Source organism: Bidens hawaiensis, unplaced genomic scaffold (assembly GCF_021521415.1).
Source record: "Bidens hawaiensis isolate Kalapana, Puna unplaced genomic scaffold, B.hawaiensis_p1.1 tig00005588_1, whole genome shotgun sequence".
NCBI lineage: Eukaryota > Viridiplantae > Streptophyta > Magnoliopsida > Asterales > Asteraceae > Bidens > Bidens hawaiensis.
In genome coordinates, this window is record NW_027491362.1 from 1,381,245 (window position 1) to 1,453,333 (window position 72,089).

Consider the following 72,089-nt stretch of genomic DNA (forward strand, 5'->3'; position numbering starts at 1 on the left):
TCCAGAAGTTTTGAAAAAACTAAAAAGAAATGAAGTTATAGCTTTTATGCACGGATGGCGCCAATGAAGAAACACTAACCGGACCCCGGGCAGATTACGGGTAACCTGGGGGTTAGATAGATGTTTCCCACTAGGGGTTAGACCCGGCAAAGATGGTTCTTCTGATAACCTGCAAAACAGACACCGTGAGCTCGTCACTGAGAAGGGGGGGTTCCTCCTTGTGACCACCCTCCGGCGTGAGAATCAGACTAGATTGCTCTTTAAATATAAATGTATATTAAGAGATTGCTAGAGCAGATATCAGGTATAATATGATGATAATGTGATAAGATGAGATGATCATACCATTTGGGGTATTTATAGCCGAAGGTAGGTTTCCAAGGAGGTGTGGCCGGCTGAATAGTATTCCTGTTCTACCAACTGTGGCCTACGCACGTGCCCTGCTGGTAGTTGGTGGGTAGGCAGCGGCTGATAGTGACCAGGCCTGCTGTGTACTATTCCTTTTCCACTAACTGCCGGCTATGCACGTGGTATGACAGGAGTTGGTGAGTAGGCAGCGGCTAATAGTGACATACAGTACAAGAGCATGCTGCTCGCCATACTGTTGTCAATAAGCTGTCGTATCTTTAGTCAGATCTTTTGCCCATACCTCGTCAGGTACAGTACAAAAGATCTTCCCGTATCGTACGGACTGGCTTTTGGGCGGGAGTATTCCCCCTCCCGCCTTGTGCGGGATTGTTTCCGGCTTTGCTCATTCCTTCAGGTGACAACTGAGTGAGAGCTAAGTGCCTTGTGCGTGTAGCCTTGCTGCGCGGGTGGCCTTCCCTGATGGCTTGTATCCGCAGCTGCGGGAATAGGCAGAGTACTTCACCATTGGGAGGCATTTCCTGCGGGAACAGCTTGCGTACTGCGCGTAAGGACGTCACGTCTCTGAGCATGGTGGGTCCTGCGGATCCAGTTGGTTTCTGGGCAGACGTCTCTCTTCAAGGTGAGTCTTGCGGGTCCAACTGGGCTCTGCTGGGACCTACCTCTTAGTCAAGAGGTTATTACACTGACAATTTCTATTCATATTGAATGTTGATGATATACTTTTATTCGATGAATCCATCCACTATTGATGATATATATAGTTTTGTCTCATAGTTGTTAATAATAACACATCATGGTCCACCATAAGAATAATTCCAACATATATACGATTAGATAGGAATCATAGAAAACCCCCCACCATTTTCCATGCTGTTCTTCCTCCATGATTCTCTTGGTTTCTATCCTCCCTCCTTTTCACTAATGAGAAAAGAATCTAAGAAAACTCACTCCAACTTTTTTATTTAAATTGCATCATTGTACCACTTCTTCAATTAAATGGCATAAATGTTACCTTATTCTTCCACCTTATTTATTCAGCACAAATATATTCCCATGATGCCACTACAAATTGTTTTGAGCGTGAAACGACCATGCTTAAATGGGTAAGTAGGTTGTCAGTAATCCATATGGTTGTTAAAAAAAATATAAAAATATTATAAATGAAGCATTTTAACTTTCCAAAAAGTGAAAAGTTATTGGTAAATTTTGTTAAAATCAAAACTATATTTTGGCTATTGAATTTGTTAAAAATTCCAATTTCACCTCATGTTTATTAAATCCAAGTTTTAACATTATTAAAGTTTGTTTTGAAAATTTGAATTTTTTTTATTAAATCCTACATTAACCATAGAAATGCACAAATCGGGTATTTTAAGAAACCGAAACAGGTTCTTGGTATGGTCAACAAAAGTCAAAATCGGGTCAGGTAGGAACCGGTTTCAGGTATAGTCAGATATTTGACCGGGTTTTTCAGGTTTCGGGTAAGGTCTAAATCTGGGTCGGGTCGGGTTTTGACCGGGTAAATGTTGAACCGGTTCTGAGGAGAAACGCAATACCAAGTCGTACCCGCGTGTCAGGACGGGTAGGAACCAGTTTCGAGTCGAGTACACCGGTCACCATCGGTCAGGAACCGGGTATTGTGTGCACCTCTAATTTCATTGACCATACGAAGTGGGAACTAGGAACTATTGTCTTTGGGCCTCGAGCCTCTTTCTTTGACCCAATTGAAGCCCAAAACATTAAGAAACCCTAGCCCCCTCTAATTAGGGTTTTTATTCCCACATCTCATCATTTCAACGCCTCTGTTTTCATCTTCTCAGCCTCAACCCAGGTACCTTAGACATATTATTACTTGCATAATTTGATTAATACTGTACTGATTTCATTATTATTATTGTTATTTTGGTGGTGCAGGTAAGAGAGTAATGGAGAAAACTAAAGGAAGAAAACAAGAGGTTGTCTCCAGGGAGTACACCATCAACCTCCACAAACGCCTCCATGGATGGTAACACATTTATCCTTTATTATTCTTTTATTAATAATTTCTCACTAATTTTCATTTTTATGTGTTTCATTGTTATACAAAGAATTTAGTGAAATATTATTAGTATTGTTGTATAATGCAGAAACACTTTCTTCACTTGACTTATTTTTTTATATTAGTAATTTCAAATTTTTATATGTATTTATTTTAACACTGAACATTTTGCAAGGTAATTGCTTTAAAATAAAAGCACACATCACCTTTCAATCTTTGTTGAACCACTATGGATCAACAAAGATTGGATGGAGGTAAGTACTTTTCTTTGCTAGTGGTTACTTTATAATTTGTACATACTTGTTTAAATAAATGTTTTTAAAGAGTTGGAAAAGTTGTTAATGTGAAAAAAAGTCAAGCATAGAAGTGTGTTTGATATCATAAAGATTATTGCACATTTTAGTTAATCTTGATTAGCCCAAATTTTGTATAGTTAAACTGTAAGTATTATGTCTTTCATTTGCAAGTTGTTGTAAGATGAAGAATAATTTTGTGTGTGGCAAAGTTTTATCATTTACTTGTGTTTGTTTTTATTTTTTTGCATAATTTATGAGTTTTGATTATATTTTTTTTAATTTGCAAGACATTGAATAATCAAATATTAAATTTAACATTTTTTTGTTGTACAATAATACGTCCTAGGTTTTGAAAGTTTTCATTGAAATGTTTTGCAGCACATTCAAGAAGAAGGCACCAAAGGCCATTAAGGAGATTAAGAAGTTTGCACAGAATGCAATGGGGACAACAGACGTAAGAGTTGATGTGAAGCTGAACAAGTTCGTATGGAGCCGAGGAATCAGAAGCGTTCCAAGGAGGGTTAGAGTTAGGATTGCAAGAAAGAGGAATGATGATGAGGATGCTAAGGAAGAACTATACTCGCTCGTCACTGTTGCGGAGATCCCAACCGAAGGACTCAAGGGGCTTGGTACCAAGATTATTGATGATGAAGATTGATTCATCAAGTCAAATCTTTTTAAAACTTCAGGCAGAGTTTAGTTTCTTATCTTTATCTTTTGTTTGGATTCTATAACATTTACTGTTTTTTTTATGGATGGTTATGCTTATTGGTCTTTTCTTGAAAAGAGTTGAATGCATTGTGTTTTTGGAATTGTTTGTTTGTGCATATCACAAATGAAAGAATATTAATGACTCTAAATACAATGGAACCAATTAAATGTTAAACTGTTAAATGAAGCAAAGAGGTAAGTTGTTTTTGAAAAATGTTGCTACTGAGCACTTGTTGCATCAAGATTCTTGTTAGTTAGCAAAAGTTGTGTAATGGGTTTTTAAAAAAGATTGCTGATGCCTGATGCTGTAACTGAGTTCCGGTCTGATGGATGGTCATTGATTGACCTTCTCTCCCTCTCCCGCTGCCATTTTTTTATTTGCTTGCTTTTTTACATTTTATTCTTGTTTTTTTTCCACACCCCCTCCAAATTGGTGTGCAGTTTCTGCTTGAGATGCTTTTGCGTTGGTAACGACTACCGTGGGGTGACTGTCCTGTCGGTATCAATAGTTACCGGGTCGTCTGAGCCCCACTCATTCTACCTTTAAATGTATCATTTTTATGTAGATGTGTTTTAACTTTTTAGGACAGGTTTTAATTGTCACAAAAATCAAATTGTGTTTGTTACATGCTTTCATATCTGTAGTGGTAAATTCAACACTGCTCAGAAAAAAATGTGATTCTTTTGTTAGATGGTAATTCTTGTTTATAATAAAACTAAAAAGTGTGCAAGTAGGCATTGTAATACTGTATGGATATCATCTAATCTGCATGTTCTAAATTCACTTGAAAGAAAGATATCAAATTTCTACCAAAATAAGGTATGCCTCCCATACAATATGTAGGTGAGTGATTTGACATTGTAATACTGTATGGGTACTTGCAGCCAACCTCCATGCTCTAAAGTTAAAATGCACATGCACCTGAGTATGGGGTGCCTCCCACACAGTATGTGCCTATGTGGGTGAGTGGTTGATAAAGAGAGTCAACTTTAAAAAGAACCAAAGCATGATACACTACAAGACCAAGAGTAATGTTTTTCATTATTTCATTTTATGATATGATAACCCAACAAAACATTTATAACTAACACAGCTTAATCATCCAATGGAAATTTTGAATCTTGAAATTAGCATGACTTAGCATATTCAAACCATCTAAAAGTTATTAATGCATTTACATTTTGGTATTGTTAGAATAAAATACAATCGTATGTAATTCAGTATTAAAATAAAATAGTTAAGAGAAGAAGACTCATGACACCTTACAATGTACTAGAGGGTAGACAATTTAGTGAATTTACCCTCTAGATAGAATAAAAACGGCTATAAGAAAATGGATCAACAAAGACACGTGGCAAATAGGCAAAAGGAAAGTGGGGTGCACACCCACCAATAGAAGGAAGGTCACTATCAAGACATTAGGTTATGCGTACTGAATGAGCTATAAATTGAACGAATTGCGACACGTGATACCCAGTCAGCAATGGGTTGGAATTTGTTTTTTAGGTGTAATGGTGTTGTAGCCCCTCCAGTGTCACGTCACCATTTTTTATTATTTTCTTTTAATAATTTTACTTAAACAAATAAAACCCATTAAATTAAATAATTAAATAAAAATACATTAAAATTAAAAAAGAAACATTAAAAAAATACATAACAAAAAACACTAAAAAACTAATATCCATAATATTCGTGCATTTTTTGAAGTCGTCGTCATTGCAATAATGCGGTCTCTTCGTGTTCACCGGCCGCTATGAGGGATTCGTAGTCTTCTTTCATTTGTTTTAGTAGAAGCGTCTTGGCTACCATTCCCTGATATTCGGTGGTTGCTTTCATGTCGTTTCCCATACCCTCGACACGTGTTTCGAAGCGACGACGAACCCTCCCCTGTATTTCTATTATTTTTTCTTGTTCTGCCGCGGGGTCGAGCCAACTCAGGTACTTCGTCGTCTAAATTCACCGCGCCGTATTCGTCAACGAGGTTAAAGTTACGGGCATTGGAGGGTGTGTTTGGTGTGCTGGGATTTGTCGACGACGATGTCCTTGACTTTTTTGAAGGCCGAGATGATGCGCTGGCTCGTCGAGCGACCGAAACGGTTGGTGCCCCGTTCCATTTCGCGCATACCCTTAGGTTTTCCCAACATCGTAGTTGCTTGAACGATTTCCCGAGCCGCCCTTCGGGATGCCCTTGAGATCGAAACTCGGTTAACGCTTGGGTTTGGATGCCGGCGTCGCTTTGCCCGCTACGTCAACCGGACCCGCGCAAGCGGTTGTATATCCGGACAAACTTTCAATCCGAATTAAGGTTCTTCCAGTGGGCTTGAACCGCTTCTTTACCCCGGTAGTCTTCGGGTTTACCCGTTATCACGAGCCAAGCTTTAAAAACTTTCTTTCAAAATAACCCGATGGCTTGAAAGTTCGCTACAAATTAAAATTATTTGTCACAATTAGTATAGATTTTTAACAAACAATGAATAAATTTATATAAATAGTTAATATTAAAAAACCTACTGGCGTTGGGATCCTCCGAAAAGACGATCCAAGCCCTCGCGAGAGCTACTTCCTCGTCCTCGGTCCATTGTTTGTATGGATCACGTTGCGCCATTGGCTCACCCGGTTGTTTTTTTTTTGTGTTTACGCCCCGGCTTTTGGCTAGAAATGGAGGCCCGTGCCGTATGGGTCTCCAGCACCGTCTCCGGGTCCGGTTGGGTAGACCCGAACGCCGACATGAGGTTTTGGGGCATGAGGTAGTTGCCGTACATGTTTAGGATCGGGTCGGCTAAACCAAACGGGAAATTTTGGTTCGGTTGGTTTTGGGTGTTCGGGTTCCATTGCATGTTTACGTTCGGTTGGTTTTGGGAACCTCGGAGTTGACCGAAAGGAGGGAATGTTTGTTTCGCTTGGTTCGGGTTGTTTCTAGGATCCATTTTGGTTGTATTTTTGAAGAATTTGGTTATGTGTAGTGTATGAAATGGATATGGGTTTGGAGAAGAAGGGTGCATGTATATATATATATATATAATATATATATTGTTTAAATTAAATTTGTTTTTTTTTACCGTTTACAAATGTAACATTATTATTTTATTATTTTCTTTTCACCAACAACGGCGGCAATATGTTCTCGCCCCTCCTATCGCCGCACATTTCGCCCGGGGGGTGTTATTGCCCAAATCTTCTCCCAACTCGTCGCCCACTATGCTTAGTCTTAGAGGGATCCCCATCATAAAATTCATATTCGACAAAATTCTTTAAATAACCCTTTTGAGGAGAGAGAAAGTGAGAAATAGCCCAAAATCTATAAATATTTCCAAAATAGCCCACTAAATTTGGATTGAGGCGACGAGATCTGATAAAATCTTTAAATCAATAGAAATCTGACAAGTGTAATTTTTTTTGAAAATCCGACGAGTTATTTGAAAATGTTGGGGGACCAGTCCATATTTTCCACTAAATGTTCTTATAATAAAACAGTCTTGTCCGACGGTTTAATAATGTTTCCTACCAGATCCCTTCAAATTCCAAAAACTTGGGAAATTGTGCCTTTAAATTCAGTCTTTCAAGACGCGTTTTTGATGAATTTGTACCAAAAAGACCATTATTTTGTAAATATTGAGGGACCGTCCATTTTCTTCACTAATTTTTTATCCTTATTTTTAAATCAAATCGAAGTTAATCGAAGTTTTCACTAATGATCAATAGTTTTCACTCTCATACCAGATTTCACATTGATGAGTTCTTGAGAACTCTTTAAAAGACATGATAGATCTATCACGCTGGATGATTATTAGCCTTCACTTGAAGCCATTAGTAGATAATGGTACCGACTTCTTTATAATATCACACACTCTTAATTACTGAAACATGATATTTTTTTATATTTATGTCAATGTACACGGTACAACCATGTTATCTTATTTTTAGGTTTCGTCACGGATCGTCTAATTATCTTAAACTATACAAGTAGCTTTCAGTTTCATTGAAAGCATTTGCATGTAGTGTAGGTTGTGGGTAGACGCATTACTATAAGTACATGAATTACGAATTCAGGGACCACACTTTTGCTACTTTCATATAATTGATGGATGGATTGATAATTGTCCAAAATGGATAATTGTATTGTTAGCTTACCAAACAATTTTTTGTATTATTCGAATTTTGTAAGTAACTAATTTTTCTACCTAGCACGTTGCACCGGGGCAGCTGGCAGAACCCCAGCATTGAAACCCGGGCGTTGGTAAAACTCGAGCGTTATGATGATGAGTCGACACGAATTCGGTCAGTACCAGCTGCGTTCGTTACGATATAGACACCATTGGTAAAATTTGAGGGTTAAAATCCTAAAAAATAATTCGTCAAATTAACAGATAAACCATTAAATATAAGTAAACAAAATATATAAGATTATATTTATTTGGTTGGCAAACCCGAGCGGTGGCAAAACTCATGTGTTGTCGGTCCCGAGCATTGAGGCGGTAACTTGACACGAATTTGGTCGGCTTTAATTATGTACGTTACGATACTGGAACTAAAAACGGAAAAAATATAAAAAAAATTGAGGTGGACCAACGACCATTTTTTTTAAGGGGGGGGGTCGGTTGGTAAACTTGTCCATTGGTAAAGTGGAGCGTTGTCGGTCATGGGCTTTAAATAAGGCCGTAAGTCTGTATGAACTAACTTGGTTTCTATAGGTTTGTTATGGTATTAGAACTAAAAAAAATAAAAATAAAGTTTGGTCGATTTTCATTACATTTAATATGGTATTAGAACTAAACAAACAAACAAACAAAATACACCGACCAATAGGGTGCCGCCAAGTGGCTCGATAGGTCACTTGCAGCACCAAACTTCTAAATTATATATAGTAATAATAATTAATTAATCAAATATATAATTCTTATAATATTAAGTTTATAAAGTAAAACAAAATCAAATAAAACTTATGTATTCAAATTATTTGAGATGAAATATTATATAACCTAAATAAGTAACCATCTGGGCTAGCTCAGATGGCTAGGGAAAGGAGAGGAAGACTTGGGGATCCCAGGTCACAGGTTCGATCCTCGATTCTGAACCGGTTTTACCGGCTCTCCGTTGTGGTGCCATTTGGCCGGCGTGGGAGACGGGTTTATCCGGTAGGTGGTAGGCGTTCGCAAATAACTCACGAGTGTTCAAGCGTGGGCCCAGTTAAAACAACATAGTCTTGGTCTCGGGAGGGTTGAAAGTCGTTGTTCTAAAAAAAATATAACCTAAATAAGTAAAAACTGTGATCTCTTTCTCAAGTATGATGTTTTACTTTCAGACGTTGAATATGTATCACAAGGTACAATAGAGTTGAGTTGAGTCATCATTAACTTAGATTCAACCTCATGACAATCTAAGCCGAGTTGATCAACTCATTATACCAATCCGAACCTAATGTTAAGCTTGTATTGATTTCATATTCAAATCTAGCCAACTCTTGGCTAGATGAGTTAGTTTTTTTCCCCTAGATTATGTAGAATGGCAAACCAAACTGATTAGGTTGAATGGGTCGGTCGGGCCAAACCAACGGGTTAGTACTGAAAATTAGGTTTTAAAATGATAAAGACGGCTTTATAATACATATACCTAACTACATTCCAAAAATAGAAAACATACACAAATATAAAATTTTATGGCAAACGACCCAGTTTATATAGCAAATTCCAAGTTTCAAAAATAATCAATTCGAACCGTTAAGCTGTCAAAATCAAACTATGAACTAGATCGTTTAAATATCATTCTGACCAATTTACTTTTATAATATATTAGCAGAGCATTCACAATCCATTCATTATTCTCATTCCTATAATTACACTTAAATTCACTACCATTTCTTTCTTTCTTTTTTCTCAATAGTTTTCATACATTTATCATTATTTTTTTCTCTTATAGGGGTGAATGGTGTCTTCCTATATAATAACTAGCAAAATGCTCGCGCGATGCTGTGACGGTGATATTTTGCAGTGTCATTTTTAACAAATATGAGGTAGTAGTTGTACATTTGAGCAAATGGTTATTAAATCAAATTATAAAAACTATATAACATATTAGAAAATTGATGATGAAAAGCCAAACTATAAGAACAAAGGGCATTTGGCATAGTTTTTGTTGAGCGCTAACCAAGAATGTGTTACACGCGTTACGTGGTGATGGACACACGTTTATTAGCCCTAATGCATGTAAACAATGGCATTTGGGTAACCGTTGGCGAAAATCAAGAAGTAAACTTGAAATATACACATGGCTTATTTGAAATGTACATGCAGAGGTAAAGTACCAAACCTACCCACAACATAATATAATTCCGTGAGGTATGTGGCCACACGCCATGCACAGACTACGACGCAACATATAATACCTCCATGCACAAACTATGGTGCAAAAATAAAGAATATTAACGTCTAGCCGATAACGAATGGACAACCCATATCAATGGTACTACATAGTACAACATGTCAACATCAAATAACCATCATGCCCACCAACTATCCTTGGCACACATCCAAGGAGCCTGATTGGTGGACAACGTGACAGGGTAGGTGGCCACATCCTTTCTCTCTCTCCTCCAACAACTATAAATACCAAATCACATCCAAACGGTAAAGGATCGGGACTTTCACTCACTATTACTCTCTAAAAAGTATTATACATATATCAATACCGATTTTCAAGCCGGAGGGTGGTTAGGAGAGGATCCCTCATTTCCCTCGTAACGAGCTCACGATGTTCTGTTTTGTAGGTGTATTACTCATTTGTGCCAAGTATATATTCAACCCCATCGTGGGAAATACTTAATCATCACCCTTAGACTAAGTAATTAGACTAAAGGGGGATTTCGTGTTTCTTCAGTACAGTAATTTCAAATTAAACATATTTAAACCAACCTATTTTAGACCAAATCCCATTCCGGCTCGACACCGTTTTAACCCGATGTTTTGATATTACCCTTTTGACTCGAACCTGACCCACCCGACCCGAACCAAATTAACCCCTTTTTGTATCAACTTGTTCCGACCTTAATCCAGTTTTACCCTTGACCCGTGGTCCGCCAACTCGATATGTTATTGGCTGTAACTGGTAATCATGTAACATGTTAAATTTTAACACTTAAAAAGTATAGCAATCTCATACTAAATTAAATAGAATAAAACACTTGTTTTTATGGCGTAACTTTTTTTATAAAAATTTTAACATGTGAAAAAGTTATGACCGTTAAAAGTCATGAGGGTAGTTGATTTTCAATTATGAGGTCTATGTTAAACTATTCCTTAGATTTACAAAATGTTAGTGAAGTTGAATGACCAAGGTTTAAGGTTGTACTTATTTAGTAAGAGTTATTAGAGATTAAAGACAAAATTGCCCCTAATAACTAATAATTTTATGCATTGTGTATTATATTTAAAGTAAATAGTTTTGTACCTTTTAAAAGATTTAAAGATTCTTGTTATTTGCTTTATATATAGTATGCTTTATATATAGTATGAGAATTTTTCTGATAGAAGATAAGGGTGTTTTTCCTTGACGATATAAAATTCGACCGCCAAGGTTTCTAGATATAGATAAAAAATGATATATATTTTTTTCATTTACATTCACAACCACCCTTTATAATATGTGGAACTCACTTCCAAATTTCACCAAATGAAATGTGATTGACTAGATGCTCGATAGTCATATTAAAGTTGCGGTTAAAAAAGCAAAAAAAGAAATTGGACCAAGATAAATATATTAGTTGATAAATATACAGAATTACCGTTTTATCAAAGCGGATTGGATTGGTCGTGTTAGGTAAAATAAAAGGTGAAAAATAAAATAGATTATATCGGGAGTATACATTATGATAAAGATTTGAGCAAAATAATTTCCATAATAAAAACTCAAAATCCATATAATAAATAAATTCACAAAGTAATTACCCCATATACATACATACATACATATATACGGACCTTCCACTCTCTTCCATATTCATACCATCCATCCGTCCGATCATATTATTATTATTATTATTATTATTATTATTATTTTCCCCCTTTCTCTCCAAAAGATAACTCTAATCGATTCTTCCTTCCGATTCCAATACACCTGTCTTCGAATCAATCCTTATAATAGCTCACTCAGATCATTCTCTGTTGGCTATTCCATCAGTCTCAACTTATACTACTCATCATGATTTTATTATTATTCACATCTTGAATCATAACAATTACGTCTCACTATCTACACATATTCACTCGCTCTCTCGGAATTAGGGTTTTGCTTTTATTTGAAGTTTGGTTACGATCGGTCACATGAAGATCGACGATCTAGATGACTCCACCACCACCGATTATGATTTCCGACGCCAGATCATCGCCGTTGATGCCAAACGAGCCTTAGTCGGAGCCGGTGCTCGGATCCTCTTTTACCCGACCCTTTTGTATAACGTTTTCCGTAATAAAATCCAATCAGAGTTCAGATGGTGGGATCAAATTGATCAGGTATATTATTATTATTATTATTATGTTAATTATTGCTTCTTCAAAAACTTGTTAATTACAGATTCTATTGGTAGAGTGTTTGACTATCTTAACTTGTTAATTAGAAATTTGTGTTGCTGCTTTGTTTGTATTTCAAGATTCAATAACATGTGCTAATAGTATTGACTTTTCATTGCTTGTGATATCATTAACTTTTGCTAAATTATAAAATTATGATCTATTTAAATCGATATTAATATTTTTTGATTTATTTTAAACAGTTTCTTCTGTTGGGTGCTGTTCCGTTCCCGAAAGACGTCCCTCGGTTGAAACAAATTAACGTTGGCGGTGTCATCACTCTCAACGAGCCGTATGAAACTTTGGTCCCCACTTCGTTGTATTGCGCTCATGATATAGACCATCTTGTTATTCCCACGCGGGATTATCTTTTCGCCCCTTCTTTTGTGGACATCGATCGGGCTGTAAATTTCATTCACAGTGAGTAAAAGTTTATTATTTAATGTTTACTTGTTATCTTTACAACTCTGTTTATGGTTCTTGACATTTTATATTTATTGTGTTTGGTTGCAGAGAATGCGACTCGTGGTAGGACTACGTACGTGCACTGCAAGGCCGGGAGAGGAAGGAGTACAACGATTGTGCTTTGTTATTTGGTACGCTTTAATGATATGTATTAAATTAATTAGTGTCAAATGAAGTATTGAGTTGGAATAAATAGTCTTAAACTTTTTGCAGGTTGAATACAAACATATGACCCCGGCTTCTGCATTGGAATATGTGCGGTCTAGGCGACCGAGAGTGCTATTGGCACCGTCTCAATGGAAAGTTAGTCTCCCATTTGGGTGTTAATGATATTATAAGATTTATAATATGTGTGTTTTAACTTTAAAATGTATATATGTTATGTAGGCGGTTCAAGAATACAAACAGTGGCGATCAGTGTCAACTGCCACGTCAGCTTCTTCAGGGGATGCGGTGCTGATAACGAAAGCTGATTTGGAAGGGTACAATAGCCCATCACACGGGAAAGAATTAGCATTGGTTCCAAGGGTTTCAAGAACGAGTCCAGTGATTGCAAAACTGTCGTGTCTCTTTGCGTCTTTGAAAGTTTCAAGTGCCTCGGGTCCTGTTAGTTTGAAGCTGACAGAGACGCCTGGTTGTTAGGTTTTAGTAACCGGTTTGTGAAGAATCATGGAAATAGCTCAGCAAAATGTGAGCTATCTTCGAAGAAAAGATCATGTGGATGCCGTCTCAGCATCATGTTTATGTATATATTTGTTTTCAGGTGTTTTTAGTTTTTAAACTTATGTAATATGAACAAGTGCTTTTGTGTATTGCAAGATGGACGTGTTAGACGTGTTGGATAATGAGTTCGGGTTGAAACAGGCTGGGTCAAGTACTCGGATTGAAGTATCCTACAAACAAACCGATGTTATTATATAAGTGAAAAGTTAATGATATGTATTTTTTGAGACTGAAAACGTAGATTAGTAATGAAGTTTTTCTGAGACTGAAAATTATGTTATATTGGATATAACTACTCATTTTCTGACTTGTAAAAGATTATTATGTATCAAAAGAGAAGTGTCAGAAGTAGTAAGTGAAAGATAGGTATGGTAGGTCCGACAATAGTATCGTAAACATAAAGGCATCAATATACGTCTTTTCGATAGGTTTTCGGTTAAACCGAACCTCAAATTTCAAATTTGGAAACTGAACATGTATAATTATGGAGTTCACTGGCCTAAAGGCATTAATATATCATCATTTTTCATTTTCTTTTACATCATACAATTTTGATTGTCTTACTAGCCACACGAACCAAAATCATGTTTAATGTCCAAATATGTCTAATTTGTTCACTAGCATGTTTAATAATATGAGGCAAACTAAACTTCTCAAGCTCATAACATTTAAATCGTGTTGACTGATACACAATAACATACAAAATTTTCCAGCGTGCTTCATCTCAAGTGAAAACTTGCATGAACCAAAGCAACTCGAACTAACTTTTCAATGAGCTAATTAAATTTGAGTTGCGAGCCATGAGTTAGTTACGCAAGCATAATTGTTAGAACATAACGTAAACATTTTACAATTTCCTCGTCTTTTTTCTATTATTGCATGTATAAAATTTTTATTATTCGACATATTTTAAACATATGTTTTAGGTATATCATATTATGCATTGTTTTCATGTTTTTAGGCATATCTTTCGGTTCCTCTACACCAAGTTTTTGGTGTCCAAGATTTAAGAACACAACGATGTAGTTTGGATCGAAGTCCATATACGTCTGCTTTGTTAATTGGGTGCGAGATGGGCCAAAACTTTAGGCAGGCCTGACCTACTTGTTTAATGTATTTGACCTAGAGGTGTTAAAAAAACCGGTTTGGGACCGGTTCTGTGCAAACCGAACTGGTTTGACAATAAAACCGGTTTCACCCAAACCGCTTGTTCTGGGACCGGTTTCCCTTATGATCTATCAAACCAGTTTTAAAACCGGACTGGTTTGAGAAAAAAACTGGTTAAAACAAGTTTTAAACCGGTTCTAAACTGAAGCAAACCGAGCTGGACCATGTCGACCTCTCTTGCTCTTAAACCGAGCCGGTTTGGGTCAAACCGGTTTTGACCAGGCTTTGAAACCGGTTCGGTTTGAAAAAAAGGGGTTTTGTATACCTCTAATAGGACCTATAGTACACCTAACGTATTTTAATACTATATTAGTGTAAAATCATCAAACAACTTTATAAATATAAAATTCACGTCTAGATAAAAATTAAGCTTATTTAGATTATAAACATAATTAAGCTTATTTAGATTATAAACATGCATACATGTTGATGTTCGTGCCTTCAAGCTTACTCCCTCCCTCCCTCACTCACTTGTAAGTGTGATGAAAAGTGAAAAGCATAAACCAAACCCCTATTCATCACACTATATTTAAATATTTATAGTTGCAAGTTGCAACTCATGCACGGTTTTGACATGAAGCATGTATCATACTTGACAATGCACACTCTCGTGTAATGAGAGAAATCAATACGGCCTTAGATCTTCGAAATCACACACGATTCATGTTTTGGGTAGGATATATGGCATGTGTACCTTTGTCTTGGTGGACATGGATATTATACAACACAAACCACGTCATGTCCTTTGTGTAGTTTTGAAGCACATGCTTTTAGAAGAACGACATGCCTTGAGTAGAAAGCACGACTGGTGCTTTTATTTATTTCAAGCTATTCAGGATTCGTTCCAATTAATGCCCAATATGCGTGAATCGTCTCAAAGTTGCTTACATAGGCGGTTTTCTTGATTCGCTAATCTACATTCCCTCCGATGAAGACCCTAATCTAATTAAGACAGATTTTCTCCCATTCTAGTGAATTTGACTTATTTCCTTTAGATTGTAAAATTCAATAGTTCATAAAATTTTATAATTCATGTGTTTATTTAGAAATTCAAATTCAAGTCTACTACCAGTTTTGAATTCACAAGATTTGACAATACAACCATAATTATAATTTCCTTATAAAAAAGGTTTAATGTAACTTTACATTCACTAACAAAATTTCAACATTTTCTAAACTTTTTTTTTTCTTTTAATTATTTATGTCTCCATTTTACATCAAGAAATGCATATAACACCACAGTAAACTTTCATTTTGGTTTTTATGGTTTGGTCACTTTCATCCAAACCATATAGATGAAAATGACAGTTTACTCTAAAAACAGAGATATACAACTCCTATATAATATGCATAAAGTACACGTGATAAAAATAAATGGAAATGTTAAACATTCGAAAGACCTAATGATAAGGAGTCAAAGTTAAAATTGTGCAATATATTAGATTAGAGGGGTTTTATGACCCGACTCTTGGATACTATTAAGTACAAATGCTATCGTGACCGATATCAAGAATTGAAACCCTAACCTATGCTATGGTCGAGCGGTAAGAGGTGGGATCATTCAAAAGATGCCCCAAATTTTAAATATCATAAGTTGTAATTTATCGGGATCACTTATACGCCTATGGTTGGTGATTTATATGGTTTCATAGGTCCTGCGAGATGGTATTATGAGTGTTTATTTATCTCACAAGTTACTAGATGGCTTACATGAGATTTCGCTAGTAAGAAAAAAGAATAGAAATAGAAATACACAATTTAAAGTTCACCCCATAGTGTGGATATACTAAAAGTGTGCATAATTGCATAAATTAGATTGTTGGCCAAACACGCGGATGATGAACGTCACCCTTAATAAATTATGCAATTGTAATAAAACTATGTGTCGTATCTTTTATATTAAATTACAAAGTGTGATGCAAAGTTTCATCTAAGCATATCAACATATATTTTAGTTATCAATGATCACTTGACTTACAATTTTTTTATATATAAATAATTAACAATTTTTTTATAAATAAATAATTAACTTGGAAATATTATTTTATTATATATGTATAGTTATCCATATAAAAGAGTCATAATCATGCCTTTTATAAGTAGGTTGAATAATTAGTTATTCTCAAAAGAAATGTATTTCTTAAATTTTATCTAGAACATGTGACAGATAAATACCAAACTATGCATGAAAATCCCCTTTGTCAAAAGTGCTTTTATTGATGAAGTTATGATTTCATTTGTAATATTAATATTTTTAGCAACCATGCTTTACTTTTTCCTTTTTTTTAAAAATTTTTTTTGTTCGCTTTCTAATAATGAAGTAAATTGGAATTTGCTGCAAAACACATGTATAACTCTAGAGCCTTGTTTTGGGTATGAGTTTGGCCCATCAATCCATCACTCTCATTTTTTAGGATAAGGATTTAAACCCTTCTCTCTCTCACACTTTCTATATATATTTGATGATAAGGATTTCGATCTCGTCTTATCTTCTAATGAGTTTTGTGCACAACTTCAGGTCCAGTCAATTTCAAGAACGTTCTATACGGTTCAATTTGGGACCAAGTTTAGTCCACAATTAATTTGAGAACAATCTATACAATTTAACCTGACATAAGCTTTAGTCCACAATCAATGTCAAAAACATTCTATAAGGTTTAACTTGACACCAAGGTTTAGTCTACAATCAATTTCAAGAATGTTCTAAAGGTTTAACCTAAGACCAAGGTTTAGTCCACAATCAATTCAAAACATTCTATACGGTTCAACTTGACACCAAGATTTAGCCCATAATGAATTGGGACAACAATAGAAGTTAGCTTCACATTATACCTATATATATTTATTTCAAAACTACATTTACAATAGTAAATCATCAATGGTCAGGGATGGCAATGAAATCTAATGGGAAAACCCGAAACCCGACATAAATGCGACGAGTAATACCTGACCCATTAGGGTTTAGGACGGGTTTGAGACGGGTTTGAGAATATTAGTTTTAAAAATTTCGCGGGTTTGGGATTTCTAATATACCCGATTACCCGATAGCATAAACTCATTTACTCTATTATATATCGGATGTACCCGATATAACTTATTACATTATATATATATATACTATATTCCAAATACATTATTTGTTGAAACTTGTTTATGTTAATTATTTTAGATATTTTATCTTTACGATAACCATCTTTGTAATCGATTAATTATATTTTGTCAAACCCGACTGGTATTTTATCAAAACCCGATAGGAATCCTAAAACCCGATGGGAAAAGCCGAACCCCGACGGATAATTACCCGATTAAAACCCACGAGTTTGGGATGGACTTTAATAACCGGGTATGGGTTTGGAAATTCCTAAACCCGACCCAAACCCGACTCATTGCCATCCCTATCAATGGTTAATGGTCACGCAGACCCAATTTTTATTTTAAATTTATTTTTATTTACGAACTTTAATAGAGTTATCATATGGCACGTGAATTCTAATAATTTTTTTCTTTAAACACTTTACGTTACTGATTTCTACACGGTTCGCAACCCATCCCCTTTTTTTCAATTTCATTTTGTTATTTTTACATTTTTTTCTCAAATTATTTAGGTTTATTTTATTAGTCTAATGATTCCGACCTAATTCCCGTGTTTCTTTGCATCACGTGGGTTCACTAGTTCACTACAAATATACATTTATGCAATTCATTCATCCTCAACTCACGTGGTCGTATTTTAAAGATAGATCAACAACAAAACAAATACTAATGCCTCTATCATCTTATCAAAATTGTAATTACAATAGTATTCTAACGCGGCTACTTTGCTATGAGTGATCAGTCTTGTATTTATACGTTTGGTAAAAATTGGGGATTTTTGTAATTTCGAGAAAATTCGTTATGTTTGTGTAATATATTTAAACATTGATGGTAGATTATGTAAATAAGAATACAATACTTGTAGAGCTTCTAGGTGGTCCGCGCTTGTGAGTTGTGACCTCAAGTTGCCCGTGTGCTCTGGCGACATTGGAACAAAGGCTTATAAAAAGAGGGATGACCCATCAATTTTATTTTTTATTTTATTTATATATTATTTTTATCGGTCATTTGAATCATTGTCCGACACTGACCAACCTGATCATCTTCATTTCACTTTCAGAAGGAAACCCACCATCGGTGAGAAAACCCTTTGCCCAACCTGAAACCCTCTATTTTTATTGTTACATATAAGACTTGAACCTAATAGATCATCTTATAAGTATATATAATTTCTTTTCCTAAATAAGAAAGATAAAAGTATATGGTCTTGTACATGTTTTATGTGAATCTCAAATTATATAGTCAAGAACAACAAAAATCATAAAACATAAAAACAAATATAAATTTCATAAATGCTTTTATGCAAGCTATTATAATGAGTTAAGCATATCATAATATATCATTACGTAAAACTTATTACATTAGTGTGTCAAACCTTAGAGGTTTTGCTGCTCACTGCAAACATACGTGTAAAAAAACAATATATATGAATAGGGGTGCAAATGAGCCGAGCTACTCGCGAGCTACTCGAAATCGGTTCGTTAAAAAGCTCGTTCGAGCCGAGCTTTATCGAGCCCGAGCTCAAGGCTAAAAATAAGCTCGTTTAATAAACGAGCCCGAGCCCGAGCTTTACTTATCGAGCTCAAGCCGGCTCGCGAGCCTAAACGAGCCTGCCATTTATATATTTTTTTAAATATGTATTTAATAATTATTAATTAATAAATATAATGTTATGAAAAATTAAATGAAAATAACTAAATAATATATATTCTTTTAAACATAAAACTATAATAGGAAAAAATATATTAAAAAATATTTGATAAATAGTAAACGAGCCGAGCCCGAGCCGAGCTCGAGCTTCAAAATCCATTTACGAGCCGAGCTCGAGCTTTGAAAATAGAGCTCGAAACGAGCCAAGCTCGAGCTCTGTGTAAGTTAAACGAGCCGAGCTCAAGCGTAGTCGAGCTCGGGCTCGGCTCGGCTCGTTTGCACCCCTATATATGACAATATAAACCTGAGAAGTTTAAAGCACCGTTGTAATTAGCTGATGCATGGCATGTGCATCAAAACCCATAATCCAATTAACCTCTACATCGTTTCATTGAAACGGTGTAAATACTTCGACACACAATTATAATCAGCAATTCATCAAACCATTCTAAAATGCCATTGTGACTAAATAAACACCTCATATACTTTCATACATATTTAACTTCTTAGCTACCACGTATCATTAATTCATTGCAAAACTTTATACCCGATATTTTATCAAGTTGGTGGCTGGTGCATCTAAATGACAAAATATATACCTCATATACTTTCTAAAGTAGATTCAATTCTACATCAAGTGTTGAACAACCTCTATGTGAGGATCTTGTGAGATCACTTAGATATAAGAATAACATACACACCTATGGTTGTGCCCACAGACAACCATGATTTAAAAAAAAATCACTATTCCAAAAAAAAGACTTCGATATTACAATGGATGGTTTATGAGTTCCCATTTACCAAGGCCAATTGTTTCATCACATAAAGATAAACCAACCAAACAATATATCTGATGGTGACAACTATTTTATTGTCATATTCATTTGTGACTTTTATTTTGTTCGTGTTTCTATTCTATCTTATCATATATGGTAGAAGTAATGGGAATTGACATGAATATAAAGGGAAAGAATTGGAGAAAGTGGAATATACTGCCTGATAACCAGAAGATTCCAAAAATTCTGCATCACAAAATAGTTATTATTGCACCCAAAAGATACGTTATTGACCTTCAAGTTATTATTTATTGTTAGATTGGTAAAAGGATATTTTATTTAACAGTTTTTTTATGAGTTAATTGCATAAATAGTCCATATAATCTGATCATAATAACTGTAGAGGTAGGATATCAAAAAGACCAAAATACCCTTAAGTACCACCCGCGGGTCATAGAGAACCATCTTGTAAATCACTCGCGGGACATTCGGGTCACCCGCATATCAAAAGTGAGGAGGAACTTCCTCATAATACACGCGGAAGCATCCTGGAGTCCTCAAAAGTCGTCCGCAAGACAGGACATCTGTCCGCTTGAACAATTGGAGGACAACGCCAGCGGGACAGCTGTCACCACTCAAGTATTCTATAGAGAAAGGTTCATGACTCTTGGGGAATACGTGACATACTAACCAATGAATAAAGGACACCTGGCCAGGTTGTTATAACCGTGCACATGGCCAGGGTGTGGTCCGTCCTATCATTTGGTGATACGTGTCCAGATTGTTATACCCATGCACATGAGACGTATAGCTCAACCTATCACAAGAGGACACGTGTCCAGACGGTTACTAGAGATCTTCTAGAAGAGGACAGTTGCCCCAATCACCTTCCTTCATCCTTCGGCTATAAATATCTTGTCAAATGGTATGCGGTATGGACATTCACTCACCTATATTCTGACTACACTTAGTCTTTGTACTTCAGTACTTTCTTCATTACGAACGCTACTGATTCTCACGCCGGAGGGTGGTCAAGGGAAGACCCCCCCTCTTGTCCTTCCTGTAACGAGACTCACGGTGTCTGTTTTGCAGGTTACGGTCACTGGACTTTGGGAAGTGTTACTCATATCGTGGTTGTAATTATCATATTATACCCTGTGGACTCATTGGATCCAGGACCCATACCCGGGGAGTGGATCCGTGTTTCTTCATTGGCGCAATCCGTGATTTGTGTTAGAACAACCATAGTTTTCGTTGGTTTTTTGGTTCGTTTGATATGAGTAAACTTCCTGAAGGGCCGACGGGAACTCCTGTAACTGAGTCATGTGTAACTAACACAGAAGCACCTCCGGGTCTTAGTGTTTTTGCACGCATCACGACTCCAAGTGGTCGTACTCTTGAGCGAGTCACAACTCCAGGGTCACGAAACATTGACGTAACACCTGGGGGTTTTACCCTAGAGAACGTCATAGCACCAACCGATACGACCCCCCCAGATGTGGGACGGGCCTCGGCACCGGAATGTTCTAATTTGGGTAATCTCAGACGGATTACGGAAGAAACTCGCCGAAAGCGGTCAGTGTTGGATCTAGAAAATGATTCAGGTGACTCTGACGTGGTGAGATCTCATAGACGTAATTCCAGATCCAGAGGAGCCTTGACTCCTGAAGAGTGGCTCCACGTGCAACAACAAAGTTTGGTGGCTGAATACGAGCATAGAAAGCGTAACGAGCAACTTCACGCCCACACTTTGGATTACGAGGAATTCCCTAGGGGTTCTCCTTCTCCTCCACCAACCGTGCGCGGAAGTCAAACCCGTTACAGTCAACAGATAGAACTAGAGTTTGGCGAACTTCCGAGGCTACGTCCTCGTCCTCGCATAAATATGCGGATGCCATCTTATTTAGACGAGTTAGATGGTTACGATTCATCCTATCACCCGGGAGATTACAGTATGTATACCGGAGACAGTAGGATGAGTTCTCAGGAAAAAAGCAGCCGTCCGCATGACATAGTCCGCCATACCGAATATCATAGCAATGCGGAACGAGACTTTACTAAACCATACCGCCCCGCGGCCTTCGCTGAAAAATCAAAGTTCATAGCAAGTATTGCCACAGCACCCTTTCCCGTTAACGCTAAGATACCTACATCGGTGGGTAAGTATAATGGTATGACTGATCCAAGCGATCATCTCCATAACTTTATTGCGGTAGGTGGTGTTAGTGGTTGGATGCTACCTTATTGGTGTCACATGTTCGCATTGACACTAACAGGGGCAACAAAAGAATGGTTTGAAAAGTTACCTAATGGTGAAATTTCTAGTTGGGACGATCTGGTGAAAAAATTTTCCCAACACTTTAGCCAACAGAAAAAACATACACGAGACCAATCAAAAATCTTGGATGTTGTCTGCCGGGATAACGAGTCCATAGAAGATTTTATCACCAGGTTCAATGACGAAAGTTTGAACATTTGTGGGATAAGCAAAGACATGCTTCGGTGCCTTCCGCAAAAACGTTAAATGTGATGATTTAGTCCGCACACTTACTGGTAGGGATGGAATGCCAAAAGAGTGGGACGACCTTATGACTGCGGCAAAGGTGTATGCTAACACTGAGAAAATGATGAGGAATGGTAACCCGAAGCAAAAATTTAAAGTTGAATTTTATAATCCAAGACCTAATAGACAGGCGAAAGGCCCTATCTGGTCAAGGCTTCAGCCAAGCGCGGAAGTGTCAAAACCTTTTGATGCAAGATCCCTCATAGGCAACAAGAACAAAACAGGGCCCGCAAACCGAGGTCCCAAAAATTGGACTCCTCTTTCAAAGACTCCCGCTGAAATTCTCACTACGGAGAATATAAAATTTAGAAAGCCACAACCACTAACAAGAAGATAATTCTTGGACACTACCAAGCACTGTTCGTATCATGATGACATTGGTCATAATACGAATGAATGTAGAACATTGAAAAATGAAATCAAAACGGCTGTGAAATCGGGAAAGCTCAAACACTTGGTAAAAATGGAAAACCGGACAATGGAAAAGCACCTGTTCGGGACATCCAAGGTCCAAGTAAGAAGCAAATCAAAGATTTGAATGTCCATATGATACAAGGCGGGTACCACACAGAGAAAAAGATAAAAGAGTCCGATGATGAAGAATGGAAGAATGAACCAGTAATCTTCCCGCGAATCAAAGGGGGCCTGAATAATAAGAATCCCCTGATCATCACTGCTCTCTTCGAGCATTATCGTTCTCATTACGTCTTCTTCGACACTGGCAGTACGTCGGATATCATGTATGAACAATGTTTTGACCAGCTCGACGAGGAAGACAAAGAAAGGTTGAAACCCATCCACTCTCCAGTATCTGGGTTCGGAGGGGAAATAATGCATCCGCGAGGGGTAATCTCATTTCCAGTTACCTTAAGTGACGGAGTTCACTCGAGAACCGAAGAAGTCGAATTCCTGGTTTTGCCAGCAACATCGAAACATGATATTATTCTAGGACGAGAAGCAATTGGTGACTTCAACGCTCACCCGTCCACAACGCATGGTGCAGTAAGAGTTCCGACTTGTACCGGTATCGCAATAATCCATGTCAATCGACACTGCTTTGCAACCGAGAGTTCAAATCCTAACAAGATTCCAAAACAAACTTTGAGAACTGAACCAGAGAAATGGGCCTTGAACAAAGAGTTCCCTGATCAAACTGTAACAATTGGACCTGCTATCTCCGAGATAGTGCGGACTTTCTTGAAACAGTTGTTATCCAAGAATCTCAATGTTTTCGCATGGCAGCCTGCGGACATGACGGGTGTCCCGCGGAACATTGCGGAACACAAACTAAGGGTAAACCCGTTTTTTACACCGATTGTTCAAAAACAACGTAAGATGGGTCCGGAGCAAACAAAAGCAATGAACGAACAAGTCCAGGATCTCTTACAGGCAGGGATCATTAGTCCAATCTGTTACCAAACTTGGGTCGCCAACCCGGTTATTGTCCCCAAAAGTAATGGAGCATGGCGGATGTGTATCGATTTCAAGGACTTAAATAAAGCATGTCCCAAGGATTGTTATCCTTTACCCGAGATAGACCTCAAGGTTGATGCTGTGGCACCATTCAAATTTAAGTGTTTCCTGGATGCCTACAAAGGCTACCATCAGATCCGCATGGCAGCGGGCGATGAGGAAAAAACAGCATTTCGCACCGATCAAGGCACCTTTTGTTACAAAATGATGCCTTTCGGACTGAAAAATGCGGGAGCCACATATCAACGATTGATGGACATAGCATTCAAAAGTCAAATTGGTCGAAATCTAGAGGTATATATGGATGACTTCATAATCAAAAGTGTTGAGTAAGATCAAATGTTGAGAGATATCGAAGAAACATTCGATACTTTGAAGAATATCAACATGAAGTTGAATCCGGCTAAGTGTTCATTCGGAATGGAAGAGGGAAAGTTTCTGGGAGTGATCGTTACGGATGCGGGCTTCAAAGCTAATCCCGAAAAAGTTCAAGCTATAGCCTGCATGCCTTCCCCATCTTCTCTCAAGGAAGTCCAGACACTCAATGGCCGACTGGTTGCTCTGAATCGTTTCTTGGCAAATCATGCAGCCAAATCTCATCCATTTATCTCAAGACTAAGAAATTGCCTTAAGAAAGCACATTTCAATTGGACTACGGAAGCATAACAAGCTTTTTTGGAGGTTAAAAAATGTTTGATGGAGCTGTCCACGTTAACAGCACCCTGTGCGGGGGAACCTTTAACGTTATACCTATCAGCGTCAGACATTGCCATCGGGGCCGTCCTCTTGACAGATCGAAAGAACGTTCAAATACCGATATACTATGTTAGCAGAACACTTTCGGACCCCGAAACAAGATACTCCATGCTCGAGAAACTTGTCCTAGCACTAGTCTATGCTGCCAGACGCCTCCGCAGATATTTTCAATGGCACCCCATCAATGTCTTAACCGGGTACAAGCTCATAAACGTCCTAAGTAAGCCGGAATTGTCTGGGCGACTGGCAAAATGGGCCATCGAGCTATATGAGCATGCAATAGAATACAAACCCAGGCCAGCAATCAAAGGGCAGTGTTGGCGGACTTCGTGACAGAAGTTCCACATCACAAAGAGAAAGAATGTTTGATCGAGCAACAACCCCAAGCACCTCCGGAATTGGGACAGATTTGGTCCTTATTCACGGATGGAGCTTCAAGCAGTGAAGGATGTGGCGCTGGTCTCAGACTTGTTAATCCCAAGGGCCATGAGTTTACATATGCCATAAAATTGGACTTAAAAAGTACCAACAACGAGGCAGAATATGAAGCTTTCTTGGCAGGCTTGCGGATAGCCAAAAAGCTTGGAGTTAAACATTTGGAAGCCAGAGTAGACTCCATGCTGATTGCGGGACAGATCAATGGCACATACGAAGCAAAAAACGATGTCATGGCTTCATATGTGCCATAGGCGAAAGATTTGATGATCCGGTTCTCTTCTTGCAAAGTCATTCATATAAAGAGAAGTGAAAATAAATCAGCGGATGCCCTCAGTAAATTGGCTTCAACAAACTTTGAACATTTCGCCAAAGACATCCGCATCGAGGTATTAGATCGCCCGTCTGTTCCGCAACATCAAGTTTTAGTGATCCAAACGGGAGTAGAATCCTGGATGACACCCATCACCGCATACTTGTCATCCGGAGCACTTCCGGAAGGAAAAGCAGCGGCCCAGAAGATAAAACACAAAGCTTTGAACTACCAGATATTTGACGGTGTTTTATACCGACGTTCCTTCCTCGTCCCACTACTCCGATGTGTAGATGCCGAGGATGCGAATTACTTAATCAGAGAAGTTCATGAAGGCATTTGTGGTCTTCACGCGGGTCCGCGGATGATCGTAGCAAAGGTAAAGAACGCTGGATATTACTGGCCGGGGATGCATATGGATGCTGTGAATGAAATCAGAAAGTGTGATTCATGTCAACGTCATGCTCCTAACACGCTTCGACCAAAGAATGAGTTAGTCCCAGTCACTTCAGCTTGGCCGTTCCAGAAATGGGCAGTTGACATAATGGGACCTTTCCCTAAAGCTCCCGGACGTATCAAGTTCCTGATAGTAGCCATCGACTACTTTACAAAATGGGTGGAGGCCAAACCAGTTGCTTCTATAACAGCAGCAAGTGTTAAAAAATTCTTGTGGGAATTCATCATATGTCGTTTTGGCCTCCCTCTAGAGCTTGTCAGTGACAACGGGACACAATTCGCGGACAGTGGGCTGCAAGAGTGGTTAAAAGAGTTACACATTTCTCAAATCTTCACCTCTGTAGCCCACCCGCAAGAGAATGGTCAAGTTGAGAGAACCAATCGGTCGATCAAAGAGGGAATCAAAATGAGATTGGGAACGAAACGAACAGGGTGGGTGGTTGAATTTCCCCATGTACTATGGGCCTTCCGCACTCAAAGGAATTCCAGTAATTCCGAAACCCCCTTCAGTCTCACATATGACACAGAAGCCATGATTCCCGCCGAGATCGGTATCCCATCCGCCAGAGTCCTTATGATTGAAGATAATGATCATGAACTCCGGATGAACCTTGACCTCCTCGAGGAAAGGAGGGAAATGGCATCGATCCGCGAGCATAATTACAAACGACAGTTGCAAAAATATTATGACTCGCGGGTTCAAAGATGTGAATTCGACGCGGGAGACTATGTCTTCCGCAGTAATGAAGCCTCAGGGCAAGAGCCTCCTGGCAAGTTGGCCCCTACATGGGAAGGACCTTATAGAATCCAGAAAGTTCTGTCTAAAGGTGCCTATAAACTAGAAAAATTGGATGGGACAGAGGTCCCTAGAACTTGGAATGGGGCCCAACTGAAGAAATGTTACATTTAGTGGTTTGTCTTTTGTCCTGCGTGCCTAACTAGATGTTAAAAACTTTGTAATTTCATTTCTTGTAATTTGGCTTTTGCCTCAGTTATGAAAATTTTCTTTCCAGTCGTTGAGACTTGTATCATTATATAATCCTTTATTTGTACACAAAGAAGATTCTCTGAAAACACTTATATTATATAAAAAAATATATATATACATATATAAACAAAGTGTGACGGGTGCAATAAACAAGCCTTCTTTATTCATACAAAAATGGATTACAAAAATATGGAGGAGCCTAGTAAAAAAAAGAGAGGAAAATCTATTTATGGCGCGGCATCTTCACGTTCCGCATCATCCTCTTCTTCTTCTTCCTCCTCATTAAGCTCAAGAAGAGTCTTTAGCTGCTGGACATTGTCTTCCTTATCAGCAAGTTCGGATATCTGATCAGTCAAAGAGAATTTCAATAAATCAAAATCCTTTGATTTTTGCTTAAGGATAGCAACAGTGTCTTGTCCAGCTAAGACATATTCTTCAGGAAGCCTGGAGGTTGAGCCGAACTGGTAGCCTTCTTGAAAACCCAGCTGACGACCAGCTTGTTTGGAAGATTTGAGGAGGATAGCAACACAATTCCCAAGCTCATCACTTGCTCGAACATCAGCAATGACCTGTTGAATTAATCACGTATAAATAATTTTAAACACTTAGATTATTTATACAAAAGTAGAAAGTACATACCTTGGGAATGGCTCTTGCTAACAGCCATTTTTGGTCTGCCTTGGTGCGGACAAGCTCCATCTTATGTTTGGCGCATTCCAAGGCTTGATCACGACTTTTGACGTTGAGATCAATCAAGCGCTTGTCCTTGGCCGCCGATTCAGCTCGAAAGGCCTCCACTAACTTGGCTTGTTCCTCCAACTGTTTCTGGAGAACAGCCTTGGTTTCTTCAGCAGCGGACCGAGCAGTTTTCTCTACCTCCAGGGCCTGTCTGGCCTCCCTAGCCTCATTCATAGCCTTAAGAGCTTCGTCTTTAGCATCGGAGGCGGAAGCTGCCAACTCGTCCCACTGCTCATTCATCGATAACCAGTCCCTGGTTATCTCTTGGGTCGTGGAAAGAGAGTTCGGCAAGTAATAAGAGTGGGAGTTCAGCAATTCTTGGCGAACACTGAGGCGGCGTCTCTCCTTTTCACCATGCGGGAGACGCTCCCCCAGAAATTCATCGCGGAATGTCGAATCCCGACGGAGGGACCAGTTAGGCTGGTGCGGGGTGGGATCCTCCCCCTCAGGAGGAGAAGAAGTTGGGGAAGCATAAGGAAATATGCTCACACCTCCTTGATCCCTAAAATGATGAACGTAAGCTTCCTTGTTCTTTAATGGGGAGTCGTCCGTTACAACAACCGGATCCTCAGCAGTATTAGGAGGCGACTTCTTGGCATTATCAGTTATGACAGCTTCCTTGTTCTTTAATGGGGAGTCATCCGTTACAACAACCGGATCCTCAGCAGTATTAGGAGGCGGTGGTGGTGGACGAACGGGAGAATCTTTTAAACCGGAAATACCTTCAGAAAGGTTATCCAGGTTCACTGAAAAAGCATCAACAATGAGTTAGAAACATTTCAATTCAATATGGATAATAAAAGTAAGGAAAACATTGCATACCCAATGACGGGTATTCCGCATCAAGACGTTCCAACCGGTCTCCCAAGGCGGAAAGATTTGTCTTTTTAGACTTTTTCTTCTTGGGGACAGTCTTCTCCGGATTAACCTTGCGCTTGCCTGCCGCTTTGGAAACGCCCGCGTCAACGACCGGAGTCCAATATCCGCAGTAATATCATCAGGCCCCGGACTCTCAACGTCCGCAGTAGCATCAACATTATCGGTCTTCTCCGCAGTTGCCTGATCGGTTGCGGCTCGTTGACGGGTGAGACCTGCAATCGAGTCCATAGCTTTATTAGAATCAGTTGAACTACCTTCTTCACAAAGTAATGACTACTCGCTATACGAGAAGAGCACAATCACTCCGCTGGAACTAATAGCAGTTATAGGTTTGGGTTTCAAAAGGCCCTCACCTTTCTGGATGCAATCTTTAACATATGTCTCACCTTTGGCATAAATCGCCTCGGAAACTTTGGGTTCCGGGCGGAAAGCTGTGGGAAACACAAAATTAGAACGGGTGCGTTCAAGAAAGGACGCGTCCCTTTTATCGATGGGACGACGCACCATCATTCCTCCTTCATGACCCAACAACGTGCTGAAGGCGGAACCATCGCCTTTACAAAAAATGAAACAAGTCAGAAAGGGGGCATTTTTGCAATACAACAATGGCTCATCTTATTGGTCATTTTTGCAATACAACAAGTCAAAAATGAAACAGATGTAACGCGAAGCTTACTCTTATTGGTCATTTCGTAATACGGTTACAATTCAGGGAACGGACATAAACGGCTCATCTTTGCGCTCACCATCGCCCCCTCATGGATGGGACGCATGGGAGTAGGAGTTGAAGTTAGAGTCTTGAACCATGGAAGATTCTCATGAGCGGAAGCAGTAACCATGGGCATAGGAGATTCTGCCTTCCGTTTCGTCATTGAAAACGGAATAACATCCTCTCTGATCCAGAAAAATTTTGGTTTCCAACCATGAAGACTGCGGATCAACTCCGTACCAACAGTCTTCTTCTTATCAATAGATGCAAAACTATACCATCCGTCACGGAAGGTCATTTTGTAAAATACGGCAAACATGCCAACAGAGGGATCAAAATTATGAGTTTGACAGCAAAATTCGAAATGTCGAATTCTCAACATCCCAAAGGGATGAATCTGTGAGAGATGGATTCCATATGTCGTCAAGATCGACCGGACAAACTGCGTCACCGGAATCCGGAAATTTCTAGTTGTAAAATGGTCTATATACATAGCCATCTTCTTTACAGGCGGACTAGTGGCAATAGAACCACTAACCGGACGTTCTGGTTCCCACTCCGGCGCCAGTCCATATACATTGACAACATCGTTAAATTCTTCTTCTTTAAGGCAAACCTTAACTTCAGTAATAGTAGGGGTACCGTTATTCTCTTTAGCCATCGAAATAATAGCAAGGTAAATGAAAATTTCAGATAGACGAAGAAATCTCAGAAAATGTTGAAACGTTTCAAGTGTTTGGAAAAAATCTGAAAGTAATGAAAGTTGAATAGAACCCACAAGTGGTCTATTTATACGCATCGCCGTTAATGCGCCTGATGGAGTGCCAGAAGAGAGAGAAATGGCGGACCGCTAAATGACTGACACGTCAGGCGGGAAATTCAAGATAGTGCTAACAGAGTGTCAATGACGTCATACATGTCTTGTCAATTGTCCTCGAAAAGTTTCTCTCTCCGCCACGTCAACATAGTTATCCAAAACTTTTAAACATTTCAAAAATCGAAGTTCTCAGAAAAATCTTCCAAAGAAATATAAAATATCAAAAACATTTCTTAAAGATATTTTCACCAAAAGAGACCTTCCTCATTAATTATCCGAAAAATAATTACAAGAAGGAAAAGAAAAAATTACAAGATAAAGAACGTCAAAGCCTATCCTAAGGGTTCGAGGCTGATGGATCTTCCGGAGCCTTTAATGACGTGTCTTCCGAGGAGTCGTCCTCAGAGTCCTCCCCAAGATAGGTCTTCAAAAGTTGCACACCGTCAAACACGGAAGCAAACACCGGAAGCACATCTTGCAGAGGGAAGACCAAGGTGTCATGCTCCTTAACACGATTAACACGATCTTGTTTGACGTTCACGCTATAGAGCGGATGATCTTTAAATGAACGGCAACCTCGGGCGTAGTTCACTCTTTCATGGAAACCCGTAACACGCCCAAGCGAGGAGGAGGCAGCCATCACATTGACAAAACTGTCATTTAGCTCCTTACTTCCTTTGATATGGCGGACAACATATTGAAACAAAAACATAAGTTCCCAGTATCAAAGAAAAGTGTGAAACAACAAAATAATAAAGTTCAACTTACAGCATCAACTCCCCGAGTAAGGAACCACTGACGGTCCTGCTCCGCACGCTTTGCCCGCGCTCAGAATTCTTTTGATTCCGCAATAGCCTCCTCATGAGCTTGAAGGAGAGAGTCGTAGGCAGTTTGAATTTCAGCAGCACTTCTGTCTTTAAGTTCAATTCGCTCCTTTTACAACTTCAGTTCCTCCTCCAGATCGTGGATTCGGGCACCCTGAAGAGCCACTTGATTTTCCAACACTGAATTGGCCTCCTGAACACGGACTAACTCGTCCTTATCCTTTTGGGCCCTCACCCGATCAACTTCTCGACTGCATTTTGCCTTTCACAGGCTTCTTTCCATCGGCGAGCAGCCTCAGCATTACGGTCCTGTTCACTCCTAAGAGCATTTTCCGCGTCAACCTGTTTCCATCTAGCAGTTTGAGCAGCAAGGCGATGTTCCTCAGCTTCTTTCCTCGTAGCCTTAGTGGCTCGGCGAGCTTCACCCACTTTCCCACTCAACGAACGCCATTCGCTCAGAACCTCTTCGCTCCCGGCCAGAGCATTAGCCAAATGGTAGGTTACGTTCGTATGGAGGTCATGTCGGGAAAGGTCACGCTGATAGGCCATTTCAGTAGGCGGCGCACAGTGTTCTACAAACTCCATACAGGTTCTAGGTTGGGAAAACCGAGAACCGTTAGTAATATCCCAGGGAGGAACAAACAGCTCGTGTTTGTCCCCCAAGCCCGTATCCCCGTAATAACGGGAACCCGAGGGTTTAAGGCGAGCCGGGGTGGAAGAAGACTGTTGAGGAGGAGGTTGACGTGGAAGCTCGTCAGTCTGAATATGCTCCTCCTCAGCAGTAGGATTGTCTTGCTAACAACCACTACCACCCCCACCTTGAAACAAATAGTCAAAACGGGTATCACGGCCGGACTGAGCGTCCGGACCTCCCGTTGAAACATCAGTTGGAGGAGTCGGCATCCTCTCGTCTGCAGTAACCTCAACCAAAGGGGAGGTTGGACTATCCTCCACGATAGCAGCATCAGGCGGAGTATATGGTTTATCCTCCGCCCATCCTCTTGAAAAAGAGGATGATGGTTTTTCAGTATGAGGAGTTGGTGTGGATAACTTCTCCGATATATTCTCATTGAAGATCAATGGATCTACACAAGATTTATACTTAGCAAAATACTAATAAAAATAATACAGTATTTAAAGGCTCGCATGCACCTTCAACAGTGTCAAGACGGTCAGCAAGGCTATACTGTGGCTTCTTGGGACGGTGTATTTCCGTTTTTTCTTTGACGGTCCCGCCTCAGTATCCGCAGCCTTCTCAATTGTACGACCCGTCTGGGAGGATAAGAAAACTCTCCTTTGCTCCAATTCTGCCAATAAATGTGAGACAGAGGAAGGTTCAGAAGTATCGAAATCTTCTTCCTCTTCGGAGGCAAAAGACATAGAAACGTTACCACCGTCATCACTTGACGATAAGATGGCAACTATCCCGTCCGAAGTAAAGGCAGTAAGAGGAGGAGGGTTTAGAATATACGCACCTGTTTCAAAGGTGGCATTTGAGATTACAGGTTCAGCCCGAACTTTCTTCGAAAAAAGAAATTGAGATTTAGTCTTGTCAAGAATGGGTGGGTCCCCCGCCTCGCGGATACTCTTGCGGACACAACCCCTGTCTCCAAAAAGAACATTGAACATGGAGCTTCGACCTGAAAAGATAGAAACTTAATCATCAGAATATTCAAAAAAGAGAAGACACAGCACAAGAGAAACTTACGTTCATGCAGATCTGCAAAAATGAGTTCCATAAACTCCGTCGGCCACAACCGGCTCATGCCCGCCCACACCAAAGCTTCTTCCGGTAAAGCACGCATAGGCGAGGGCTCCATGGTGAGTACACGATACCATTCACGACCCTCATGAGCGGCCTTGACAACGTCCGGAAGAGCAGAATTCACTGGACGGCGAACCATGGCAAGGGGCACCACATCCTCAGATATCCAAAAAAACTTGTTACGCCAGTCAACGGACAACTTTTCAACTTCATACCCAAGGCTTCGATCAGAGAACCCTTGACATGTATACCAACCGTTACGGTTAGTAAGACGATAAAAAAGCTGGAAATCGATCTATGTGGGAATCATATCACCTGCTATACATACAAATTCATAATGACGAATTCGCGTCATAGCATGCGGGTGTAGTTGAGATAAATGAATTCCATAAGCGGTCAGAATCCTCTCTAAAAATTTTGTTATAGGAAGGCGAAAATTCCCATGAACAAAATAATTGGCATACAAAGCCATTTTCCCAGGCGGTGGGAAACTGGCTATAGATCCAATGGAAGGAAACTCTGGTTCCCACTCGGGTGGAATACCATACGTTTCCAGCAGTTTTTCATACTCTGAATAGTCCCATGCAATTTCTATCTCATCAACCTCAGTTTGAATATTCGCCATTATAGAAAGATTTAAGGAGATGAGAAAGATCGGTAATTTATCAGAGAGAAAGCAAGAAGATAATCAAGAGGAAAAGAGCGATAAAACTTCAAAAAGAAGGAGTTTCTCCTTATTTATACTTATCGCAATTAATGCGATGGGATATAGAGAGAGAAGAATATCACCCAACCAGCGACTGACACGTCACTCGGGAAATTCGAAAAAGAGAAAAAGTTGTACAGTCGGGTACAGTGACAGCCGTAAAAAACGTTCCATCATCTGTTCACGCGCCTGCGAATGGTCAACTTGTCATTTTCCATGATTATCCATACAACAGAAGATATTTTCTACCTAACCTCTGAACAACAAAAATCCTCAACATACATTAAGTCTAGAAATTTCACCCGCACATAGACTTCACGCGGAAGAAACACTGGACCGGGGGACTTGTAGAGGTAGGATACCAAATAGACCCAAATACCCTTAAGTAACACCCGCGGGTCATAGAGAACCATCTTGTAAATCACCCGCGGGACATTCGGGTCACCCGCATATCAAAAGTGAGGAGGAACGTCCTCATAATACACGCGGAAGCATCCTGGCGTCCTCAAAAGTCGTCCGCAAGACAGGACATCTGTCCGCTTGAACAATTGGAGGACAACGCCAGCAGGACAGCTGTCACCACTCAAGTATTCTATAGAGAAAGGTTCATGACTCTTACTTGGGGAATACGTGACATACTAACCAATGAATAAAGGACACCTGGCCAGGTTGTTATAATCGTGCACATGGCCAGGGTGTGGTCCGTCCTATCATTTGGTGACACGTGTCCAGATTGTTATACCCATGCACATGAGACGTATAGCTCAACCTATCACAATAGGACACGTGTCTAGACGGTTACTAGAGATCTTCTAGAAGAGGACAGCTGCCCCAATCACCTTCCTTCATCCTTCGGCTATAAATACCTTGTCAAATGGTATGCGGTATGGACATTCACTCACCTATATTCTGACTACATTTAGTCTTTGTACTTCAGTACTTTCTTCATTACGAACGTTACTGATTCTCACGCCGGAGGGTGGTTACAGGAAGACCCCCCTCTTGTCCTTCCTGTAACGAGACTCACGGTGTCTGTTTTGCAGGTTCCGGTCACTGGACTTTGGGAAGTGTTACTCATATCGTGGTTGTAGTTATCGTATTATACCCTGTGGACTCACTGGATCCGTGTTTCTTCAATAACGTTTTCAAGTCCACGTTTAAAAGTTATACTTTGATCAGTTGCGCACTTGCATGATATTAATTTTGAAGCATGTTTGAGTTCTAACACTAATGTTCATAGAAAGTGTTTGTTAAATATGCATAAAATGGACTTTTTATCCATTTAACTATTACATAATTTACTCAAAACAATAAAAAAAAATATTAAAACTCAAATCGCCCCCCCCCCCCCCCACCACCACCACCACCACCACCACCACCATATGTGTATGGTCCAACAACCACATCAACTCACTCGTCATTTGTGTATAGTTCGACGATTCTTCCATGTTTAGTCTCTCCTCTCTCATTTTCTATTTTTCCATCTCAACACAAGAGGAATTAACTTGATATTCATAAGATTTGTCGTCACATAGGAAACCCTTTAAATCTTGTTCTTTATCTTTTATTTATTTTCTTAGTGATTTTTAGGGTTCCAGTAAGCGTTAAGAATTTTCTTGATTGCATACGTTGAATCTTAGAAATTAAATGAATAGTATAGTTGAAGCCTAATCGAACGATTATTGTTGCATCTGGCTTAAATATCTCTATCTTATTTAATGGATTGGATCTTGTATATGATATGAGAATCTTAACATTAAAAATAACATATCAACATACAGGGCATACAATGGATTGAACTGGCTGTAATAAGCAAACATGAGATATGAGAATTAGAAGTAGTGTCGAGAAAGAGAAACATAGGTAAAAGACAATTGGAGTCGTTGGCTAAGAATCCTTCAAGAAAATTTGGAAAGAGTATAAAGAAAATGGCAGGCGATGGTGGTGCTAGGTTATGGGGGACTTCTAATGGTTGTGAATTGTAGAGAGATTCGCAGGGGAGAGAAAGATGATTAATATTTAGAAGTTTATATAAATAAATTAACAGTGTAAGATCAGCACCAATAATTTTCCTAAAAAGGTTAGGAGGAAGGGTATTTTTGTCTAATATCTTAATATTGAAAATCCACTTAATTTAATTAAAAAAAAACACTTAAATTTTCACTTATTTCCTACAACCACCACCGCCCACCGCCACCCACCGCCACCACCTTGCCGGAAAAGTCTTCGGAAATTTCGTCGGAAAATAAAACACTATGAAAAACACAATGAAAAAAACACAATGGAAAAAACACTATGAAAATAAAAACACAATGACAAAAACACAATTAAATAACATAATGTAAAAAACACAATCCAAAAAAACACTATGAAAAAATAAAACAAAATTGTATAACACAATTTTGTAAAACATAATTATGGTAAAACACACTTTGTAAAAACCCACGAATTTTTTTTTAATTTTTATAAAGCAATATGGTACTAATATAAAAGATAAAAAAAACACTCGTTTTTATGGTGAAATTGTTTTGAAAAAAAATGTAGTATAAAAAAGTTATGGACGTTTTAAAATGATGGGGGAATTTGACATGTGCCTTGCATGTGGAGAGAGAAAGTCAACAAATGTGTTATCCCTATTATGCTCTTACCCTTATTTTACACTTAATGATCTCTCTAATCTAATCTCAACCATTCAATTCTCAAATGAATGGACAAGATTATTTCCTATCATTTCTAGGAAAACTAATCTTTTTATTATAACTCAACCCATATACTTATATCTCATAATAGCAAAACTATTTACGGAGTTTGAGTATGATGAGATATGGACAAATCATACATATATCCAATATAATAGAGAGACTACTACCAGTAAGATAACAAACTTAAAAACCCTATCTAAACGCGAAAGGTATATTAAAAAGTTAAGAGTTTTCCACATAGAATCTATAAACTATAAAACAAAACAAACAGAAAAAATATAGTACCGGTAAGCTGTCAATACATATAAAACATTACAGAGGCACGGAAACAAAATGACGGTAACGTGCGAAGGCAATCAATAGTGAATGTAAAGTTAAACCCCTAAAATAAATTCGCACTCATTCCTTCAGAGTCTTTAACCTTATTATATAAGCCATATAAAAGTCCTAACTTTCATAAACCAAATGCATTAAGCAAATTTAAATGTAGTTTTCAAATCTTGTACAAACAAAATCCCTCTAACTCGATTATCTCACATGTTCATTGTTGCGTCTAACATCCATTGGTTAGCATGGTATCAATCGTTTGGTTTTCTTGACTTCTGGTGAACATATTTTAAATCCTTACAAGCATATATAAGTTTCACTTCAGAATAAAACAAGACTAAAAGGACTAAAAACAAACAACTCCTAAACTTAAGGAGCTTTAGCAACTCATCAAAAACTGTTATTCTCACATACTAAAAGCCCTCAACTGCCATTTCCAATTCCAATTCCAATTCCAGAATTTCTATAAACCGTTCAAAAAACCACCTCAGCCTCCCCCACATGTTTCTTAGCATCCAGAACACAACACACATGTAACAATCAGTTTATTCAAAGTCAAACTTACTTTAGTCCAATTTGGTGTAACCATCTAGATCACTTCCCACTTCAAACAACCTTATTTATATATACAGATTCTGTTCTTCTTCTTGTTTTGTTAAATTCAAAGGTTTGATGTTCAACCATTAATGCATGCTGTAAGTAACACTGCTTCAAATAAACGTAATCGGAGAAAAGCTAAAGTGAACCATCCGATCATGGGCCCGAAGGTTGTGACAGGAGATCATGGATACATACTTGAAGATGTTCCTCATTTGACTGATTACATACCTCATCTTCAAGTATGTTCTTCTACCCCTTTAATTTAATTAGTTTAATTGATTTGTTGAATTTTAATTCATTAATTGTATCGACAAACTAATAATACAAATTTAGTTTGTTTGAGTGATTGGTGTACCCTCTGGAAGTTTTGTTTCTTACTGTGTCTTTTTTAATATTAAAAAAAAAATTATTATTTTATTTGATATTTGTTGTTGATAATCTAATCATGCTCTATATGATAAAGGCTGGTCATTATTTTATATTATTATATGGTTTTTATTAATTTATTCTGGATGGCTGATTCTACTTAAGTTTATACTTTATAGATGATCATAATTATACTTCTTACTTATGGAAAAATAATAAAATCATAATAATAACAAACAAATTATTAACAACCCCCCCTCTCGATAAGTGGGGCCATAAGAGGGGGGGGAGCTTTTTTTTTTTTTTTTTTGGTCGGTGGGTGGGTGTGGGTGTGGGTGTGGGTGTGGGTGTGGGTGTGGGGAGAGGATTTTGGGCTGCAACACCACTACACCCCTAAAATAAAAAAAACACCCATTTGCTGACGTGGCGTCACGTGTCGTAAATCGCCCTAATTTTGTAGCTTTCCACTGCACATTAGCCTCAGTAGTCTGTAGTGCTTAAAGATGTATGATTCTTAATTTGCAGACTTATCCTAATCCACTGCAAGATAATCCTGCATATGCGGTTGTTAAGTAAGTTAATAATTAATTTAAATCATAGTACTTTTAATGTTATTGGTACTTTTAATCAAAGTACTTAAAAACATGTTCTTGTGTTTTCTCAGGCAGTATTTCGTCGACATGGATGACACTGTTGCTCAGCAGGTTAGCTTTTTGCCATAGTTGATAACGTTATAAAGCCTAACAATTTTTTTAGGCGTGATTTCCAATCCTAGTAATATGTATCCATTAATGTAGATTGTTGTTCATGTTGATAGTCCTAGAGGCACACATTTTAGACGTGCAGGGCCCCGTCAAAAGGTAAAAAGATTTCACATGTATCAGCTAAATATAAAATTATAAGTAATCTCTAATCTATATATTAATTATGCTTTTAATTATTTTTTTAGGTGTACTTTAAGTCAGACGATGTTCACGCTTGTATTGTGACATGTGGGGGCCTATGTCCCGGCCTCAACACGGTGATTAGAGAAATAGTTGGTAGTTTACATGATATGTATGGTGTTACAAGGATCGAAGGGATGGAAGTAAGCTAAACTTAAAATATCATTCTGGTTGGTTTCTTTTATGCTAAAATTAACTTATCGGGTGTGCAGGGTGGATACAGAGGTTTCTACTCGCGAAATACAATCCCATTAACAACTAAAGCAGTAAACGGTATTCATAAACGAGGTGGCACCATAATCGGGACATCACGCGGTGGCTATGATAATAAAAAAATAGTAAATAGTATTCAAGATCGTGGCATCAATCAGGTAAGATATATTTGATACTTCTTTTTTCGTGACGTGTGTGCAATATTTATGGATTTTTATAAATAAATATTATTAGGTATATATAATAGGAGGAGACGGAACACAAAAAGGGGCGTCTGCTATCTACGAGGTGTGTTTTTTGAATAATTATAATCTTTATAATTATTGAGGGACAATGGGTTTGTAGCAGGCCAGGCAGCATTGAAGGCGGCATCGGGGAAGGTTGCTAAACACGAGAGAGCTTGTTTGGAGAATCAACACGTGTTTATCCCCTTTGCCTTTGACACTTTTGGTTTCTTAGCTCCGGATGCCGTGGACCTTTTGAATAGGGTTCAGAAAGTTGTGCATAGTAACATATCGGCCCATAAGAATCGAAACTTTGTTTTTAGTAGGATTGGGTTTGCTATCCAAAAGGGGGTTGCGGCGCAGCTTGTTGCCCGCTTACCTGCCACTTCATTGTAAATCGTTTGGATGTTTCTACAATCTATATCAATCAAAACCAAAAAAAAAAAAAATCTTTATAACAAAACTATATAATGAAGAACTGTAAACAAATAAAACATTTTGTGTTCATGCAGGAAGTTAGAAGGCGTGGTCTTCAAGTTGCGGTTGTCGGGATTCCAAAAACAATTGATAATGACATTCCGGTATGTGGTTTAAGATTGTTTATTAAGATTTACATTTCTCATTAAAATTGTTACCTTGATATTAATTAACAGGTTATTGATAAATCATTCGGCTTTGATACTGCGGTTGAGGAGGCTCAACGTGCCATTAATGCAGCACATGTTGAGGCCGAGAGTAACGAGAACTGTATAGGGCTTGTTAAGTTAATGGGCCGAAATAGTGGTATGTTTATACACCCTTTTTATCCATTTTTCCAAATTTATAGTAAAATTTATTGTCATTTAAATTTTTTTGCAGGATTTATTGCAATGTATGCAACTCTTGCTAGTCGTGACGTTGATTGCTGTCTGATTCCCGAGTCGCCTTTCTATCTTGAAGGACCGGGGGGTCTTTTTGAATATATAGAAAAAAGAATAAAAGAAAACGGGCATATGGTACTAGTTGTAGCCGAAGGTGCAGGCCAGGATCTTGTTGCCGAGAGCTTAAGAATTAATGATGGAAAGGATGCCTCCGGGAACAAGATTTTAAATGATGTTGGATTGTGGTTATCCCAAAAGATCAAGGTAGTTGACCATTATATTGTTTGACTTTGACCTCAATAGTCACCTCATTGTCTAATCACATTTTCTTATTCTTATAATGTTCTTATAAACAGGATCATTTTAAAACACAAACAGAAATGGAGATCAACCTTAAGTACATAGGTAAGTAAGGTATATCCGTCATTTTTACCGTGATTACACGATTAAAAAGTATTTATCTTGTTAAACGTGTGTTTGACAGATCCTACATACATGATTCGAGCTATTCCAAGTAATGCATCGGATAACGTTTACTGCACGCTTCTAGCTCAAAGCGCGGTTCATGGAGCCATGGCAGGCTACACAGGGTTCACTGTGGGGCCGGTTCATGGTAGAGAATGTCACCTACCATTTTATGTAAGTTAATTTTACAATTATACCCTTGGAACGACGGAAAAGAAACACGGGTCAAGTGAGTTATTATTGTTATTTTTTTTGCAGAGAATAACAGAGAAGCAAAACAAGGTTGTGATTACAGATAGGATGTGGGCCCGGATGTTATCTTCTACAAACCAACCGAGTTTTTTGAATACAAAAGATATCATCGAGTCAATAATGGATGAAGCGCCGCCTGCTCAGTTGCTAGATGGCCATGTGGCGGATAATGGTTTCGTGACCAAGAAAACTATTGTCTGCTGAGTGGTAGCAAAGGTGGTGTATTTTCTTTAAGTTTCAAGAATTGAATAAGAGTTTTGGATCACTCAAGTATATATATACAAAGTAATAATTGATATGTGAGGATGTTGATAGACTGATAGTAGAGTTTGATGATCTCCTGAGGAGGAGATGCGATTTTTTTGTGAATTGTTTGGCAAGACTTATGCTTGAATAATAAACCTGCTTACTATTAACGGGTCAAATGGGTTGAGTTGACGCACATGTATATGGTGGTTCGTCTAACCCCATTACAATGGTTTGTTCAGTTTCTTATATTTTCAAATGGGTTGATTTGATGCACATTTATTTAACGGTTTGTCTAACCCCATTACAATGGCTTGTTCAGTTTCTTGTATTTAATTCGTTGTTGTAAATGATTATTACAGTGAGTCTAACTCATAACAGTAATAGGTACTACAATCATTATATCACATCATATCCGTATACACTAAATCTTGTGAAACCATAAGAATTAAACCGATCTATATTGGTTAGGTCGGTTGTATTATGAGTGTACACAACTCGAAGTAAACCCTAACAGGCTAGAACCAAATTTAGAATTCAATTCGGATGAGGCCTCATTGGAACATTCAAAACCAAAATTTAAATTCTGTTGGTTTCAAGCTTCCATTTTTTAAGTCCAATTCGATTAATGAACACCCTAGCCTGAGAAGTTTCAATAGAAGATACAACCTTGTAGATACAAACTTGTAGTAAGATTCTCTCATTGTCTTCAGCAACGTTTAAGCAATTCGTTCTTGCAATTATTCAAACAATATTACTCACCTTTAGGAATTTGAATTTGTATTTGGGAAGGTTTTCATAAAACAGTTATGCTTAAACTACCGAATACATCATCTACTTTTACAACTTTTAATGTAGATGACCCTTATAACAATAAACGAGCTATTTTGTAAACTCGTCACCCATTTAAATAATCATGTAACTCGAGCAAACTAATTACCTCAACCCGTTTCACAAAATTTCTTAAGTTCGTGTCATATTTTCATCTATCTCATCTCACTATGTCAATATGTTCACACTATTTTACACTATGTGTTGGGGTGTATATTTATGAGTATCAGAGTATGGTTCGGGTAAATAGGCTTAATGTTTCAGGTATACTACCCAGGTATTACCTAGTATAAAACCCGTGTATACTTATGAAAACTTTAAAAATAAATTAGGAGCAAAGCTAAAGATTAACAGATAATTTATTCAATAATTGAAGACAGCAAGATTTACATATTTCAATAAATTAAAAAGAAACTGTAAACTTGCTAATATGGTTAAACTATCCAACTTGAACAATCCTCAACAACCATCACCATCTGAGCTTTTCTGGGAAATACTGAAAATATAAAAATAAAAATTAAACAACGAAATATTATCAGTAAAATTGTTATAAAAACTCAAAAGTAATTCAACAAACAATGCCTCACCTTTTCAATGAGGGATGTATAGTATGGCTTCACCTTTTCAACATCAACACGCACTTTACTTTTACTGTAAAGATCATACTTGCTGCAGCCACATGTTTATCGTTAGATTAAACGTTAAAAAGCGATTATTCTTATACTAATCTCTAATTATTCACAAGTTAATAAAGCTTACTTGAAAATTTGAAGCCACTTCAGATTCTCAACATCCTCCTATTCATCAAATGCTTATACGCTCCAGACCGATGCAATGCTGCCACATCGAGAACATTCAAACATCCAAATCTAACAACTACTTTATTTAATTAAAAGATAATTAAAGATTTTTGTAGCTTATGATAGAACGAGTGGTAACGAATGATAAACAAGCCTGCTTGAGGCAAAGTAGTTCCATTTTCTTTAGCCACCTACAAATTTAGAATGCAAATATCGTATTTAGATTGAACAGAATGCAACATTAATGTGACATTATCCATAACAAAAACATACCAAATACATGTAGTCATCATGACCCCATGAGATCATCACATTTTCTAGTCCACATTCTTCGGTATAAACTCCTCCACCTGCTTCTTACGTTCGCTCTCCGCATCATAATCTCTATTAAAGTTTCATGCATCAGCATACATTATTATCGGCCAACAAGTGATAGTTTATAATCTTATGTTATTATAATCTAATAAAAAAACCCGAAAGTGTGACCAAATGCATTGATTTCAGGTGCATCAAAACCACCACTAGCCACATTATTATCAGCCACCTTAAGCCCTCCTTCCAACACTAATTCAAGGTTCTTGTTATCAACCAATTGGGGATCTAAATACAAACAAGAGAATATATATATATATATATATATATATATATATATAAAATGCAGTGTGTACGTAATAATTAACAAATGCATGGAAAACATGATACGAGAATATAAAAAAGTAACCTGGTACGGACTGATCGACACAAACAGTCATGTTGACACACAAAATAACAACAGATAGGGTTGTTTTTGTTGATGATACGATAAAGATAAAGAATCAAGTGTTTTTATAGTCCTCAAGTGAAATATAATTAAAGGTGATATGTTATGTAACTTATGATTCAACAAATCATGAGTCGATTCCTACGTGGATATGAGATGGAATTGATTAGGTATTGAGTCATAACCGACAGATATTTTGAGTTTACTTATATTATCAGCCAATCAAATCATTGACACGTCACATGCATAATGAAGTCCACTGTCGCAATAAATGGCTAGATATAAACCTTTAAATGTTTTGCCCGTGCATCCTTATTTGAGGAAGATTTGTGCTTATCTTGAGTTTTTTACCAACTAGTGTACTTGGTAAAATTATTTACGAATATAGTGTAGTTTTAAACTTATTTACCAAATTAGTTATTTTAATAGGACCCACACCCTTCTACCCACTTCATCTTCTTCGATCGATTCACCCTTTATCTCAATGTACACTCTTTCTATCTAGACCACCACCCCAACTTTAATGTTCTTACCAATATCCGGCAGCCACCGATACCTCCGCTAGAAATACATGATGCCATGGTGGAAAGATTAATAAATAACAAATCCTAACCCCAATCCATCATCATCATCATCATCATCATCATCATCATCTTCTTGCTCCACCACCGATCAACGCACTTCGTCAATGGTCTCGGTCAACTCTTCGTTCAGTCACCATCTACCGCTAGTCCTCCTCCTACGGCGTCTCCCTCTGCCGCTAACACATCTCTCCATCTCTCCCGAATCACAAGAATCACTCTACGTCATCAATCTCAACCCACTTCACCGTATCAAGTACATCCTCACTTGCGTAAACCACCGTCACCGGACTCCACCAACTCACCGAGTTAACTCGGCTCATTCTCTACCCTGTACTCGTCACCGGATTCATCCCGTCGCAAATCACTCACCAACAACGCCGGCACTATTCCGGCGTCATTATCGAAGCTCAAAACCCTCCACACTTTAAATCTCAGCCACAACAACCTCGTCGGAGTAATCCCGCCAACGTTCACCTTAACCTTATCGGAGCTAAAAGTGTATAGAGGGAGAAAATGTGGTTAGAGATTTAGTGGGAAGATTGAAGTGGGTTTGTGGGTGGTGGGTCCCATTAAAAATACATATTTTGATAAATAAGTTTAAAACTACACTATATTGGTAAATAATTTTACCAAATACACTAGTTTGGTAAAAAATTCTGCTTATCTTTGTTTAATTGTTTCAATTGTCGGTGTTACATTGAATCCTATTATTATTACAGGGTTAAAATATAATTTAGGAATTTGAAACTTAGTATGAAATAAATAGGTGAAAACTAAGCTTAATCTAAACACTTATAGCCACATACACAAATACAAGCAAAAAAAAAGGAAAATAACCTTTCCAGTTATAATCTTTTTAGTTTATTATAGTCGGACTAAAGGCAAATAAAGACATTAGCAGGTTGATGACAAAACAAGTCTGAAATAGCTATAAATTTTTAGTATCTTTTTTAAGTTACATTCACTCAACTTCTCAACCCAACTATTTTACACCTACTCTAGATTCATCTAAATTGTATATTTCTACTTTCATAATAATCCATTCTAGAGTGTTTAATTTGACCCAAGGGTGTAGAGCTTAATCATAACATTTAGGATAGTATCATCGTGAGATTCTTAAATTGAATTTTTGTTATTATTAACAAAGAATCTAATCAAATAAGTTAATTTAAAAGAATAAATCATGATTGGTTATTATGTTGGAGTGATTGCATCCACACAAATTGTTCAATTAAAACGAGAATTATAAATACAATACGGTAACTTGGAATACTATTAAATACAAATTATTTATATGTAATTAGCAAACCAAGATAATATCTTTCATAATTAACTGATTTGATCACATTCATTGATAATTATTGGGTAAATACACAAGTTTAGAAAATATGTCTACATATTTAGGCATCCACAAACACATAAGTAAAATAGCGCCGTAACGCTGCTAAATATAAACTTATTATGTTTAGTGCATAACTAAAGTACAAATAAACACATATTAATAATGACACAGAAATTGAAAATACCATGTTTTTTTCTCATTTTTTAAGCCACCAAAAAGGTTGAGTCTTTTAAAGTTACCCACACTCAACCCGTCTATTTTAGTATCTACCTTAGCTTTATCTAAAATGGATAATCAGTGATGGAACCATAATTTCTTAGTTAGAAAATCATCACAAGGTTATATTTGCTTTTGAGTTTTAACTACAACTAAAAGGTGAAACTCATGTTTATCTTGAAACAAGCCCAACTTGTTATGTATAATACACAATCAACAGATTGTAGTGACTAGAGGATCACTTGACCCTCCCCTAGCTAGGCGTAATTTTAGCTTTGTTAACTTCCCATTATAAAGTGTTTTAATTATGAGTCAACTGTTTTTTGAACACTCTAATGTAACATACTATCTAAGATCAAGTACCTTCGGCCATGACTGATATCCTTCGTGAACTTGGGGTCTTCCTTGGAAAACAACTAAAACCTACCTAGTGCCTGTAATTGCCGAAATTGTTGATAGAATTTGTGTTAAGTTACATTATGTATAACCGTCGACTTATTCGAAATAAAATAACCGCCCGTCCTTCATGCAGCTGTATACGACTTTATGGCAATGCTAATCCAATTACATTTCAATCCATTTAAACATACAGCCCAGCCCATTACCAACTTTCAACGTTCTATGCTGACAAGTACTGATGCTTTCGGCCCAAATAGAAGCCCTTTTCTATTTTTAGTAAGTTTTGAGAAGATATATATGCCAAGGGAAAAAGATTTATTAAACCAAAAATAAATTGTATTTTTAACCCTCAAAAACCCAAAAAGTAATAAGAATTACTATTTTGATTCTTGGTCCATAAGTAACTACATTTGTTTTATTTATGTTTCAAGACATGATACATGAGACTTTTTGATTTATAAGGAAGTATATTAATTGTTAATCGAAAGTTTGAAACGAGCAACCAACTGATACATTAATAGAATCTGTGAGCTTTAGGCCCATATTTATTGGTCCATTGGAGGCCTTGGGGCCTACTGAGTAAGGATGTGAAAAGCCCAAAGAAACTTCCCCCCTTTTTTTTCCTTTTCTTTTTTTTAATCTCTCTTTTCCATTTTATATTATTGTAATGTTAACGTACAACGCAGGAAATCAACGATTACAATAAGTCAGGCGTTATTTAAGGAAGATAATTTCTAATATTTACACGTAGTTTTTTTCTTAAAGGGTCATGATTATTAGTGTAGACTGGTAAATATGTGAGCAGTGAACATTTCAAATAGATCAACTTAGTTAAAGAAAATATGTTTATAGCTTAAAGTAAATATGATTTAATTAGTTACTTATATTCCGCGGTAGTAGAACACTGTTTACGAACACAAAAACATGAAATACATATTTAACAAAGAAAGGAATCTTCTTACTCGTGTCTTCAGCACGATCTTCCGCTGTTAAGTTTAGACGAACAAAAGCGTTAAGGTTCTTCTAAAGGCCATGCATTTGAAATGGTTCCCCATGAACAATTTTTGTGCATTCACAAACTTGTTTCCCAGTATACAATAAAAAGAAGTGGCTTGTTGTACAACTAGAGATGTGTCGCTAGAAAATGGTAGTGTTTTGGTATCATTGAGACTTGAGAGAATACAAAATCTCTTAAAGTTCTACCTTTTTCTAGCATGTTACAACTAAGCTGAGACCTTATTTTAACAATTTAAAACAACTAGAAACTCCTCATCATTAAACTCATGTGTTAACTTGTATTAGACGTATGTAATTCACTTAACTTCTTAAATGTTTCTATTTCAACTTAGGTATTAGACATGCAGAACCGGCACAGATTAAGAAAGAGGTGCTTGGTTTTTTTAGATCCAAGTTTGCTAAAGACATGCAGAACCGGCCGAGATTACAATGTTATGATTTGAAGCAATTGTCATCTGTTGATGCAGACTTTTTAGTTTCATGTTTTAAAAAAGGACGGAATAAAGCGAGAGGTATTTTCATGTGGGGATGATAAGGCACCCGGACCTGACAGATTCAATTTCAAATTTATTAAGCGTTATTGGAATATGTTTGCGCAGGATTTTGTGAATTTGGTGGAGTATTTTTCCGAAAATGGTATCATTAATAAGGGAGTTGGATCGTCGTTTATTACTCTAATTCCAAAAGTGAAGGATCCTTCGGGTTTGGGAGATTACAGACCGATTAATCTGATTGGGGTTATAAGTAAGGGGATCTCAAAGTTATTGGCGAATAGATTGTGGATAGTAATCAATGATTTGATATCGGATTCTCAGTCGGCTTTCATAAGCGGAAGATATATTTTAGATGGCCTGTTAATTTTAAATGAAATATTATCTTGGTCTCGTGTGATGGAGAAGAGTTTTCAATTCTCTTCAAAATTGATTTTGAAAAGGCGTATGATAATGTTCACTGGGAGTTTTTGATTAGCGTTATGCGTCAAATGGGTTTCCCGGAAAAATGGTGCAATTGGATTTATGGAATTTTATCTTCTGCTAGGTCGTCGGTCTTAGTAAATGGATCTCCCACATTTGAGTTTGAGTGTACAAAAGGAATCCGACAAGGTGATCCTCTATCCCCATTTTTGTTCGTGTTAGTAATGGAAGCTGTTTCAAACTTATTTCGTAAAGCTAGATATATTGGTGTTTTTTGAAGGAATTCATCTTCCTAATGGGGGTCCGATCTTAACTCATCTATTGTATGCGGATGATATTATGGTGATGGGAAAGTGGAATGATAATAATTTCAAAAGTGTGATGAGGATTCTACGGGTATTCTTTTTATGTTCTGGCCTCAAAATCAACATTGAGAAAACATCTATTTTTGGTAGTGGTATTAATCATGAGATGGTCAAGGAGCAGGCGAGCTTGATGAATTGTAAATTCGGAGTTATTCCGTTTACATTTGGGTGTGAAGGTGAGGTCTAATATGAACCGTATTTCCTATTGGGAGCCGGTGAAAGAGGTATTTCATTCCCAGTTATCTAAATGGAAATTGCAGGTTTTGTCCATTGGGGGGAGGGTCACCTTAATCAAGTCGGTGTTGGAAAGCTTGCCAACGTATTATTTTTTTTATTTATAAGGCGTCGGTGATGATTATTAACGATTTGGAAATTATATAAAAAAGTTTATATGGGGTGGGAACTTAGTAAGATATGATGTAAGTTAATAGAACACAACGTACAACAGCTTAACACCAACCAATTGAGTATTATGTCATCAGTGGAAACATGATGTCATCAATGGCATCCCATACCCAAGTCAGTGCAACTGAGCTATACCAATCACGACTTAAAGTGAAGAAAATGTAAATGTGGGTCTCGAGTAGCACCGTGAGTATGCAAAGGGCGACAGTTGCACCCGCCACCCAAGTCACACTCATGTGCAAATTAGGGTCTCCACTAGTGTATTTCGGTAAGAAAACTTTAACTATAAAGGTTCCTCTCTAGTTTGTATAAACCACTTCACAATATGTCACACTTGTTGTGTGGGAAAGTTCTTACTCCAACTTTTTTTTCTCTTAATTTTCACAGCTTTGTAAGCTACAAACACATAACTTCAAACATTGATATTTCATTCATTTTAGTTTCGTCTTTGAATGATTTTGATAATTAGGAAGATATAACCCTCATTGTGGATTATATTAACTCAATCACGTATGATTGTTTGTCTAAAGTTAGTGTACATAATTTTCTTATAATAATAATAATAATAATAATAATCTATTCTCTCCAATGAAAAGATAAAAGTTTTCTCAGTTGTTACTCTCACGTTAAACCTCACTATTTTTTAATAAATTTATAATGATGTTTACCATTTATAAAATTTATGTTTTAAAAATTATTAATTAAATATATTATTCAAGATATATACATTTATTGACATTTAAAAAGGGTTAGGCTAAACGTACCCCCCTCTTCTACTTGTCATACCCTCTTCCCTATACTTTCACTTCCTTTAACAAGTTTTTATTTTTATGTAAAAGTATTAAAATTTTCTTAAAACTAAATAAAAAGTTTAAGTATAAGACAAATGTTCTTTAAAAAAATTTTTATACCAGTACCGAAAACTCCGGTTCGATACATGTACTTCATGCAAAATTTAAGAAATACCGGTACCATACCGATACTATTAAGTACCAGCACCAAATCTGTCAATCCCTAACTCAAACTAGTGATACAAGATCCAATATTCTTTCAAAAATATCACCTAAACATGTAATCTCCACGTGACGTGACGATGCTATTTAAATCATATCAAATAATAGTTTAGCGAATTCAGGTTATGATTGAACGTTAAATTATAATGATTATAGTGGACAAATAATAAGATGACCCTATTTTAGAAATCTATATCTATACTAATTAATAAATAAAACTTTTCTTTGACCACGTGTCCTCCAATTAGCCTATAGTTAGCTCTCAAAATGTCGCCTCCCACCCCCACTCTGTTTACAATTAATGGTTCACAAACCCTAAATCAATTCCAGATCCCATCTCCGGCGACCAAAACTTCGAAAATCATCTCCATCACCCTCAAACTACATGTTCGTCAAAATCATTCTTGCCCCTTTCCTAATGTTTCAGATCCCCCAAACCCAATTCCCATAATCCTTAATCAGAACTAATGGCGACCATTCCATCGAAGGTAACTTGCATATGTAATCTATTGTTTAATTTAACCTATTATATAAACCCTAAGGGCGCGTTTGCTTCACGGACATTTTTTAAAGGATTTGGAATTGGAATTGGAATGGAATGGACTTGAATGTTTGAGAATCCCTATCATGTGTTTGGTTGGTTAATATGTATTGGAATTGAAATCTTCTTCATTCTTGGTTGTTTTTTTTAAGAACGAGGGCAAAGGCGGAAACGTTTTAGTTTTTTTATATTTTTCGTCTTTGAGTTATGATTTTTTATTAATTTTTTTGAATTTATTTTGCAGGGGTTTTTATTGTTAATAAGAAAATCCTTAACAATCCTTTCAAATATGTGGGATTTTAAAATCCCATGAAATGTGGGATTTGATGGGATTTAGTTTTCATTCCCATTCTTTCATTATTTAATGAAACGAACATATCAATTCATGGGATTTAAAATCCCATTCCTTAGAATTCCTTACGAATCCTTAAAATGATTGTTTAATTAATTTATTTTTCTGACTAAATTGGTTTGTGTAAACGAAGAATTTTCCGGTGACGGTGATGGCGACGCCGAGAGAAGGAGCACGTCCCAGGCTTGCTTGCTACCTTCTCCTTCCACCAGCTTGCCGTAATCGTTGGCGACATGTATCTGTATCTACTTCGTCAATCTAAATATGATCCCCCCCCCCTTTTCGCTCCGTAGCCACCATCCTTAGGTCTGCGACGCTACGCAGTACAATTAGACATTGAGAATGCTTAGCTTGAATTTGGGCATTTTTGAATTTCAACTCAAGTTTGGTGCTTTTGCATAATTAATCTACTTCACGCAGTAGAATTAGACATTGAATTCCTTGATTGCGAGTATGGTGCGTTCGAAATCCCTGAATTTTGTCTAATTTCATCATCGGTTATGTTTTAGGATCTATATACTTAAAAACATTTACGTGTTTAGAGAACCTAAATATGTGTTCTAGGGTGTGTTTCAGACTTTCAGCTATGTGAGAATTTGTTTGTGCTAACGGTAGTGGCTTAGTAGAAAGCAAAGAACAATAAGAGATGCTTCAAGGTCTGAGTAACATCAATTAAATCCATGTATTTTTAATTATTTCCTCACTTGATTCATTATTATTATTATTATTATTATTTTGCAGGTAATATTAAACCAGAACATCAACTTTTTTGATATATATGGATACCATGGATACATTGTTAATCAAGTCTTGATATGGACACCATGGGTAGCAAGAAGCAGATTGCAAAAAATTAGACTTGGGAGACCTATTTTATGAAATTGTAACTCTTTTATTCTACTTTTATAGCATTTATTGTTATTGTTTTCAAGTTGGTAGGATGCATTCTAACTAAGTTATGCTTATGGCTTGATTCAATCTCTCATGTAGAGCTCAAAGATAATTTTGGGTGGATTTCATTTTAATTAGTCAGTTTCCTAAACTATTTATCCATTTGTGTAACCATTATAGGTTTAGCCGATTTTGATTACCGAGTTTACAAATTTGTATTTTTATACACATTTGCTTTAAAGCATAATAATAAATTTTGATTATGCCATTTTACTTTCAAATTTTTGTTAGGCGAAAACAAAACTAACTACTTATCATGTGCATATAACGTCGAGTAGTGGTTAAAGCCTACATAGTTTATTAATAAGTTGTACATCCTTTTGCAAGATTTGTACAAGAACAAAAAAAGGTACCACAAAAGTTGTATATAAAACCATTTTACAACTGTGAGTACATTAAAAAAAGGTTTTCTATATACTAATTTAGATAAATTTAAGCGGCTCGTCATTTCTTTTACCGCTTTCACTTTTAAGTAAATTCTTGATATGGATTTTGGTATATATCAGATAACCATGACTCAGTTCAGCTCATTTATCACTTCGGTGTTCATGTATATTTGTTTATGATACCGCCCTTTGTATTTACATTTCATGCATTTTGATTTTAATAGGTGATTGATGTTGATGCCGCAAACATTTGAAATCAGGTGCCACAACAAGTTGCTATAGGTAAAAGCGGGTCAGCCCGGTTGGTTTCACAAATGTATGTCTTTTGGGCAACACAAGTTTAGCAGGTTGCAAGTCAGAGTGACTAAAATAGAATGGTACTTTTGATGCAGAAACAACTTTAATATAACATGTTTTTTTTTGTTTTTTTAAACATGTTATCATAATGCTTTTGATGTAGCCAAAGGTTTGTAAGGATAACACAATGCAGTGCCTTTGTGTATTAATATTGCCTTTGTGTATTAATATTTCGTATAGTGAAAATCATATATATTGTTTATCTAACAAAGGAAGATGTAGAGTGCAATGATCTGAGTTGGAGATTTTTCATCTTGAAGATCGCAAGAAAATAGAAATTGTGGGTTTAAAAAGAAAAAAAAAAGGATTCTAAGGAAATAACCATGCAGTACTTTGGTCATATCCTATGGGTTCATATGGTGTTTCATTTACACACAAAGAGGTCAAAATAGCCACCTCTAATTGAAGTACTTATAACATAAAAACAATGATTGTTTAACTAATTTGAAAAGAAAATCCATCAAAGGATATAATCATTTATCAAATAACTAATTTGAAATAAAATAACTTTATAGTTGAGTAAAGAATTATTGGTTATATACTAAATTATATATAATGAAACAGAATACAAGAAATAGGAATGTGATTTTTACTTTTTTAGAAGTTGGTATTGAAAATCGTTAGCTGCAAGCTTTTTGTTTGTAAATTGGATGATGTATTTAAGAGAGATCGTTTTTATAAATTTGGTTGAAGAGCTAAGTAGAGCAAGGCGCAAAATTAGTGAAGGAGATGCGGCTGCATTTCTTCCCTGTAATTTTTATGGTGGTTTAGTTTTAATTAATTAAAATCGGTTTGTTATTTTGTTTGTGGTCTTCAATTAAAATCGGATATTGTTTAAATTGGGGTCATTGATTATTAGAAGATGTGTTAAAACTTCCGTTGATCCATTATGCTACTAGAAATGATGTAATTAGAAGTTAAAAGCAATAAAATAATTTCATGACATGTTATTTGTTATAAAAAATTATAGATTTTTTATTGTATTATTTTAAACTTCACGGGTGCCTAACCTAGTTAAATCAATATGTCAAATTATCTAATCATTCTTTATGCAGAATCGAGTACAACTTTGATTTTACACACACCCACATGTATTATTCTCACAAACATGTATTAATGTATATATGTTTTAGAGAAAATTACGATTTGCCTCCCTGGGTAAAATCGGTGGGGGCATCATAAAACTCTGAAAACTAAATTGCGCTTATTGTACCAATGTGTTTTTTATAATGGTGACATGAGCCCCTGATTGAGCGTAATGAACCCATGTTTTTATATTGACCGTTAGTTGACCGTTTGGTTAAGGACACTTTAGTAATTATATAAATAATAATAGTAATAATATCTAATAATAATAGTTTTCTCTAATAATAATAATAACAATAAGAAGATGAAGACATGAACTTCTGATTATCATTATCATCATCTCACAACCTCTAAAACTCTCATCCTCCTCCGTCGCCAGCGCCGTCCACCGGAAAATGAACTTCACCACTAAACCCAAACACGACCAAACTCAAACACGAACAAACATCAATCAACATATTTATCATCCTTATCCAGATTTAAACCCCTAACCACATAGGTTTTATACAAGAATTAAAAAAAACATAGATAAGAGAATAGAAGCTACGACGACAGCGACGGGGACAGATTAGAAGCGACGGAGACGGGGACGGGGAAGTGGAGGTGGTGTGGCGACGGACGGGAGCAGCGGTGTGGCGACCGGAGCGGGGTGGGGCGACGGAATGGTGATGACGGCGGCGGTGACGGTTTGCGGGTGAAGAAGATGGGTAGTGGTGATGAAGTTGAAGATATGGGTAGTGGGTATGCTGATTTCCGGCAACGTGTTCTTTATTTTCCGGCTACGGTGGTGGTGGTGGTGGTGTGGCGACGGACGAGAGCGGTGGTGTGGCGACGGAATGGTGGTGACGGCGACAGTGATGGGTTGCGGGTGAAGAAGATGGGTGGTGTTGATGAAGATGAAGATATGGGTTGGTGTTTGAATGATGATGTTAATTTATGTGTTTGTATAAGATTTATGGGTTAGGGTTCTTAGCCGGAGATGATGTTCTTGATTTTCTAGGTTTGTGTGTGTGTTAAGGTTCTTGATGTTCTTGATTTTCTAGGTTTGTGTTTTATGTGTTTGAATCTTGATGTTGACGATGAAGATGAAGGGTATATTGGTCATTTAATAAATAATTAAAACTGCAGGGAGCATTTTGATCATAATAAAAAACATGTGGGTACAATACCCGAAATTTAGTATTAGGGTTTTATAGTGCCTCGCCGGTTTACCCAGGAAGACAAATCGTAATTTTCTCTATGTTTTATTAACAACAAACCTATTAAAAAACATACACACATCGATGGGATCTGGTTAAATTAAGTGGCAGCTCAGGAGGAAGTGAAATAAAATAATGAATTTAGGCTTCCACTTTGCTAATGTCATCTTTAAAATGTAACAAATTATATGCATGTAATTTTAGTTCAAGATTGTTAGGTGATAGAGCTTGTGAAATAGGAGTCACATAATTAGAATTAATTTTTCTTATAAAAAGTGTCCTGTTTTTGTTATATAAGTTACCAAAAAGAGAGACACGGTGACGTGTAAAACCAAACTTTCAAAATAAGTAGTCAAGAATAACATTTTCCATATTATAACATACGACAATGCAATGTCTTTTAAGATATAATATGAACTCACATCAGTTGTTTAAATTTCATACTTAGGAATTCTTCTTTCTCCCTATGTTAACCTCCTAAAAAGTTAAGGACAATTTGATAATTTTATGTTGAATTATTCAATATGTTTTAAAAACTTACATGTTAATAGACTCCATCAACCATTAAGATGAGTCTTTTACTCTTTTAGTAGACCAAATAACCTCACCATAAATTGGTTGTGGCTCAATGGTAGGGCATTCACTTTACTAGTGAGAGGTACGGGGTTCAAACCTCACTATCACCAATTTATATGGGAGATATGAGGGATGACCCTGGCTTGCCAGGGTTCGAGTCTTGTTCTCACCCGGTTTTACCGGCTTCTCGCTGTCGTGCCGTTTGGTGGGCGTGGGGATCGGGTTTTATCCGGGGAATCTCTCAATAGGTGGACTGCTAGGGGCTCCGTCCGTCCGGACTAGTGGCCAGCTCGGGCTATCTTTCGCTAATAGAGGTCACGTACGGAGTACCCGACATTACTTAGTTGGTCGTTCCAAAAAAAAATAACATCTAACCGTTTCAGATGTAATATTTTAATAAAATCATTAAATGACATGCCAATTTTGGCTGTTAACTCTTAGCCCCAATTCCACTTATTTAACTTTTGATCATTTTCACTTTCATAATACTCATATATACTCTAAACTAATTTTATCCCCCGTGTTACGGAGGTTGTTTTATATTGTTTGTTCTAATATTTATTTATTTTTTGAATTTATATTTTTTTATTGTATGAAAGTTATGATTTAATGATAAATTGTTTCACAAATAAGTGAGATGTTATTATCCGGTTTAAAAGTTATATGGTTTTGATGAGACTCAAGACCCGTTTATTTTTTTTACTATAAAATTGGTTTTTCAATTATAAATAATATTTATGAAAGTTAATAATATATTTATGGTTTGATGAGACCCAAGACCCGTTTATTTTTTTTACTATCAAATTGGTTTTTTAGTTTAAATAATATATATATATATATATATATATATATCTTTTTTAAAATAAATAAGATATTAATCTTTATTATATCCTATTTTATAGGATTTTCACATTAATAATTTGGTGAGAATAATTTTTTTATTTAATGAGATGTTATAACCCGTTTAAGGAAAATCTGGGTTTGGTAAGACCCATACCCATAAATTCGGGTCAAATGCATGAGAAGTCTCCATTTAAAAATCAAGCAAATCTGATGACTCCAAAAAAAGGGGGAGCGACCACATCGCGACACGTAGGATTTTTATATTTTCGTTTATATATATTATAGATATGTTTACTTATATGCTGGAATTCATTTGATCCTAACTGCAAACTTATTATAAATTATAGACGAATTGACCCATTTTATTTTAAGCTAAAACTTACATACTTTGCTTTAATTATACCAAATATTAGTTCTAACATTTAAAAAACATATATACATCAATACAACGTCATCTTTAAGAATCGCTAGAAATGTTTGGGCCGAAAGTGATCATGAATTCAGGCCTAAGTAAAATACAAATTCAATAACTCATACATAAGAAGTAAAAGATATGATGATAATTGGGCTATGAAGTTGATAACTTGGGCCTAAAACAATTTAATTCAATATGTTTATATAAATAAAAATTAAATTTTCGGCATCTGAGATGATCGGACCGAGGTCGGTCGACCTCCCTGATATCCTTGGCGACCTACATCAATAGATACATAATCTTTGAGAATCATTCGTAATCAACTAAAGTCGTCAACTCTATTTTGGTATTATGTGACTAAAGTAGCTTTGAACACCATTTTCATTAAAGATCATCATTTTAACCTAAGAGATTCTCTTTTGGAGATAAACGAGTTTCAACTAGAGAGGGTGCGTCAGAGAGGTAGAAGACGAAAAGGGGCATGGTCATTGGAGGTTGCATTCAGATTGGGTTGTTCGATTGGGCGTTAGAATTCCAAACGAGGTGGGCGGATAGAGTGTGTGTGCGTCATGTGTATTATTTTAGTTTTATTTTTTTAAGGATATCTAAAAGTAATACAACGGAGAGAAAATATGTTTATTTAAAGGATAAGTAGAAATTTGATATGAAAATGTTTTTTTTTATTTGAAACAATAACTCACACAATTGGCAGTTTACTCTTAAGTTAGACCTTTTATTAGTGGCAACCATGGACTCGAACCCACATCATTTAGAAAGGAAAATTCTTATTCAACTCTTACGCTGTGTTCCAGAGTCAAGTTGTGGAAAGAAAAGAAAAGAAAATGGGGGGAATCAGAAATAACTTGGTGTTCCAGAGTTTTTTTAAGAAGGGAAAGGGAGAGAAAGGAATTGAAAGTGTGTGAAAATTGGTGGCATTTCTTTTCCTTCCAAATTGGAAAGAATCAAAAAGAAAGGAAAGAGAAAAAATTTGTTCAAGCTCAATTACCATGTTACCCTAACTTATCTATATCAGGTCATACCGTCTCTTTTTCCACTAACCAAGCCTAAACCACCATTGATCGTCACAGTACTGTACCCCGACATCTTACAGGCTACATCTGCTTCTCAACTCAACGCTGGTGTCAACCATTCTTTATCAGGTATTTTTAATTTAATTTGTAACACTTTGTTTTGATTTTGCATATTTAGGGTTTAAAAGATAAGGAATGATTAATATTGTTTCTCAGTTGAGTTAATTAAGTCTGTAGTGAAAGAAAGTTAGATGTAATCAACAGGCTAGGCTATGCATTTTCTTCCTTAATTGTCAAATAATTTGCTATTTGTTAATTCAAAATTCAAAGCTTTTCAGTTCATAAAATACAAAAATTCTCTTAAATCTTGTTTTATAATTCTTTAATGATGATTTGAAGCACAAATGCAAAACTTCTTAGTTGTTACATAAACAGTTACGGTTTCGGTTCTGAATTTAATCATAAAACTGGAAACGGTCTGGTTTGGGTATGTACCCGCCAGAACATGGTTGGAACCGTGAACCCAAAATAAAACTTAATCAACTATTGATCAGTTTTCAAACTACATGAAGCATAGTGTGCAGTGGCGGGTTGTGATATAAATACCCGGACAAAAGTGTAAATATTCTAGCTTACACATTATCATACATATGTGATATGAGGAATATAATTCACCAAATGTTACTGGCATGTTGACTTTCTTCAAGTTCAGCATTATATTTATGTCCAGATCCATGTGTCATCTTTGACAGACTTGTGTAGATTCACCATTTGACTTCATTTGCAAGGTCTCATGCAGTTTTAGCATTTGCAAGGTCTCATGCAGTATTGCTAAAAGGGTAAAATAGTAAAATAGTCACTTTCTTTTCTTTTCCTTTCATCTCGGGAACATACAACATGTTTAATTTTCTTTCCTTTTCATTAAACTCGGGAACATGAAAGAAAATCATAACTTTTATTTTCCTTTCCATTCTTTTCTATTCTAGTTTCTTTTCATTTCTTTTCTCTTGTTAAATGAACTCGGGAACACAGTGTTAATACCGCATGCCAAAGATCCTTGACATGTAACAGCAGATGTGACATAGCATTTGAAATACAATGATTTGAAGATGCTCTCATACTTTGATTTGGACGCCTTTAAATAATACTTTTGATTAATTTTCATCAATAAACGATTACTAAAACACTCATAAATGATTATTAAAACACTCTTACTTAGAAACTCCTGTGCGGGTCATATAGATCAAAATTACTTACATTTATTTCCTTATTTTGGTTATGTATTCATGATTGATCAAATAAAGACATCCCTATCTCGTATTTTCGGAACTTTGATTTTTAGGACACAATTCATCAAAAACACCAAACCCCATCAAGGCATCTTCATGATTTTCAACATATAATTCGATTCAATGACTTCTTTAGTTTACGTAATAAATTTCTAATACGAGAGTTTCTTCATGGTTTCAAGCATTCAAATACCATTAACTTGGATATTAGGGTAGTTCCAAAAGCTATTAAAAAAACACTAACTTGGATTAAAGGCTTGATTTAACCATCATTGTTAAAATGATTACACACTTAGTTAGCTTTAAGAATCAACTTCCTTCAATTTTTTTGTTATGATTAAAGAGTTGACAAAATGGAAGATATTGACAAAAGATATTTATCTCTATAATTATATATAGTAATTACAAATATTTCACTCCAAACATTTTAAAAATCTTTTTATTTGAACTCTCTTACGTATAAAAGTCTTTTGACGCACATACTATCTTGATACGAAGGCACTAATTTAGCCCTTCTTCATAAATGGAGATAACGATTTGTTAATCGACCTAATGACCTGTTGCATAAAAATTATAAAAGTCTTTCACTGGAATAGTGAAGGATTTTATTAATGGTACAGAAAATGGGTCAGATAATGGAGTTTTGCACCTTGTTGAATCTTGTATTATCCTTCATGAAAAAAAGATATTATTACTTGAAATAGGATTAAAAAAATAGGGAACGGGGAGGATACTATTTTTTGGTAGGAACGTATAGGTTAGGCAATTCCCCATTTTGCTCTAAGTTTAATAGATTGTATCGTCTAGATACGGGAAAAGAGTTGTTTCATCGCTTCTAAACGTGGAGGGATGGTTGGAGATAGTCATGGCGGAGACCGATTAGAGGAGTGGAAAATGTGCAATTTGATTCATTGATTGCGGATATCTTTTAGATTGTGATCAATAATCATCAGAATTCGTCGATTTGAGATTTTGACATCGATAAATCGTTTTCAGTCAAAACCATTAGGAAGCATATAGATGGTTAGATCTTACCTGATTGGGGTTTTGTTATTCGTTGGAACAGTTTGGTTCCCATAAAAGTAAATATTTTGAGATGGCGTATTCCCCATAACCGATTGCCTTTATGTACCAGTTTTGTGAATAGGTGTATTGATGTCCCTTTGGTTATTTTTCCTTTTGTTTCAATTCGGAGGAGGATTCAGATCATGCTTTTGGTGTGTGTGGAGTCACGACTAGAATTTTGAACACCAATTGTAAGTGTTTGATCTGCGTTCGATACAAGATTTTTCTAAGTTTTAGGTACATTGATTTGGCCTAATATGCTTTTGGTAACTAGCAAGAAGAGGGAATTAATTCTTGGTATCGTTCTCTCTGCAAGGTGGATCATTTGGCGTGCCCGAAACAAAATGATTTTTTCAAGTGAAGTTGGAAGAAAATGTTTCATCTTTGACTCTCTTATAATTTACTAGTTTTTAGTTTTTATGGATTACAAATAAAGGTAGAAAAAGTAAAGGATTAATCTTGAATTATTAGTAAAGTTAAAGGTTTATTTTGTTAAGTTATAATTTAGTTTTTGAATTGTAGTAGGTTTAGGAAAGGTCTTGGCTTGGAGAGGAAGCTAGGAATTGTCTTAGAGAGCAAGTTAAGTAGGTCTATAAATAGAGGTCTAAATTATTGTTTTCATTGAGAGAGTTATTTCTCCTAAGTGAGAGTTAAGAGAGAGTCAAGAGAGTCTTTTCTCCATGTATGTTCGTAAAGTTATGTTCGTTTGAGAAGTTCATTTGATATATGAAAAGAGTCGAGGGTTGTCACCTCAATATCTCGTGTTCGTTTATTTGATAAGTTCGTTTGATATGATTGTTTGATCCGTCTGGACCAACAATTGGTATCAGAGCCTGGATAACGATTAAGAAGAAAGAAGATTGGTGATCGAGTAAGTAGGTGGATTGAAGCCTCCAAGTGTTTATGGTATAACGAGGTAAATTTCCTAAGTCGGTTGATTGAGTGTATTTGAGATTTGAAGAAAAATTGTGTGTTGACTTTTGATAATATATTTAAAGTAAAGAAATTTGATTCAAAGAAATAGAAGGTTGGTGAATCTACCAACGAAGTTGGTTAAGTTTCATTAAGTTCCAAATTGCAATTGAATAAATAAAGAGGCAGGCATATAGCTCTTGAAGTTGGCAACCACCCTATCGTGAAATCAAAATTGCGAGAAAGTGTTATGGTTTTCGGCATCCGTGTTTTAAAAGCAAGTATGTGTTAGCAAGATTGTTTTCGGGTAATCAAGAATGTTGTTCTTGATGATGTGAAGAAAGTAAGAAAGAGAAGAAAAGTTTGTGGTGTTTAGTTATTTATTGGAGATTGGTTTTGAGTTCGGGAATCAATTCCAACTGAAAGAGCGAACAAGATTAGAAAGTAAAGATAGGAAAGAAACGATGATGATTGGAGGACTTCCAGTATTGACGAAATCGAACTACAAAGTATGGTCGACTGAGATGGAGGGATCTCTGAAAGAGTATGGTTTTGGGGATGTTATTGAACCTGCAGTCGGCGTGACTCTAGATGAACGGAAGATGTATACAGCGTTGGGGTTCATATGTCAAACCCTACCGGAAGATATCTTGGTACAAGTTGGAATACTTATGAATGCTAAGGAAGTATGGCGTGCTTTGAAGATTCGATATCTCGGAATTGATTATGTACGAAAAGTAGAAGATGAAAAAATAGCTCAAGAAGCCGCTGAAAAAGAAAGCTTGGATAAGATCGTTGAGAAGGAAAGATGGGATGCTATTGTTCAAGAAGAACAAGAACGTAATAATGAAGCTCAGCAATCTACAGAGAATGAAGAAGCTTTGCAAACTGTTTTGAGAAGTGAAGGAACAGAAAGGTTGAATGAAGAAAAAGAAATAATTTCTTAAGAAGAAGAAGAAGAAGAGAAGATGGAGAATATTAAGGTATGTTTTTATGACTCAAACAACCTTGAAGATGAGAAAATTGATAAGATAAGTGAGCAGAAAGGAAGCAAGAAATCTGCTACTGATGATGATAAGAGGAAGGATATTGTAATGAATGAAAAGAATGATGTAGCTAACAGGTCTGTAGATTTAGAAGCGTGCGTGAAAGTCAACAATCGAGCATTTGTTGATGAAAAGTCAGAACCGAATGAAAGGTTGAGAAGAATTGCCAGAATTGAAGGTCCAACAGGGTCTCATAAAGAAGGAATGAATAGCCCATCTGCAAGTTTTGATGAGCAAAGAAAGAAAAGAAAAATGAGAAAGAAGAACATGAAGAATGAAGTGGTATGTGAGGTTAATGTGGATGGTTTGAATGATGAATGTGAAGAACTTGTTATACAAGTTTGTTACAAACAATTGAAAAGAAAGGGTAAAGATGAACCAATGATTAAAATTGAAGAGCTGAGAGTGATACGGGGAATTCAAGACCTTGGTGGTACAAATTCAAGATTAAGGGGGTGAATAAAGGATTAATCTTGAATTATTAGTAAAGTTAAAGGTTTATTTTGTTAAGTTGTAATTTAGTTTTTAAATTGTAGTAGGTTTAAGAGAGGTCTTAGCTTGGAGAGGAAGTTAGGGATTGTCTTGGAGAGCAAGTTAAGTAGGTCTATAAATAGAGGTCTAAATTATTGTTTTCATTGAGAGAGTTGTTTTTCCTAAGTGAGAGTTAAGAGAGAGTCAAGAGAGTCTTTTCTCCTTGTATGTTCGTAAAGTTATGTTCGTTTGATATATGAAAAGAGTTGAGGGTTGTCACCTCAATATCTCGTGTTCGTTTATTTGATAAGTTCGTTTGATATGATTGTTTGATCCGTCTGGGCCAACAAAAAGTAGTGTTGTTTGAATCGAGAGGCTCAAACTCTCTTATCGTTATGTAATTGTTCAACTTTCCTCTGCTAGTAAATAAAATGAACAAGTCATCAAGAACCAAGTGAACGTGACATATTATGGTAGAGAAAGAATAATAGAGTTAAGAACATAAAAGATGAGAGGTGGTTGTCACAGTTGTTTCTATTGTTTATTTTTTATGTATTCCCTTTCTATTTTAACTTATTTATAATACACACATATATGTACACGTATGTCTATCACCGTATTATTGATATCAAGCGCTTTTGTCACCTCCATAAACATCGCATTCCTGAGTTTCTTTTTCATCCATTATGTCCATCACACGTGACATCAAGTTATAGACTTGGCTTTCTTTATTCAACTATTAATCTATTAAAATATACCAAACCTTAAAAGACTTTTTCTCACGGTAATTTGAAAAGTTATGAATGATTTGATTCATGCCAATATTCCGGCCAGTGTTTCAAAAGCTTTGAAGGCTATCAAATTAATGGGGTTTCAATGAATTAAAACCATATCTTAGCTTTAATGTATTTAGTGGAAAGATTGGTATAATTTCATTTACGTAATGGTCAGTTGTTTTGGTTTATAGCGTCTTGCTAGTTTGTTTTAAGGAAATTTGTTGTTTCAAAAAAATAACTTGGATAAAGCTTTGAACGCAATTCGATTAGAGAAAACCTCCATATTTATGTATGTTAGGGTGAAAGATGATATCACGGGAAGTATATGCATATCCACTCATGCTTCAAAAACGTAGTCAGGGCTTCTCGAAAACAAATCAGACAATATCACTTAGTTTGAGGGGTGAACTTTGCACATGCATTTTTTGTAACTTATTATGATTATGATACTATGTTTGATAAAATTAATCTTAACTTGACTTTTCCAACATAGATATATATGTAAGTCTTCATAACATCACAAATATTAACACACAACTAGGAACATGCAATGTTTTCATAAGAGAAGAAGAAAGAGACTTGTAGGTTGTACTTTGTTCTGTATTTTTTGTTATGGTAATCTCAATCTAATAATATTTATTTGAACTATGAGATATCTATATGAATTAGAAAGTTACAAGTTATTTTTTTGTTATAAAACTAGATATGCCAAATTTCGATTTTACTTAATTTGGCTTGGTTCAAACAACTTTTTAAATTTATTTTTACTAGTTTACTCTTGATTTGGAGATTTAATAACCCAGGATAAAATTGTATAAATGATTTAATTGAAATAATTTTGAAATTTGGTTAGTATTGTATGCCAATTTTTTCATGTTAATTACAAGAGTATTTTAAGGTTATTTTATATATTTTTTAAAATTGGTTTATATTATTGAAATACAATAGTATTAATTAATGAGATTTAATGTGAGCCGCACATTAGTCAAAAGTTGAAAGAGGTTGAAAAATAAATGAACAAGAGCCACAAAAAAAGGTGGATGCATATGTCTCCATAGTTAGGAACTAAATCAATTTTCTATGGCGTTATTATCGGCTGTCTCTATAAAACTGCAACATTAATGTCTCTATACTTGTCATTTTTCTGGTATACCGATTGTTTCCATTTATATATATGGTCAACCTATTCGGTATACATATTAATCAAGGGTTCTGTTAATTATGATCTAAATATAATGAGATTGTTGATTAAAGTTTCCCCCTAAATTAAAATGTCTCATAGTTATGATTCCTTTTTATCTATATAAATACTAAATAGTAAAAGGTACGTTCTCTACTGTCATGCTTAACTGCTTAAGTTGTTTTCTGGTCAAGCTAACTATAGGATTCTTGTTAGTAACTCATCACATTTCGGTGCATGCACCTTCCTTGAGATTGCCCAGAGATAGAAAGTCTAGTTATCCCATTTCATTACTAAGTTATATGCTTGTTACGTGACCACGAGCGGTGTTGTCACTGGTTTTGTTTTTCGTGTGACTTAGAGTTATCGATCGGTTTAGAGTAGGTTATTCCTTTCTCCCTATAGTTGCTACTAACATCCCTTAAAAGATATGTGAGACATGATTGGACGGATATTTGCTTATAGGATACCTTAGTGAACCTTTACCCTGGTATGGCCACATATTTGATCATTCTTAACATTACCAAGTGTGTCATTTATTAGATGTTGGTGTTATATAAGTCATTAGATCCTGAGATTGTTTTCTCCGAAAACACCTAAGTAATTGATATAATGTACACACCTAACTGACATGACACAAATGCAAGCAAGATCACACAAAACTAAAGCAATATACAATATCACTAATCAACACATAACGACAAACCCGCAAAGAATAAGCTTCCTCAATAGTAACGCATCACATGATTCGCTAAAACCCAAAAACTGTTAACAAACGTCAATATTGATCATAATCTAGACATTACATCAAATATAGCTAATAAGTAATAGCAGTCATCATAAACGAAAAACAATCAAAATTAGAAGTGTTTGACATGTTCATAAGTTCTAGATTAAATATACATAACAATTATTAATACCCAAATGCTTAATCGAGTCAAACATGAACCCAATCTTCAATCCAAAGCTCCAAGCAGCTCTATATTCATGTCCTATGTCGTCTCTGAGTATAAAAGTGAGAGTTCAATTGAACAAACACATTATATAACCCAATTTAGGGTTTGCGGCCTCATAGGTCGTTGGAAAACCGCCAAGGGATAGATGGCAGCACCCCCCCCCCCCCAATAATCTTTGACCAACATGATCATTAAACAGAATGTCACACCCCAACCTATAATGGAATGTCGGGGTGCGAACCGTTGGTTCACATCTCACAAAATACTATCATACAATTTAAATATGACAATATTTAATTTATTTATTAATTTCAATCAAGTACACCAATTTCAAATTAATTACAAAACAAACCCAAAATAACCAAATATTTCAAGGGAAATAAATCAAACACAATTGTCTTTTTTGAATTAACTTAAAGTATCTCTAAGTGATTCTTCGCCTTAGATTCAAACCAGATGGTAACTTGCGTATGCGTACAAAATAATAAAGCTTGTCAACATGAGGTTGAGTGAAAAAATCACCAGTTTTGATATAATAATAATAATAACAATAATAATATGTGAAGAAATGAGCAAAACTGATATTGTGAGCATAATTAATCAAACCATAAGCAAATAGTTGGTGTCAGTTGATTAATGCCTAGCGAATCAAGCTCTGGCTACTATGTCAGTCTTTTGATCATAATATAATGTGATAGTAATGGACCTCTCCGAATGCGATAAACAAAACAACTAAACAAATAGCAATTAGTCATTTAATCGATCAACACATAATATTCACAGTTTGCTAATGTGTATAAATCTAATATGCAAATATGAATAGGTACACATAAGTCCCCAAAAAAAATTTAAAAGCGCTAAAATCAGGGGAATGACTTCTCACCCTGACGATTAAGCGAGTAAACCGAGAGAAAGAATAAACGATCAAAGTTAACGCGACGAGTGTTCTGACCCAAATAGACCTGAGACTTATACAAAATAAAATAGGCTCAAAACCGAGAACATAGCTTCTTGAATCACTCCAAACAAATGTATAGAACTTTGGTTACGATATTTTCAGTAAATAAGCGAGCTGATACTGACCAGAATCCAAACTGCGAGTCAGGAGTTGGGTTTGGATCAGTACACTTTAAATCTCAACAGAAACATAAAAGTATTCTGGTCTGAAAGCTAGTTCCGACCTGAAGTGATAGAAATCGATTAGTCAACTTTGTTGACTAATTTGCGCTTGAACGGGTCGGAGTCCAATTGACTCAGTAAATCCACTCAAACTCATAAATTGATTGAGGGTTATTGGCTATTGAATAAAAGTGAACAAAATTGCAAAAGATAACTTACCCGGAAAGTGCTAAGAACAAATGAATATAGACATGCTACAACATCAGATGAATTTTATGGACCTTAATTTTAGTGATTTAGGTCGTTTAAGACAAGATTTAACAATAAACGAACCAAAAATAACAAAAGTCTGATTTGACCGTCGGCAGAGATACGTTATGGAGTTAAGAGAAACCCATCGTGTATCGTTGTGGGTGGTTTTCACCAGATTTTCCAACTTTGACATTTTTAGTCCATGAAGTTCCAAAAATGCATCTTTTTAGTCATTTTAAGCGATTTTAAGAGTTTCTAAGGATTATTTGGCATGATTGACATTTATGAATTACAAACTAAGTTAAGCACAATTAATTACTAATAAATGTACGATTTAATTGATACGAAAGATCCGAATTACATTCCTAAATAGGTAAACAAATACGAATACGAATATGAAAGATCCGGAATGTTACGCGGAATGCTTTGTTATCATTCTACTATATTAGCTGAATATAGCGTACTGTCAGGAAAATTGGTGGTGGTTTTTCACACCTTCATATCTTCATATCTCGAACTCGCATAATACATCAAAGCTTCACGTGCCTTGCTTGTTACCTATGAATACACAAAATAAACAATTAAGCACAAATTTCTGTCGAATTGATAGTCAAACTGAATAAATGTAAAGAAAAACTGACGACTAAATATATACAAGAGAAAAGTACTCTTTGCACCCACGTGGTCAACGAGCAGATCCACTTTGCAACCACTTTTCAGAAATAACCCAAATGCACCCCTGACGTATGCAAACTCATCCACTATACATTCAGTCATAAAAATTACTAACATAAGTAACCCTCTCCAGTTCCCTAAACCATGTTGACCTTGCTAACTGTTTTAATTTTATGTTTCATTTATTTTTCTAAAATCACTATCTTTAAAAAAAGGTTTACAAGATTTAAATAAATCCATTTTTTTGCCTTTTCGGTTAAAGATTTGTTGGAGTTGCATCGGTTTTATCAACGATCAAAACGGAAAGCAAAAGCCATTAATGCGGTGTGTTTGACAATGGTTTGGTGTCTCTGGTGGGCAAGGAATGCACTCGTGCACGAGGGGAAACCAATTAATATTGGGAGCATGGTCGGTGAGATTAAAGCGTTGAGCTTCTTGTGGGTAAAGAACCGGGAAAAAAATGCGGGCCTAACTTGGGAGAAATGAAGAAGTTTTAATTTTACGTTGTAATGGGCGGTGAGTTAAGTGTTGTTTGTTTTATTTGGTGGAGACGTTCTTTGTGATCGTTACTATTACCTTGCATGTGACGTTTCGTATTGTTTTGTTTATAAAATTTTCGCTTTGGTTGACCGTTTAAAAAAAAGATTTAATAATCCTTATTAAATGGTATTGACCGATAGTATTACCCAGTCAGTTTATCGCCGCTGGCCGTCCCAAATTTAAAAAAAATTTCCCCAATGATCAGCAGTTATAAAGGAATTAACAACATTATATATATATATATATATATATATATATATATATATATATATATATATATATATCTGTCTGTGTGTATGTGTGTGTGTGTATTCCCGAATTTCAAACTAATGTTTTAGGGCCTTTGATCGAAGGAGGATCAAGTCGATTAATGTAAACTTAGCCCGAAACGATGATCTAAACCGTCTTTTTTTTTGTTAAATGGAAATTCAAACAACCAAATTGAAGCACTCTTTCGTCGCTTTGGAGCACCGTTTAGAACTAGGCTTTACGTTAATCGACTCGTATTCTTCTTTGGATCATAAGCCCTAAAACATAAGTTTGAAATTCGAAAAAAGTCGTTAAGTCTTTTTTAACGGGGGACCATTGAGGGCCAACTTTTTAAAATTTGAGACCGCTAGTGGCGACATATTTATTGACTTGGGATTATTATCGGTCAATACCAATTTTTTAACGGCCAACAAACAAACGATTACATTAAAACCACCAAGATTACAACTAGGTCGAGCCAAGCTTGAAACTAACCTACAACACCAAAACCACCAGTAGAAACAACATAGACAAATAATTTCACCTAGTTATACATTAATTCTACCCCAATCCTTCCATGGCAAAAACATACTACCTGATCTATATTTTACCGAAAGAAAACTAAGAGCCCTTATATCCCCCGCCACCCTTTCCACCGTTACCGCCTTGCCATTAAACACCATGCCGTTTCGCGCCTTCTATAAGCACCACATCAAAGCAAGACAAACCTCGTGGAAAGAGGCCTTTCTTCTTTGAAACTTAGTGTACCTGTATAAGTCAAGAGTATCTTGATAGTTAAACGCGAATATATGAGGGACTTTACACCATAGTGTAATCGCCTGAGCCAAACTGCAAGAAATAAAGACATGCTCGGTTCTCTGATTCACCACAAGCCGGGAAATCCACATGGACCATTATACTCCGTTTAGCCAGCAAGACGCGAACCGGAAGCCAATTATTCCGTACAATTGTATAACCTGGGTTATCAGAACATACATCTTTAATTTTCCCTTTCAAGCTAGAAGTTGAGTAACCCCTGTAGTATCCAAAACCCAGTTTATCGTGTCAGATCTGGTCACTAAAATCACTTCTTGACATAGTAGGAGAAATTGTCTTAGCTCCTCAATTCCCGAGCCCGGGCGCGACGCTCTTCCCCAACTACAAGTGCTGCAAATAACACCATCCACCATCACTAAATGACCTGCCACATTACACTCTTTTTGCCTCTTGAGACCATACAAAAATGGTAATTTGATCCTAAGTATCTCATATCCAATCCAATAGTCGAGTCAAAATAAGGTGTTATTCCCACTTTTTAGCACTAGTTTTGTCAGTACATCTAGTCTAATCCCCAACAAAGTTGACTCAACCACTGTCCTCTTAATCTATTTCCATGAACTTTGAACCGAAAGTTTTGCTGGAATACTTAGTCAGTCCCTCGATGAACGATGTATTGACCAAATCACCCTTCTCCACAATCTATATCGCTCTCCTTTAAATTGCCACCACCATTTTGTCAGCATTGTGATATTTGAATCCCGGAGTGAACCTAGGCCAAGTCCATCATATTCTTTTGGTGCAATAACCCGTTGCCAAGCAACCCAATTAATCTAATAAACCTAAAAAATAATCCAATGCTTAAACGGAAAATTCCCCACCAGATACCGGAGTAAACTTGCCATCTGTTGTATTTATGCCGGAGACACGCATGTCCCAAAGACCCGACACTTTGACAAATTCACTTTTAACCGCAACACCATATGAAAACATCTAAGTATACGACAAATATTTCGAGCATTTACCTCTTCCAATTCTCCCCACAAAAACCACATCATCGACATAAATGAGATGTGGCACAGTCAATCAATATCATTTAATAGAAATTATAAATATCAAATAAATCTAAAAAAGATAATCGGAGTTTTTATTTGCCCTAAATTAATCAAGTTTTTATTTGCTCTTTAATAATGTTGTTACCACCAGTTGGGTCCCTGTATATATCATCATCTTCTAAGGTTTTAAAATTGTATATTTCTTTGAATCATGGTAGAATAACATTCTACATTAGGTGTTAAAAACTTGTTTTTAATAAATATACAGTGTAAGTTTAGAGAATGATATATGATATATTGATATATATGCAATTAATAATTACCATTTCAAACTGTACTGGTCATATATTTTCAGAACCTCGTATATATAGCTTATACGGGTCAAATCATGCTCTTCTATCTATTTGCACATTTAAAAAAGGTGAAAACATATTCATCTTTACAAAAGGTGAAAATACATATAGTAAGAAGTTATTACTTTTTAGGTGCCATATATTCAACTTTAATCATATGTTTAGACTTTTTGACTGTCACCCTATCGAAGGGTTAGACCAGCGCATGTTAGGAGTGGAGTATCGAGCCATTCTTAAATATCGGTTAATGATTCCTGAAGAAACGTGGATCGACTCTCTGGTAGACGATCTACTTTCCTCGGGTATGATTATACTATTTCACCGATGGTTTTCTTGGATCTGGGTTCTTCCACCTACAAAATGAACAGCACCGTCAACTTACCCCTCAGAAAGGGACAGAGGGGTCCTCTTTGGGGTAACCCTCCGGTGTGAGAATAAGTATTTCGTGGGAGAAGATAATAATATCAGAGTAAGGAAATCTGGAGAGTATTGCTTAGTAGCTGAATACTCTGTGTGATTGTGTTACTGGCTGTAACTGTCTGGTGGTGAATGTAATTGAATATGATTGAATGTGAATGAATGAGTCCCTCTCCTTGTGGAGTTGATGCTGTATTTATAGTGCTAGGGTTTCCACTGATTGGGCTCAGCCTTGTTGGCCTCCTCCAATTGCTCTGCGCCACGTGTCCTCTGGGACACCTGGTGCTTTCTCATTGGTTATAATCACGTGGTAGCACATGGGTTATGCTGAGTTGTCCACCTTTCATTCGGCAGCTGTCAACATCAGCATATTCTTATTCCTTAAAAAGATACCTTCTGGAAGGTTGTCTGACGTGCACAATCAAGGTTGCCCTAATCCTGATTTGGATAAGGATGAGGTTGATTATGTGCATGTGTGATATGCGCCAATCCTGAGGATGCGCGAGGTCTTCTCTTTATTCTCACGCGCAGATGTTTCATGCGCAGATGTGATATGCACGAGCATGTGATATGCGCCGCGCGCTGATGCGCCGCGCGCATATGTGATATGCGTGAGCATATGTGATGCGCGAGCATATGTGTGCCTGGGCATATGATGCCTGAGCATGTGTGGTGCCTGGGCATATGATGGCCTCCACCTTCTCAGGGTTCACCTTGAAACCATCCTTGGTGATCATTACACCTAGAAATTTTCCCTCTAGTACGCCGAAAGTACATTTGCTCGGATTGAGCTTCATGTTAACTTCCTTTAGGCGCCCAAGGGTTTCTTCGATGTCTTTGAGCATTTGCTTTTCCTCCCTGCTCTTGATCACCAAATCATCCACATAGACTTCTAGGTTTCTTCCGATTTGCTCGCTGAAAACGGCATCCATAAGTCTTTGATAGGTGGCGCCCGCATTCTTCAAACCAAAGGGCATTTTTGTGTAGCAAAAAACACCCTTGTCGGTTCTGAAGGCGGTCTTGTCCTCATCTTGTGGTGCCATTTGAATCTGGTGATAGCCTTTGTAGGCATCCAGGAAACATTTTAGCTTGAATGGCGCCACGGAGTCCACCTTTGCATCGATGTTTGGTAGGGGGTAACAATCCTTTGGGCACGCTTTGTTGAGGTCCTTGAAGTCAATGCACATCCTCCATGACCCGTTACTTTTCTTTACCATCACAGGATTGGCTACCCATGTCTGGTATCGTATCGGGCGGATGATGTTTGCGCGCAATAGGTCCTCAACCTGTTCATTCATGGCCCTCGCCTTTTCATCCCCCATGATTCTCTTCTTTGAGCAATTGGCTCTACAGACTTGAAGGTGTTTAGAGAATGCTGCGCCAGGTCTCGCGGAACCCCAGTCATATCAGAGTGTTGCCACGCGAAGACCGACATATATGCTGTGAGCAACCTTTTCATTCTCAACCTCGTGTCGTCTGATATCGTAGCGCCAATTGTGATTTTTTGCTCCGGGAATTTCGGGTTGAGAATCCATTCCTCTGGCGCGTTTTCTGCCATTGGAATTTTCATTCTCCCCTCCCGCGGAGTACTTGTCACTGCGCACAAATGATCTCGGTATACAAAAGTTACACCTGTTGGTGTTGGGAACCCCAACGCGCCGTGCGCTGGCGACGGTATGGCGTTGAATTGGGCAATCGTTCCCCTACCCAAGATCATATTGTGGCAAGAAGTGGTGGGCAAGACCAAGAAGTTAACAACTTCGGCTCGCTTGTGTTTCTCATCCCCCATAGTTAGCTCAAATTGTATTTGACCTAGGGGATGAATGATTTCATTGGAAACACCAGAGATCGGCGCATTCACAATTTCAAGCCTTGCTTGGTCTGCCGGATCCAGTTTTCTGAAACATTGCTCATACATGATGTCTGATTCGCTGCCAGTGTCCACCAGGACTTTTGACACTTCGTAATGAGCAATGTGTGTAGTGATGACCAGAGGACTGCTAATTGAAGGGCCTCCCCTGATTCTTGGGAAGATTACTTGTTGCTCGCGCCAATCTCCTTGTATTTGCGCGCTTCTTTTTCTTGACGTTTGCCCTTGCCTTC

General features: G+C 36.8%; 3 protein-coding genes, 1 long non-coding RNA gene and 1 pseudogene across 6 annotated transcripts; 4 read left to right on the plus strand and 1 right to left on the minus strand.

The window, feature by feature from the left end:
- The first annotated feature begins 2,195 nt into the window (after positions 1-2,195).
- LOC143630194 (large ribosomal subunit protein eL31-like) lies at positions 2,196-3,489 on the plus strand. Its single transcript, XM_077099270.1, has 2 exons — positions 2,196-2,374; positions 3,082-3,489. Exons 1-2 carry the CDS (start codon positions 2,295-2,297, stop codon positions 3,359-3,361), a joined length of 360 nt encoding a protein of 119 aa, XP_076955385.1. The 5' UTR covers positions 2,196-2,294; the 3' UTR covers positions 3,362-3,489.
- Positions 3,490-11,512: 8,023 nt separating this feature from the next.
- LOC143630252 (phosphatidylglycerophosphate phosphatase PTPMT2-like) lies at positions 11,513-13,307 on the plus strand. Its single transcript, XM_077099320.1, has 5 exons — positions 11,513-11,919; positions 12,180-12,396; positions 12,490-12,572; positions 12,655-12,744; positions 12,829-13,307. Exons 1-5 carry the CDS (start codon positions 11,731-11,733, stop codon positions 13,081-13,083), a joined length of 834 nt encoding a protein of 277 aa, XP_076955435.1. The 5' UTR covers positions 11,513-11,730; the 3' UTR covers positions 13,084-13,307.
- Positions 13,308-36,761: 23,454 nt separating this feature from the next.
- On the plus strand, positions 36,762-40,695 carry LOC143630253 (ATP-dependent 6-phosphofructokinase 3-like). The gene is made up of 13 exons (XM_077099321.1): positions 36,762-37,140; positions 37,793-37,839; positions 37,932-37,971; positions 38,065-38,127; positions 38,217-38,354; positions 38,424-38,582; positions 38,659-38,712; positions 39,161-39,229; positions 39,302-39,431; positions 39,507-39,772; positions 39,865-39,913; positions 39,993-40,147; positions 40,232-40,695. Exons 1-13 carry the CDS (start codon positions 36,988-36,990, stop codon positions 40,427-40,429), a joined length of 1,521 nt encoding a protein of 506 aa, XP_076955436.1. The 5' UTR covers positions 36,762-36,987; the 3' UTR covers positions 40,430-40,695.
- Positions 40,696-41,614: 919 nt separating this feature from the next.
- Positions 41,615-42,441, minus strand: LOC143630195 (inositol oxygenase 5-like; annotated as a pseudogene). The gene is made up of 5 exons (XR_013153120.1): positions 42,376-42,441; positions 42,224-42,293; positions 42,062-42,139; positions 41,890-41,971; positions 41,615-41,798 (listed from the first exon to the last, which is right to left on the minus strand). The product of XR_013153120.1 is annotated as an inositol oxygenase 5-like (transcript).
- Positions 42,442-49,414: 6,973 nt separating this feature from the next.
- LOC143630196 (uncharacterized) lies at positions 49,415-52,620 on the plus strand. 2 transcript variants are annotated; one of them, XR_013153123.1, is made up of 4 exons: positions 49,415-49,605; positions 50,144-50,333; positions 50,752-50,893; positions 51,572-52,620. It is a non-coding gene; the product is annotated as an uncharacterized LOC143630196 (long non-coding RNA). The 2 variants fall into 2 exon arrangements; XR_013153122.1 differs by lacking the exon at positions 49,415-49,605 and having other exon boundaries at positions 50,095-50,333.
- Positions 52,621-72,089: the final 19,469 nt, after the last annotated feature.

What these genes read in the sequence shown, in the direction of transcription:
- LOC143630253 (XM_077099321.1), top strand. Translation starts at nt 36,988, where the DNA reads ATGCATGCTGTAAGTAACACTGCTTCAAATAAACGTAATCGGAGAAAA. An exon ending in AAGATCGTGGCATCAATCAG is followed by an intron (nt 38,583 to 38,658) that starts GTAAGATATATT and finishes AAATATTATTAG; the next exon opens with GTATATATAATAGGAGGAGA. An exon ending in CAATTGATAATGACATTCCG is followed by an intron (nt 39,230 to 39,301) that starts GTATGTGGTTTA and finishes ATTAATTAACAG; the next exon opens with GTTATTGATAAATCATTCGG.
- LOC143630252 (XM_077099320.1), top strand. Translation starts at nt 11,731, where the DNA reads ATGAAGATCGACGATCTAGATGACTCCACCACCACCGATTATGATTTC. An exon ending in GGTGGGATCAAATTGATCAG is followed by an intron (nt 11,920 to 12,179) that starts GTATATTATTAT and finishes TATTTTAAACAG; the next exon opens with TTTCTTCTGTTGGGTGCTGT. An exon ending in TGGCACCGTCTCAATGGAAA is followed by an intron (nt 12,745 to 12,828) that starts GTTAGTCTCCCA and finishes TATGTTATGTAG; the next exon opens with GCGGTTCAAGAATACAAACA.
- LOC143630194 (XM_077099270.1), top strand. Translation starts at nt 2,295, where the DNA reads ATGGAGAAAACTAAAGGAAGAAAACAAGAGGTTGTCTCCAGGGAGTAC. An exon ending in CACAAACGCCTCCATGGATG is followed by an intron (nt 2,375 to 3,081) that starts GTAACACATTTA and finishes AATGTTTTGCAG; the next exon opens with CACATTCAAGAAGAAGGCAC.